The 62,390-nt window shown below is 46.2% G+C and overlaps 1 protein-coding gene across 2 annotated transcripts; it reads right to left on the minus strand.

The window, feature by feature from the left end:
* Positions 1-23,683: 23,683 nt before the first annotated feature.
* On the minus strand, positions 23,684-60,613 carry LOC139548335 (EH domain-containing protein 2-like). 2 transcript variants are annotated; one of them, XM_071357953.1, is made up of 8 exons: positions 60,298-60,613; positions 57,108-57,668; positions 55,492-55,668; positions 38,784-38,881; positions 36,880-37,103; positions 29,409-29,597; positions 29,028-29,189; positions 23,684-25,684 (listed from the first exon to the last, which is right to left on the minus strand). In XM_071357953.1, exons 2-8 carry the CDS (start codon positions 57,326-57,328, stop codon positions 25,133-25,135), a joined length of 1,623 nt encoding a protein of 540 aa, XP_071214054.1. In that variant the 5' UTR covers positions 57,329-57,668; positions 60,298-60,613; the 3' UTR covers positions 23,684-25,132. The 2 variants fall into 2 exon arrangements, with proteins under 2 accessions (XP_071214054.1, XP_071214053.1); XM_071357952.1 differs by having other exon boundaries at positions 38,748-38,881; positions 60,298-60,612.
* Positions 60,614-62,390: the final 1,777 nt, after the last annotated feature.

The raw sequence follows: 62,390 nt of genomic DNA on the forward strand, positions 1-62,390 counted from the left end.
TCTGTCGTGCATGTCAACTGGTCGCGGGCGCCCAAGTGTGTCTGGCTATTGTGGCTATGCTAACATAGCGCTACATTTTGTTTTCGCTGTAAAACATTTAATAAATCGGAAATATTGTCTGGAATCACAAGAATCCTGTCTTTCAATTGCTGCACAGTATGTATTTCTCAGATATGTTTTATGATGAGTAATTAGTTATTTGACGTTGGTGTCTGTAAATGTTATGGCTGCTTTCGGTGCAATTTCTGATTGTAGCTGAAATGTAATTTATGATTTATACCATAAATATGCACATTTTTCAAAAAAAACATATGCTATACAATAAATATGTTATCAGACTGTCATCTTATGAAGTTGTTTCTTGGTTAGTGGCTATATATATCTTTATTTGGTCGAATTAGTGATAGCTAGTGACGGAGTAAAAAACTGATGGAGTTAGAAAAGTGCTCTCTTTTGCTGACGTGGTTAGCTAATAGATTTACATATTTTGTCTTCCCTGTAAAACATTTAAAAAATCGGACATGTTGGCTTGATTCACAAGATGTCTACCTTTCATATGCTGTATTGGACTTGTTAATGTGTGAAAGTTAAATATTTTAACAAACTAGATTTTGAATTTCGCGCCCTGCACTTGAGCTGGATGTTGTCATAAGTGTACCGGTGTCGGGCTGCACCCCAAACAGGTTAACTGGTGTCCGTCTCTCTTCCTTCTCTCTCTTAACTGGTGTCCGTCTCTCTCCCTTCTCTCTCTTAACTGGTGTCCGTCTCTCTCCCTTCTCTCTCTTAACTGGTGTCCGTCTCTCTCCCTTCTCTCTCTTAACTGGTGTCCGTCTCTCTCCCTTCTCTCTCTTAACTGGTGTCCGTCTCTCTCCCTTCTCTCTCTTAACTGGTGTCCGTCTCTCTTCCTTCTCTCTCCCTTCTCTCTCTTAACTGGTGTCTGTCTCTTCCTTCTCTCTCTTAACTGGTGTCCGTCTCTCTCCCTTCTCTCTCTTAACTGGTGTCCGTCTCTCTTCCTTCTCTCTCCCTTCTCTCTCTTAACTGGTGTCTGTCTCTCCCTTCTGTCCCGCGGTGTGCCATCGTGCTCCTTTTATTTGGCCTCCACGGCTGGTTGGCACTTTCCTCTAATTACCTCCACTTAGCTGTCCGTGTCGGGGTGCCAAGTGTAACAGTATAACTTTACGTCGTCCCCTCGCCCCGACACGGGCGCGAACCAGGGACCCTCTGCACACATCAACAACAGTCACCCACGAAGCGTCGTTACCCATCGCTCCACAAAAGCCGCGGCCCTTGCAGAGCAAGGGGCAACACTACATATTGGTTTCAGAGCAAGTGACGTAACTGATTGAAATGCTACTAGCGCGTACCCGCTAACTAGCTAGCCATTTCACATCCGTTACACTCACCCCCTTTCAACCTCCTCCTTTTCCGCAGCAACCAGTGATCCGGGTCAACAGCATCAATGTAACAGTATAACTTTACGGCGTCCCCTCGCCCCGACACGGGCGCGAACCAGGGACCCTCTGCACACATCAACAACGGTCGCCCACGAAGCATCGTTACCCATCGCTCCACAAAGGCCACGGCCCTTGCAGAGCAAGGGGCAACACTACATATTGGTTTCAGAGCAAGTGACGTAACTGATTGAAATGCTACTAGCGCGTACCCGCTAACTAGCTAGCCATTTCACATCCGTTACACAAGCTCACGTATCCCCAGCAGAGGGAGCCAACATCGCATCACGTACCTCCCCTCTATTACCATCTCCCGGGGTGAACCTCCTGGGATACCAACAAACCCCCTAGCCCTGACTGGGAGGGAGGCATGCTCAGGGCTAGGTTTGCATCCCTCCTGGATAGGGCGTCCGCATTGCCGTGCTGGGCCCCCGACCTGTGGATGACAGAGAAAGAGAATCGCTGTAAGGACAGGAACCAGCGGGTGACACGGTCATTCGTGTCCTTACCTTGTGCCATCCACACGAGAGCGGCATGGTCAGTAATCAGGGTGAACTTCCTCCTGAGGAGGTAATACTTGAGGGTGTCGAGGGCCCATGTCCTTCTCGACAATTGAGTATTTCTTCTCCCTCGGGAGGAGTTTGAGGTACTTTAAATACTTTAAATGAGTAGATTCTCTCCAATAAGCCATCCATCCTCAACAGCTCCCTCCTATAGGCATATAGGCCAACATTGCTGTTCTGCAGAATGAACGAGTCGTGCGTTCCACCTGGCCACCACATTCAGCAGTGTCTTTTGATCATCACTTAAACGATCACCTGCACATTAACAGCCTTTTCTATTCACATGGTTCAACTCTTTTTGGTTTGGTGTGTTTATGTCCAGGTGGGGGCCGTCTATTGCTCTGCTTGGAGGCAAAGAAACCCCTCTTAATTTCAACCGGTTGTGCAATGGTGTATGGAAATGGTATGTCTTACGGTTCCTTTTGCTGATGTTTGCATCCAAGATGTCTCATCGAGGGCTGTGAGATGCCGATTGTCAAGCTCCAGTTGAAAAGTGCCTGTTGCCAAAAAACCCGAGGATGGATAGCACTTGTATGTGTACAAAAATCCTCACAAAACTCCTATGAAATTGGTTTTTGGAAATGATATCTGATGATGAGTCAATCTGTATTTTCTGCTGAAAATAGTCCCTCGTCTCTAAAAACGCACTCTCTGCCAAATACGTGTGCCAAATCTTCCAACAGAGCTGGATCAGCCTCTCATTGGATTTCCATCATCTCTGTTGTTTCATAGGATTTACACAATGGTTTACTTTACACATAGAGCTCTAATTTAACTAATTACTTTATATGTATATGTATATTTATATGGATTATTATTCTAACTAAATTATGTGGCATTAATACACAATGGAAATACAATGAAATCGCTAAATTATTTAATCATTACTCACAATTCCACACGTTCAACATATAGTTGGGGCAAAATGGTTCTGTTAAAGTCTAGGACATCTAAATGTTTGAGTTGAATAGTCTAAGACTGCATCTCAGTGCTATGTGTGGGGCTCCAGAGTGGAGTAGGGGTCTAGACTGCATCTCAGTGCTATGTGGGGGGCTCCAGAGTGGAGTAGGGGTCTAAGACTGCATCTCAGTGCTATGTGTGGGGCTCCAGAGTGGAGTAGGGGTCTAAGACTGCATCTCAGTGCTATGTGGGGGGCTCCAGAGTGGAGTAGGGGTCTAGACTGCATCTCAGTGCTATGTGGGGGGCTCCAGAGTGGAGTAGGGGTCTAAGACTGCATCTCAGTGCTATGTGGGGGGCTCCAGAGGGGAGTAGGGGTCTAAGACTGCATCTCAGTGCTATGTGGGGGGCTCCAGAGTGGAGTAGGGGTCTAAGACTGCATCTCAGTGCTATGTGGGGGGCTCCAGAGTGGAGTAGGGGTCTAAGACTGCATCTCAGTGCTATGTGGGGGGCTCCAGAGTGGAGTAGGGGTCTAAGACTGCATCTCAGTGCTATGTGGGGGGCTCCAGAGTGGAGTAGGGGTCTAAGACTGCATCTCAGTGCTATGTGGGGGGCTCCAGAGTGGAGTAGGGGTCTAAGACTGCATCTCAGTGCTATGTGGGGGGCTCCAGAGTGGAGTAGGGGTCTAAGACTGCATCTCAGTGCTATGTGGGGGGCTCCAGAGTGGAGTAGGGGTCTAAGACTGCATCTCAGTGCTATGTGGGGGGCTCCAGAGTGGAGTAGGGGTCTAAGACTGCATCTCAGTGCTATGTGGGGGGCTCCAGAGTGGAGTAGGGGTCTAAGACCCTGCATCTAAGTGCTATGTGGGGGGCTCCAGAGTGGAGTAGGGGTCTAAGACTGCATCTCAGTGCTATGTGGGGGGCTCCAGAGTGGAGTAGGGGTCTAAGACTGCATCTCAGTGCTATGTGGGGGGCTCCAGAGTGGAGTAGGGGTCTAAGACACTGCATCTCAGTGCTATGTGGGGGGCTCCAGAGTGGAGTAGGGGTCTAAGACCCTGCATCTCAGTGCTATGTGGGGGGCTCCAGAGTGGAGTAGGGGTCTAAGACTGCATCTTAGTGCTATGTGGCGGGCTCCAGAGTGGAGTAGGGGTCTAAGACTGCATCTCAGTGCTATGTGGGGGGCTCCAGAGTGGAGTAGGGGTCTAAGACACTGCATCTCAGTGCTATGTGGGGGGCTCCAGAGTGGAGTAGGGGTCTAAGACTGCATCTCAGTGCTATGTGGGGGGCTCCAGAGTGGAGTAGGGGTCTAGACTGCATCTCAGTGCTATGTGGGGGGCTCCAGAGTGGAGTAGGGGTCTAAGACTGCATCTCAGTGCTATGTGGGGGGCTCCAGAGTGGAGTAGGGGTCTAAGACTGCATCTCAGTGCTATGTGGGGGGGCTCCAGAGTGGAGTAGGGGTCTAAGACTGCATCTCAGTGCTATGTGGGGGGCTCCAGAGTGGAGTAGGGGTCTAAGACTGCATCTCAGTGCTATGTGGGGGGCTCCAGAGTGGAGTAGGGGTCTAAGACTGCATCTCAGTGCTATGTGGGGGGCTCCAGAGTGGAGTAGGGGTCTAAGACTGCATCTCAGTGCTATGTGGGGGGCTCCAGAGTGGAGTAGGGGTCTAAGACTGCATCTCAGTGCTATGTGGGGGGCTCCAGAGTGGAGTAGGGGTCTAAGACTGCATCTCAGTGCTATGTGGGGGGCTCCAGAGTGGAGTAGGGGTCTAAGACTGCATCTCAGTGCTATGTGGGGGGCTCCAGAGTGGAGTAGGGGTCTAAGACTGCTTCTCAGTGCTATGTGGGAGGCTCCAGAGTGGAGTAGGGGTCTAAGACTGCATCTCAGTGCTATGTGGGGGGCTCCAGAGTGGAGTAGGGGTCTAAGACTGCATCTCAGTGCTATGTGGGGGTCTCCAGAGTGGAGTAGGGGTCTAGACTGCATCTCAGTGCTATGTGGGGGGCTCCAGAGTGGAGTAGGGGTCTAAGACACTGCATCTCAGTGCTATGTGGGGGGCTCCAGAGTGGAGTAGGGGTCTAAGACTGCATCTCAGTGCTATGTGGGGGGCTCCAGAGTGGAGTAGGGGTCTAAGACTGCATCTCAGTGCTATGTGGAGGGCTCCAGAGAGGAGTAGGGGTCTAAGACACTGCATCTCAGTGCTATGTGGGGGGCTCCAGAGTGGAGTAGGGGTCTAAGACTGCATCTCAGTGCTATGTGGGGGGCTCCAGAGTGGAGTAGGGGTCTAAGACTGCATCTCAGTGCTATGTGGGGGGCTCCAGAGTGGAGTAGGGGTCTAAGACTGCATCTCAGTGCTATGTGGGGGGCTCCAGGGTGGAGTAGGGGTCTAAGACTGCATCTCAGTGCTATGTGGAGGGCTCCAGAGTGGAGTAGGGGTCTAAGACACTGCATCTCAGTGCTATGTGGGGGGCTCCAGAGTGGAGTAGGGGTCTAAGACTGCATCTCAGTGCTATGTGGGGGGCTCCAGAGTGGAGTAGGGGTCTAAGACACTGCATCTCAGTGCTATGTGGGGGGCTCCAGAGTGGAGTAGGGGTCTAAGACTGCATCTCAGTGCTATGTGGGGGGCTCCAGAGTGGAGTAGGGGTCTAAGACTGCATCTCAGTGCTATGTGGGGGGCTCCAGAGTGGAGTAGGGGTCTAAGACTGCATCTCAGTGCTATGTGGGGGGCTCCAGAGTGGAGTAGGGGTCTAAGACTGCATCTCAGTGCTATGTGGGGGGCTCCAGAGTGGAGTAGGGATCTAAGACTGCATCTCAGTGCTATGTGGAGGGCTCCAGAGTGGAGTAGGGGTCTAAGACACTGCATCTCAGTGCTATGTGGGGGGCTCCAGAGTGGAGTAGGGGTCTAAGACACTGCATCTCAGTGCTATGTGGGGGGCTCCAGAGTGGAGTAGGGGTCTAGACTGCATCTCAGTGCTATGTGGGGGGCTCCAGAGTGGAGTAGGGGTCTAAGTCTGCATCTCAGTGCTATGTGGGGGGCTCCAGAGTGGAGTAGGGGTCTAGACTGCATCTCAGTGCTATGTGGGGAGCTCCAGAGTGGAGTAGGGGTCTAAGACTGCATCTCAGTGCTATGTGGGGGGCTCCAGAGTGGAGTAGGGGTCTAGACTGCATCTCAGTGCTATGTGGGGGGCTCCAGAGTGGAGTAGGGGTCTAAGACTGCATCTCAGTGCTATGTGGGGGGCTCCAGAGTGGAGTAGGGGTCTAAGACTGCATCTCAGTGCTATGTGGGGGGCTCCAGAGTGGAGTAGGGGTCTAAGACTGCATCTCAGTGCTATGTGGGGGGCTCCAGAGTGGAGTAGGGGTCTAGACTGCATCTCAGTGCTATGTGGGGGGCTCCAGAGTGGAGTAGGGGTCTAAGACTGCATCTCAGTGCTATGTGGGGGGCTCCAGAGTGGAGTAGGGGTCTAAGACTGCATCTCAGTGCTATGTGGGGGGCTCCAGAGTGGAGTAGGGGTCTAAGACTGCATCTCAGTGCTATGTGGGGGGCTCCAGAGTGGAGTAGGGGTCTAAGACTGCATCTCAGTGCTATGTGGGGGGCTCCAGAGTGGAGTAGGGGTCTAAGACACTGCATCTCAGTGCTATGTGGGGGGCTCCAGAGTGGAGTAGGGGTCTAAGACTGCATCTCAGTGCTATGTGGGGGGCTCCAGAGTGGAGTAGGGGTCTAAGACTGCATCTCAGTGCTATGTGGGGGGCTCCAGAGTGGAGTAGGGGTCTAGACTGCATCTCAGTGCTATGTGGGGGGCTCCAGAGTGGAGTAGGGGTGTAAGACACTGCATCTCAGTGCTATGTGGGGGGCTCCAGAGTGAAGTAGGGGTCTAAGACTGCATCTCAGTGCTATGTGGGGGGCTCCAGAGTGGAGTAGGGGTCTAGACTGCATCTCAGTGCTATGTGGGGGGCTCCAGAGTGGAGTAGGGGTCTAAGACTGCATATCAGTGCTATGTGGGGGGCTCCAGAGTGGAGTAGGGGTCTAAGACACTGCATATCAGTGCTATGTGGGGGGCTCCAGAGTGGAGTAGGGGTCTAGACTGCATCTCAGTGCTATGTGGGGGGCTCCAGAGTGGAGTAGGGGTCTAAGACACTGCATCTCAGTGCTATGTGGGGGGCTCCAGAGTGGAGTAGGGGTCTAAGACACTGCATATCAGTGCTATGTGGGGGGCTCCAGAGTGGAGTAGGGGTCTAAGACACTGCATCTCAGTGCTATGTGGGGGGCTCCAGAGTGAAGTAGGGGTCTAAGACTGCATATCAGTGCTATGTGGGGGGCTCCAGAGTGGAGTAGGGGTCTAAGACTGCATCTCAGTGCTATGTGGGGGGCTCCAGAGTGGAGTAGGGGTCTAAGACTGCATCTCAGTGCTATGTGGGGGGCTCCAGAGTGGAGTAGGGGTCTAAGACACTGCATATCAGTGCTATGTGGGGGGCTCCAGAGTGGAGTAGGGGTCTAAGACACTGCATCTCAGTGCTATGTGGGGGGCTCCAGAGTGAAGTAGGGGTCTAGACTGCATCTCAGTGCTATGTGGGGGGCTCCAGAGTGGAGTAGGGGTCTAAGTCTGCATCTCAGTGCTATGTGGGGGGCTCCAGAGTGGAGTAGGGGTCTAGACTGCATCTCAGTGCTATGTGGGGGGCTCCAGAGTGGAGTAGGGGTCTAAGACTGCATCTCAGTGCTATGTGGGGGGCTCCAGAGTGGAGTAGGGGTCTAAGACTGCATCTCAGTGCTATGTGGGGGGCTCCAGAGTGGAGTAGGGGTCTAAGACTGCATCTCAGTGCTATGTGGGGGGCTCCAGAGTGGAGTAGGGGTCTAAGACTGCATCTCAGTGCTATGTGGGGGGCTCCAGAGTGGAGTAGGGGTCTAAGACACTGCATCTCAGTGCTATGTGGGGGGCTCCAGAGTGGAGTAGGGGTCTAAGACTGCATCTCAGTGCTATGTGGGGGGCTCCAGAGTGGAGTAGGGGTCTAAGACTGCATCTCAGTGCTATGTGGGGGGCTCCAGAGTGGAGTAGGGGTCTAAGACTGCATCTCAGTGCTATGTGGGGGGCTCCAGAGTGAAGTAGGGGTCTAAGACTGCATCTCAGTGCTATGTGGGGGGCTCCAGAGTGGAGTAGGGGTCTAGACTGCATCTCAGTGCTATGTGGGGGGCTCCAGAGTGGAGTAGGGGTCTAAGACACTGCATCTCAGTGCTATGTGGGGGGCTCCAGAGTGGAGTAGGGGTGTAAGACACTGCATCTCAGTGCTATGTGGGGGGCTCCAGAGTGGAGTAGGGGTCTAAGACTGCATCTCAGTGCTATGTGGGGGGCTCCAGAGTGGAGTAGGGGTCTAGACTGCATCTCAGTGCTATGTGGGGGGCTCCAGAGTGGAGTAGGGGTCTAAGACACTGCATCTCAGTGCTATGTGGGGGGCTCCAGAGTGGAGTAGGGGTCTAAGACTGCATCTCAGTGCTATGTGGGGGGCTCCAGAGTGGAGTAGGGGTCTAAGACTGCATCTCAGTGCTATGTGGGGGGCTCCAGAGTGGAGTAGGGGTCTAAGACTGCATCTCAGTGCTATGTGGGGGGCTCCAGAGTGGAGTAGGGGTCTAAGACTGCATCTCAGTGCTATGTGGGGGGCTCCAGAGTGGAGTAGGGGTCTAAGACTGCATCTCAGTGCTATGTGGGGGGCTCCAGAGTGGAGTAGGGGTCTAAGACACTGCATCTCAGTGCTATGTGGGGGGCTCCAGAGTGGAGTAGGGGTCTAAGACTGCATCTCAGTGCTATGTGGGGGGCTCCAGAGTGGAGTAGGGGTCTAAGACTGCATCTCAGTGCTATGTGGGGGGCTCCAGAGTGGAGTAGGGGTCTAAGACTGCATCTCAGTGCTATGTGGGGGGCTCCAGAGTGGAGTAGGGGTCTAAGACTGCATCTCAGTGCTATGTGGGGGGCTCCAGAGTGGAGTAGGGGTCTAGACTGCATCTCAGTGCTATGTGGGGGGCTCCAGAGTGGAGTAGGGGTCTAAGACTGCATCTCAGTGCTATGTGGGGGGGCTCCAGAGTGGAGTAGGGGTCTAAGACTGCATCTCAGTGCTATGTGGGGGGCTCCAGAGTGGAGTAGGGGTCTAGACTGCATCTCAGTGCTATGTGGGGGGCTCCAGAGTGGAGTAGGGGTCTAAGACTGCATCTCAGTGCTATGTGGGGGGCTCCAGAGTGGAGTAGGGGTCTAAGACTGCATCTCAGTGCTATGTGGGGGGCTCCAGAGTGGAGTAGGGGTCTAAGACACTGCATCTCAGTGCTATGTGGGGGGCTCCAGAGTGGAGTAGGGGTCTAAGACTGCATCTCAGTGCTATGTGGGGGGCTCCAGAGTGGAGTAGGGGTCTAAGACTGCATCTCAGTGCTATGTGGAGGGCTCCAGAGTGGAGTAGGGGTCTAAGACACTGCATCTCAGTGCTATGTGGGGGGCTCCAGAGTGGAGTAGGGGTCTAAGACTGCATCTCAGTGCTATGTGGGGGGCTCCAGAGTGGAGTAGGGGTCTAAGACTGCATCTCAGTGCTATGTGGGGGGCTCCAGAGTGGAGTAGGGGTCTAAGACACTGCATCTCAGTGCTATGTGGGGGGCTCCAGAGTGGAGTAGGGGTCTAGACTGCATGTCAGTGCTATGTGGGGGGCTCCAGAGTGGAGTAGGGGTCTAAGACTGCATCTCAGTGCTATGTGGGGGGCTCCAGAGTGGAGTAGGGGTCTAAGACTGCATCTCAGTGCTATGTGGGGGGCTCCAGAGTGGAGTAGGGGTCTAAGACTGCATCTCAGTGCTATGTGGGGGGCTCCAGAGTGGAGTAGGGGTCTAAGACTGCATCTCAGTGCTATGTGGGGGGCTCCAGAGTGGAGTAGGGGTCTAAGACTGCATCTCAGTGCTATGTGGGGGGCTCCAGAGTGGAGTAGGGGTCTAAGACTGCATCTCAGTGCTATGTGGGGGGCTCCAGAGTGGAGTAGGGGTCTAGACTGCATCTCAGTGCTATGTGGGGGGCTCCAGAGTGGAGTAGGGGTCTAAGACTGCATCTCAGTGCTATGTGGGGGGCTCCAGAGTGAAGTAGGGGTCTAAGACTGCATCTCAGTGCTATGTGGGGGGCTCCAGAGTGGAGTAGGGGTCTAAGACACTGCATCTCAGTGCTATGTGGGGGGCTCCAGAGTGGAGTAGGGGTGTAAGACACTGCATCTCAGTGCTATGTGGGGGGCTCCAGAGTGGAGTAGGGGTCTAAGACTGCATCTCAGTGCTATGTGGGGGGCTCCAGAGTGGAGTAGGGGTCTAAGACCCTGCATCTCAGTGCTATGTGGGGGGCTCCAGAGTGGAGTAGGGGTCTAAGACTGCATCTCAGTGCTATGTGGGGGGCTCCAGAGTGGAGTAGGGGTCTAAGACTGCATCTCAGTGCTATGTGGGGGGCTCCAGAGTGGAGTAGGGGTCTAAGACCCTGCATCTCAGTGCTATGTGGGGGGCTCCAGAGTGGAGTAGGGGTCTAAGACCCTGCATCTCAGTGCTATGTGGGGGGCTCCAGAGTGGAGTAGGGGTCTAGACTGCATCTCAGTGCTATGTGGGGGGCTCCAGAGTGGAGTAGGGGTCTAAGACTGCATCTCAGTGCTATGTGGGGGGCTCCAGAGTGGAGTAGGGGTCTAAGACCCTGCATCTCAGTGCTATGTGGGGGGCTCCAGAGTGGAGTAGGGGTCTAAGACTGCATCTCAGTGCTATGTGGGGGGCTCCAGAGTGGAGTAGGGGTCTAAGACTGCATCTCAGTGCTATGTGGGGGGCTCCAGAGTGGAGTAGGGGTCTAAGTCACTGCATCTCAGTGCTATGTGGGGGGCTCCAGAGGGTAGTAGGGGTCTAAGACTGCATCTCAGTGCTATGTGGGGGGCTCCAGAGTGGAGTAGGGGTCTAAGACTGCATCTCAGTGCTATATGGGGGGCTCCAGAGTGGAGTAGGCGTCTAGACTGCATCTCAGTGCTATGTGGGGAGCTCCAGAGTGGAGTAGGGGTCTAAGACTGCATCTCAGTGCTATGTGGGGGGCTCCAGAGTGGAGTAGGGGTCTAAGACTGCATCTCAGTGCTATGTGGGGGGCTCCAGAGTGGAGTAGGGGTCTAAGACACTGCATCTCAGTGGTATGTGGGGGGCTCCAGAGTGGAGTAGGGGTCTAAGACTGCATCTCAGTGCTATGTGGGGGGCTCCAGAGTGGAGTAGGGGTCTAAGACTGCATCTCAGTGCTATGTGGGGGGGTTCCAGAGTGGAGCAGGGGTGTAGACTGCATCTCAGTGCTATGTGGGGGGGTTCCAGAGTGGAGCAGGGGTGTAGACTGCATCTCAGTGCTATGTGGGGGGCTCCAGAGTGGAGTAGGGGTCTAGACTGCATCTCAGTGCTATGTGGGGGGCTCCAGAGTGGAATAGGGGTCTAAGACACTGCATCTCAGTGCTATGTGGGGGGGCTCCAGAGTGGAGTAGGGGTCTAAGACTGCATCTCAGTGCTATGTGGGGGGCTCCAGAGTGGAGTAGGGGTCTAAGACACTGCATCTCAGTGCTATGTGGGGGGCTCCAGAGTGGAGTAGGGGTCTAAGACTGCATCTCAGTGCTATGTGGGGGGCTCCAGAGTGGAGTAGGGGTCTAAGACTGCATCTCAGTGCTATGTGGAGGGCTCCAGAGTGGAGTAGGGGTCTAAGACACTGCATCTCAGTGCTATGTGGGGGGCTCCAGAGTGGAGTAGGGGTCTAAGACTGCATCTCAGTGCTATGTGGGGGGCTCCAGAGTGGAGTAGGGGTCTAAGACTGCATCTCAGTGCTATGTGGGGGGCTCCAGAGTGGAGTAGGGGTCTAAGACACTGCATCTCAGTGCTATGTGGGGGGCTCCAGAGTGGAGTAGGGGTCTAGACTGCATCTCAGTGCTATGTGGGGGGCTCCAGAGTGGAGTAGGGGTCTAAGACTGCATCTCAGTGCTATGTGGGGGGCTCCAGAGTGGAGTAGGGGTCTAAGACTGCATCTCAGTGCTATGTGGGGGGCTCCAGAGTGGAGTAGGGGTCTAAGACTGCATCTCAGTGCTATGTGGGGGGCTCCAGAGTGGAGTAGGGGTCTAAGACTGCATCTCAGTGCTATGTGGGGGGCTCCAGAGTGGAGTAGGGGTCTAAGACTGCATCTCAGTGCTATGTGGGGGGGTTCCAGAGTGGAGCAGGGGTGTAGACTGCATCTCAGTGCTATGTGGGGGGGTTCCAGAGTGGAGCAGGGGTGTAGACTGCATCTCAGTGCTATGTGGGGGGCTCCAGAGTGGAGTAGGGGTCTAGACTGCATCTCAGTGCTATGTGGGGGGCTCCAGAGTGGAGTAGGGGTCTAAGACTGCATCTCAGTGCTATGTGGGGGGCTCCAGAGTGGAGTAGGGGTCTAAGACTGCATCTCAGTGCTATGTGGGGGGCTCCAGAGTGGAGTAGGGGTCTAAGACACTGCATCTCAGTGCTATGTGGGGGGCTCCAGAGTGGAGTAGGGGTCTAAGACACTGCATCTCAGTGCTATGTGGGGGGCTCCAGAGTGGAGTAGGGGTGTAAGACACTGCATCTCAGTGCTATGTGGGGGGCTCCAGAGTGGAGTAGGGGTCTAAGACTGCATCTCAGTGCTATGTGGGGGGCTCCAGAGTGGAGTAGGGGTCTAAGACACTGCATCTCAGTGCTATGTGGGGGGCTCCAGAGTGGAGTAGGGGTGTAAGACACTGCATCTCAGTGCTATGTGGGGGGCTCCAGAGTGGAGTAGGGGTCTAAGACACTGCATCTCAGTGCTATGTGGGGGGCTCCAGAGTGGAGTAGGGGTCTAAGACACTGCATCTCAGTGCTATGTGGGGGGCTCCAGAGTGGAGTAGGGGTGTAAGACACTGCATCTCAGTGCTATGTGGGGGGCTCCAGAGTGGAGTAGGGGTCTAAGACTGCATCTCAGTGCTATGTGGGGGGCTCCAGAGTGGAGTAGGGGTCTAAGACCCTGCATCTCAGTGCTATGTGGGGGGCTCCAGAGTGGAGTAGGGGTCTAAGACTGCATCTCAGTGCTATGTGGGGGGCTCCAGAGTGGAGTAGGGGTCTAAGACTGCATCTCAGTGCTATGTGGGGGGCTCCAGAGTGGAGTAGGGGTCTAAGACCCTGCATCTCAGTGCTATGTGGGGGGCTCCAGAGTGGAGTAGGGGTCTAAGACCCTGCATCTCAGTGCTATGTGGGGGGCTCCAGAGTGGAGTAGGGGTCTAGACTGCATCTCAGTGCTATGTGGGGGGCTCCAGAGTGGAGTAGGGGTCTAAGACTGCATCTCAGTGCTATGTGGGGGGCTCCAGAGTGGAGTAGGGGTCTAAGACCCTGCATCTCAGTGCTATGTGGGGGGCTCCAGAGTGGAGTAGGGGTCTAAGACTGCATCTCAGTGCTATGTGGGGGGCTCCAGAGTGGAGTAGGGGTCTAAGACTGCATCTCAGTGCTATGTGGGGGGCTCCAGAGTGGAGTAGGGGTCTAAGTCACTGCATCTCAGTGCTATGTGGGGGGCTCCAGAGGGTAGTAGGGGTCTAAGACTGCATCTCAGTGCTATGTGGGGGGCTCCAGAGTGGAGTAGGGGTCTAAGACTGCATCTCAGTGCTATATGGGGGGCTCCAGAGTGGAGTAGGCGTCTAGACTGCATCTCAGTGCTATGTGGGGAGCTCCAGAGTGGAGTAGGGGTCTAAGACTGCATCTCAGTGCTATGTGGGGGGCTCCAGAGTGGAGTAGGGGTCTAAGACTGCATCTCAGTGCTATGTGGGGGGCTCCAGAGTGGAGTAGGGGTCTAAGACACTGCATCTCAGTGGTATGTGGGGGGCTCCAGAGTGGAGTAGGGGTCTAAGACTGCATCTCAGTGCTATGTGGGGGGCTCCAGAGTGGAGTAGGGGTCTAAGACTGCATCTCAGTGCTATGTGGGGGGGTTCCAGAGTGGAGCAGGGGTGTAGACTGCATCTCAGTGCTATGTGGGGGGGTTCCAGAGTGGAGCAGGGGTGTAGACTGCATCTCAGTGCTATGTGGGGGGCTCCAGAGTGGAGTAGGGGTCTAGACTGCATCTCAGTGCTATGTGGGGGGCTCCAGAGTGGAATAGGGGTCTAAGACACTGCATCTCAGTGCTATGTGGGGGGGCTCCAGAGTGGAGTAGGGGTCTAAGACTGCATCTCAGTGCTATGTGGGGGGCTCCAGAGTGGAGTAGGGGTCTAAGACACTGCATCTCAGTGCTATGTGGGGGGCTCCAGAGTGGAGTAGGGGTCTAAGACTGCATCTCAGTGCTATGTGGGGGGCTCCAGAGTGGAGTAGGGGTCTAAGACTGCATCTCAGTGCTATGTGGAGGGCTCCAGAGTGGAGTAGGGGTCTAAGACACTGCATCTCAGTGCTATGTGGGGGGCTCCAGAGTGGAGTAGGGGTCTAAGACTGCATCTCAGTGCTATGTGGGGGGCTCCAGAGTGGAGTAGGGGTCTAAGACTGCATCTCAGTGCTATGTGGGGGGCTCCAGAGTGGAGTAGGGGTCTAAGACACTGCATCTCAGTGCTATGTGGGGGGCTCCAGAGTGGAGTAGGGGTCTAGACTGCATCTCAGTGCTATGTGGGGGGCTCCAGAGTGGAGTAGGGGTCTAAGACTGCATCTCAGTGCTATGTGGGGGGCTCCAGAGTGGAGTAGGGGTCTAAGACTGCATCTCAGTGCTATGTGGGGGGCTCCAGAGTGGAGTAGGGGTCTAAGACTGCATCTCAGTGCTATGTGGGGGGCTCCAGAGTGGAGTAGGGGTCTAAGACTGCATCTCAGTGCTATGTGGGGGGCTCCAGAGTGGAGTAGGGGTCTAAGACTGCATCTCAGTGCTATGTGGGGGGCTCCAGAGTGGAGTAGGGGTCTAAGACTGCATCTCAGTGCTATGTGGGGGGCTCCAGAGTGGAGTAGGGGTCTAGACTGCATCTCAGTGCTATGTGGGGGGCTCCAGAGTGGAGTAGGGGTCTAAGACTGCATCTCAGTGCTATGTGGGGGGCTCCAGAGTGGAGTAGGGGTCTAAGACACTGCATCTCAGTGCTATGTGGGGGGCTCCAGAGTGGAGTAGGGGTCTAAGACACTGCATCTCAGTGCTATGTGGGGGGCTCCAGAGTGGAGTAGGGGTGTAAGACACTGCATCTCAGTGCTATGTGGGGGGCTCCAGAGTGGAGTAGGGGTCTAAGACTGCATCTCAGTGCTATGTGGGGGGCTCCAGAGTGGAGTAGGGGTCTAAGACCCTGCATCTCAGTGCTATGTGGGGGGCTCCAGAGTGGAGTAGGGGTCTAAGACTGCATCTCAGTGCTATGTGGGGGGCTCCAGAGTGGAGTAGGGGTCTAAGACTGCATCTCAGTGCTATGTGGGGGGCTCCAGAGTGGAGTAGGGGTCTAAGTCACTGCATCTCAGTGCTATGTGGGGGGCTCCAGAGGGTAGTAGGGGTCTAAGACTGCATCTCAGTGCTATGTGGGGGGCTCCAGAGTGGAGTAGGGGTCTAAGACTGCATCTCAGTGCTATATGGGGGGCTCCAGAGTGGAGTAGGCGTCTAGACTGCATCTCAGTGCTATGTGGGGAGCTCCAGAGTGGAGTAGGGGTCTAAGACTGCATCTCAGTGCTATGTGGGGGGCTCCAGAGTGGAGTAGGGGTCTAAGACTGCATCTCAGTGCTATGTGGGGGGCTCCAGAGTGGAGTAGGGGTCTAAGACACTGCATCTCAGTGGTATGTGGGGGGCTCCAGAGTGGAGTAGGGGTCTAAGACTGCATCTCAGTGCTATGTGGGGGGCTCCAGAGTGGAGTAGGGGTCTAAGACTGCATCTCAGTGCTATGTGGGGGGGTTCCAGAGTGGAGCAGGGGTGTAGACTGCATCTCAGTGCTATGTGGGGGGGTTCCAGAGTGGAGCAGGGGTGTAGACTGCATCTCAGTGCTATGTGGGGGGCTCCAGAGTGGAGTAGGGGTCTAGACTGCATCTCAGTGCTATGTGGGGGGCTCCAGAGTGGAATAGGGGTCTAAGACACTGCATCTCAGTGCTATGTGGGGGGCTCCAGAGTGGAGTAGGGGTCTAAGACTGCATCTCAGTGCTATGTGGGGGGCTCCAGAGTGGAGTAGGGGTCTAAGACTGCATCTCAGTGCTATGTGGGGGGCTCCAGAGGGGAGTAGGGGTCTAAGACTGCATCTCAGTGCTATGTGGGGGGCTCCAGAGTGGAGTAGGGGTCTAAGACTGCATCTCAGTGCTATGTGGGGGGCTCCAGAGTGGAGTAGGGGTCTAAGACTGCATCTCAGTGCTATGTGGGGGGCTCCAGAGTGGAGTAGGGGTCTAAGACACTGCATCTCAGTGCTATGTGGGGGGCTCCAGAGTGGAGTAGGGGTCTAAGACTGCATCTCAGTGCTATGTGTGGGGCTCCAGAGTGGAGTAGGGGTCTAAGACTGCATCTCAGTGCTATGTGGGGGGCTCCAGAGGGGAGTAGGGGTCTAAGACTGCATCTCAGTGCTATGTGGGGGGCTCCAGAGTGGAGTAGGGGTCTAAGACTGCATCTCAGTGCTATGTGGGGGGCTCCAGAGTGGAGTAGGGGTCTAAGACTGCATCTCAGTGCTATGTGGGGGGCTCCAGAGTGGAGTAGGGGTCTAAGACACTGCATCTCAGTGCTATGTGGGGGGCTCCAGAGTGGAGTAGGGGTCTAAGACTGCATCTCAGTGCTATGTGTGGGGCTCCAGAGTGGAGTAGGGGTCTAAGACTGCATCTCAGTGCTATGTGGGGGGCTCCAGAGTGGAGTAGGGGTCTAAGACTGCATCTCAGTGCTATGTGGGGGGCTCCAGGGGGGAGTAGGGGTCTAAGACTGCATCTCAGTGCTATGTGGGGGGCTCCAGAGTGGAGTAGGGGTCTAAGACTGCATCTCAGTGCTATGTGGGGGGCTCCAGAGTGGAGTAGGGGTCTAAGACTGCATCTCAGTGCTATGTGGGGGGCTCCAGAGTGGAGTAGGGGTCTGAGACTGCATCTCAGTGCTATGTGGGGGGCTCCAGAGTGGAGTAGGGGTCTAAGACACTGCATCTCAGTGGTATGTGGGGGGCTCCAGAGTGGAGTAGGGGTCTAAGACTGCATCTCAGTGCTATGTGGGGGGCTCCAGAGTGGAGTAGGGGTCTAAGACTGCATCTCAGTGCTATGTGGGGGGCTCCAGAGTGGAGTAGGGGTCTAGACTGCATCTCAGTGCTATGTGGGGGGCTCCAGAGTGGAGTAGGGGTCTAAGACTGCATCTCAGTGCTATGTGGGGGGCTCCAGAGTGGAGTAGGGGTCTAAGACTGCATCTCAGTGCTATGTGGGGGGCTCCAGAGTGGAGTAGGGGTCTAAGACTGCATCTCAGTGCTATGTGTGGGGCTCCAGAGTGGAGTAGGGGTCTAAGACTGCATCTCAGTGCTATGTGGGGGGCTCCAGAGGGGAGTAGGGGTCTAAGACTGCATCTCAGTGCTATGTGGGGGGCTCCAGAGTGGAGTAGGGGTCTAAGACTGCATCTCAGTGCTATGTGGGGGGCTCCAGAGTGGAGTAGGGGTCTGAGACTGCATCTCAGTGCTATGTGGGGGGCTCCAGAGTGGAGTAGGGGTCTAAGACACTGCATCTCAGTGGTATGTGGGGGGCTCCAGAGTGGAGTAGGGGTCTAAGACTGCATCTCAGTGCTATGTGGGGGGCTCCAGAGTGGAGTAGGGGTCTAAGACTGCATCTCAGTGCTATGTGGGGGGCTCCAGAGTGGAGTAGGGGTCTAGACTGCATGTCAGTGCTATGTGGGGGGCTCCAGAGTGGAGTAGGGGTCTAAGACTGCATCTCAGTGCTATGTGGGGGGCTCCAGAGTGGAGTAGGGGTCTAAGACTGCATCTCAGTGCTATGTGGGGGCTCCAGAGTGGAGTAGGGGTCTAAGACTGCATCTCAGTGCTATGTGGGGGGCTCCAGAGTGGAGTAGGGGTCTAGACTGCATGTCAGTGCTATGTGGGGGGCTCCAGAGTGGAATAGGGGTCTAAGACTGCATCTCAGTGCTATGTGGGGGGCTCCAGAGTGGAGTAGGGGTCTAAGACTGCATCTCAGTGCTATGTGGGGGGCTCCAGAGTGGAGTAGGGGTCTAAGACTGCATCTCAGTGCTATGTGGGGGGCTCCAGAGTGGAGTAGGGGTCTAAGACTGAATCTCAGTGCTATATGGGGGGCTCCAGAGTGGAGTAGGGGTCTAAGACCCTGCATCTCAGTGCTAGAGGTGTCACTATAGACCCTGGTTCAGTCACGGGCTGTATCACAACCGGCTTTGATCGGGAGTCCCAAATGGCGGCGCACAATTGGCCCAGCGTCTTTCGGGTTAGGGGAGCTTTTGGCCGGGGTAGGACGTCATTGTAAATAACATTTTGTTCTTAACTGACTTTCTTAACCTTAAACAAACGTTAAATTAAAAATGCATTTTAAAAAAAAGGCCCAACCAGGCTGAATTGTTGTCCTGTCTGTTTTGATAAATGAGGCCAGATTTGTTCCTACGCATGATTGATACGAGGCCCCTGGAGCATCACTTTAATCCACAGATTCAAATGATGTTTCTGTCTATGTTGTTGATTAGAATCACATCAAGTCATCACCACTTGTCCATCATCCACCATTACCTTTCCTTTCTCTAAACACTAATGAATTCAACTTCTTCTCCTCTTCAATCTGAACAAAAGGTCAGTGGTCATCAGAACACAGTCCATACAGTTTATTAGGTAATGATAACAACATGTAGCTGTTGGGTTAGCTGTCCATACAGTTTATTAGGTAATGATAATAACATGTAGCTGTTGGGTTAGCTGTCCATACAGTTTATTAGGTAGTGATAATAACATGTAGCTGTTGGGTTAGCTGTCCATACAGTTTATTAGGTAATGATAATAACATGTAGCTGTTGGGTTAGCTGTCCATACAGTTTATTAGGTAATGATAATAACATGTAGCTGTTGGGTTAGCTGTCCATACAGTTTATTAGGTAATGATAATAACATGTAGCTGTTGGGTTAGCTGTCCATACAGTTTATTAGGTAATGATAATAACATGTAGCTGTTGGGTTAGCTGTCCATACAGTTTATTAGGTAATGATAATAACATGTAGCTGTTGGGTTAGCTGTCCATACAGTTTATTAGGTAATGATAATAACATGTAGCTGTTGGGTTAGCTGTCCATACAGTTTATTAGGTAATGATAATAACATGTAGCTGTTGGGTTAGCTGTCCATACAGTTTATTAGGTAATGATAATAACATGTAGCTGTTGGGTTAGCTGTCCATACAGTTTATTAGGTAATGATAATAACATGTAGCTGTTGGGTTAGCTGTCCATACAGTTTATTAGGTAATGATAATAACATGTAGCTGTTGGGTTAGCTGTCCATACAGTTTATTAGGTAATGATAATAACATGTAGCTGTTGGGTTAGCTGTCCATACAGTTTATTAGGTAATGATAATAACATGTAGCTGTTGGGTTAGCTGTCCATACAGTTTATTAGGTAATGATAATAACATGTAGCTGTTGGGTTAGCTGTCCATACAGTTTATTAGGTAATGATAATAACATGTAGCTGTTGGGTTAGCTGTCCATACAGTTTATTAGCTAATGATAACAACATGTAGCTGTTGGGTTAGCTGTCCATACAGTTTATTAGGTAATGATAATAACATGTAGCTGTTGGGTTAGCTGTCCATACAGTTTATTAGGTAATGATAATAACATGTAGCTGTTGGGTTAGCTGTCCATACAGTTTATTAGGTAATGATAATAACATGTAGCTGTTGGGTTAGCTGTCCATACAGTTTATTAGGTAATGATAATAACATGTAGCTGTTGGGTTAGCTGTCCATACAGTTTATTAGGTAATGATAATAACATGTAGCTGTTGGGTTAGCTGTCCATACAGTTTATTAGGTAATGATAACAACATGTAGCTGTTGGGTTAGCTGTCCATACAGTTTATTAGGTAATGATAATAACATGTAGCTGTTGGGTTAGCTGTCCATACAGTTTATTAGGTAATGATAATAACATGTAGCTGTTGGGTTAGCTGTCCATACAGTTTATTAGGTAATGATAATAACATGTAGCTGTTGGGTTAGCTGTCCATACAGTTTATTAGGTAATGATAACAACATGTAGCTGTTGGGTTAGCTGTCCATACAGTTTATTAGGTAATGATAATAACATGTAGCTGTTGGGTTAGCTGTCCATACAGTTTATTAGGTAATGATAATAACATGTAGCTGTTGGGTTAGCTGTCCATACAGTTTATTATGTAATGATAATAACATGTAGCTGTTGGGTTAGCTGTCCATACAGTTTATTAGGTAATGATAACAACATGTAGCTGTTGGGTTAGCTGTCCATACAGTTTATTAGGTAATGATAATAACATGTAGCTGTTGGGTTAGCTGTCCATACAGTTTATTAGGTAATGATAATAACATGTAGCTGTTGGGTTAGCTGTCCATACAGTTTATTAGGTAATGATAACAACATGTAGCTGTTGGGTTAGCTGTCCATACAGTTTATTAGGTAATGATAATAACATGTAGCTGTTGGGTTAGCTGTCCATACAGTTTATTAGGTAATGATAATAACATGTAGCTGTTGGGTTAGCTGTCCATACAGTTTATTAGGTAATGATAATAACATGTAGCTGTTGGGTTAGCTGTCCATACAGTTTATTAGGTAATGATAATAACATGTAGCTGTTGGGTTAGCTGTCCATACAGTTTATTAGGTAATGATAATAACATGTAGCTGTTGGGTTAGCTGTCCATACAGTTTATTAGGTAATGATAATAACATGTAGCTGTTGGGTTAGCTGTCCATACAGTTTATTAGGTAATGATAATAACATGTAGCTGTTGGGTTAGCTGTCCATACAGTTTATTAGGTAATGATAACAACATGTAGCTGTTGGGTTAGCTGTCCATACAGTTTATTAGGTAATGATAATAACATGTAGCTGTTGGGTTAGCTGTCCATACAGTTTATTAGGTAATGATAATAACATGTAGCTGTTGGGTTAGCTGTCCATACAGTTTATTAGGTAATGATAATAACATGTAGCTGTTGGGTTAGCTGTCCATACAGTTTATTAGGTAATGATAACAACATGTAGCTGTTGGGTTAGCTGTCCATACAGTTTATTAGGTAATGATAATAACATGTAGCTGTTGGGTTAGCTGTCCATACAGTTTATTAGGTGATGATAATAACATGTAGCTGTTGGGTTAGCTGTCCATACAGTTTATTAGGTGATGATAATAACATGTAGCTGTTGGGTTAGCTGTCCATACAGTTTATTAGGTAATGATAACAACATGTAGCTGTTGGGTTAGCTGTCCATACAGTTTATTAGGTAATGATAACAACATGTAGCTGTTGGGTTAGCTGTCCATACAGTTTATTAGGTAATGATAACAACATGTAGCTGTTGGGTTAGCTGTCCATACAGTTTATTAGGTAATGATAATAACATGTACAGTGGGGAGAACAAGTATTTGATACACTGCCAATTTTGCAGGTTTTCCTACTTACAAAGCATGTAGAGGTCTGTAATTTTTATCATAGGTACACTTCAACTGTGAGAGACGGAATCTAAAACAAAAATCCAGAAAATCACATTGTATGATTTTTAAGTAATTAATTTGCATTTTATTGCATGACATAAGTATTTGATCACCTACCAACCAGTAAGAATTCCGGCTCTCACAGACCTGTTCGTTTTTCTTTAAGAAGCCCTCCTGTTCTCCACTCATTACCTGTATTAACTGCACCTGTTTGAACTCGTTACCTGTATAAAAGACACCTGTCCACACACTCAATCAAACAGACTCCAACCTCTCCACAATGGCCAAGACCAGAGAGCTGTGTAAGGACATCAGGGATCAAATTGTAGACCTGCACAAGGCTGGGATGGGCTACAGGACAATAGGCAAGCAGCTTGGTGAGAAGGCAACAACTGTTGGCGCAATTATTAGAAAATGGAAGAAGTTCAAGATGACGGTCAATCACCCTCGGTCTGGGGCTCCATGCAAGATCTCACCTCGTGGGGCATCAATGATCATGAGGAAGGTGAGGGATCAGCCCAGAACTACACGGCAGGACCTGGTCAATGACCTGAAGAGAGCTGGGATCACAGTCTCAAAGAAAACCATTAGTAACACACTACGCCGTCATGGATTAAAATCCTGCAGTGCACGCAAGGTCCCCTTGCTCAAGCCAGCGCATGTCCAGGCCCGTCTGAAGTTTGCCAATGACCCTCTGGATGATCCAGAGGAGGAGTGGGAGAAGGTCATGTGGTCTGATGAGACAAAAATTGAGCTTTTTGGTCTAAACTCCACTCGCCGTGTTTGGAGGAAGAAGAAGGATGAGTACAACCCCAAGAACACCATCCCAACCGTGAAGCATGGAGGTGGAAACATCATTCTTTGGGGATGCTTTTCTGCAAAGGGGACAGGACGACTGCACCGTATTGAGGGGAGGATGTATGGGGCCATGTATCGCGAGATCTTGGCCAACAACCTCCTTCCCTCAGTAAGAGCATTGAAGATGGGTCGTGGCTGGGTCTTCCAGCATGACAACGACCCGAAACACACAGCCAGGGCAACTAAGGAGTGGCTCCGTAAGAAGCATCTCAAGGTCCTGGAGTGGCCTAGCCAGTCTCCAGACCTGAACCCAATAGAAAATCTTTGGAGGGAGCTGAAAGTCCGTATTGCCCAGCGACAGCCCCGAAACCTGAAGGATCTGGAGAAGGTCTGTATGGAGGAGTGGGCCAAAATCCCTGCTGCAGTGTGTGCAAACCTGGTCAAGAACTACAGGAAACGTATGATCTCTGTAATTGCAAACAAAGGTTTCTGTACCAAATATTAAGTTCTGCTTTTCTGATGTATCAAATACTTATGTCATGCAATAAAATGCAAATTAATTACTTAAAAATCATACAATGTGATTTTCTGGATTTTTGTTTTAGATTCCGTCTCCCACAGTTGAAGTGTACCTATGATAAAAATTACAGACCTCTACATGCTTTGTAAGTAGGAAAACCTGCAAAATCGGCAGTGTATCAAATACTTGTTCTCCCCACTGTAGCTGTTGGGTTAGCTGTCCATACATTTTATTAGGTAATGATAACAACATGTAGCTGTTGGGTTAGCTGTCCATACAGTTTATTAGGTAATGATAATAACATGTAGCTGTTGGGTTAGCTGTCCATACAGTTTATTAGGTAATGATAACAACATGTAGCTGTTGGGTTAGCTGAGCACAGCAGTCACTACCTGTTGTACATAACATTGTTCTCACAGCATATGACATTCATTTGAAACAAATGCAATTATTTGTCTAGTACATAGAACATCAACAGCAAAACTCACTAAACAATCCCCCAAAAGCTGAATAGAAGAAGACAGTGACATAGTGTGTGAGGAAAACTATACTAACTATATAAGCCCTGCAATGTTATTGGTTGGACCAGTCCCCTGCAGACAGACAAAGAGATGACTAAACAAGCTTTATACTGTATCTAATGGCAACAGCTGTCTATCAAATACATGAACGTAGATTAGTGTACTTGAACATATTCAACATGTGTCTATGTATGTCTGTCTTGTTAAAATCCCTGCTAAATAGCTCCATGTAAAAGCAAGTCAAATATAGTAAGGCATCTGTCAGAGCCGTGTATAATCAGATCAGTGTGTAATTAGCAGGGTAGAGCAGAGCAGAGCAGAGTAGAGTAGAGCAGGTCACTAGCTTTTATTTGACATCACTCAGCAAAACACATTTAGATCCAATTGGAAAAAGTTGTGGTGCATCTCAATAATATAAAGTATCTTCTCCTCCTCCTTTCCTTCATCTGCACTATGGGAAAGGAATTAGAGTGGAGACACATTGGACACGGGGGTTCAAGTCCCATCTCCACGACTCTGTCTACTTACTGTCTCCCTCTCTACTCTCCTTTTGTCCATTAATACAAAACATGAAAGGGCATCGGACCTCTGTTATCCTTTAGGAATAAAACATAAACATAAGAAAATTTGACTTTACAGGAGAGGAGAAGAGAAAGCTACCGAAGACTATTGAGATGCAGCCAGGGGCTTACAGACATGAAGTAAGGAAAGATAATGAGACAAGGAGACAATGTAGGGTACAAGGGGAAAACCTAGGGGACAATGTAGGGGACTAGGAGACAATGTAGGGGACAACGTAGGGGACTATGAGACTATGTAGGGGACATCAGAGGGCAATGTAGGGGACTAGGAAACAATGTAGGGGACATCATAGATGACTAGGAGACAATGTAGGGGATAAAATAGGGGACTAGGGTACAATGTAGGGGACATCACAGAGGACTATGAGACAATGTAGGGGACTGGGGGACAATGTAGGGGACAATGTAGAGATCTGGGGGACAATGTAGGGGACTAGGGGGACAATGTAGGGGACAATGTAGAGATCTGGGGGACAATGTAGGGGACTAGGGGATGACGTAGGGGACTAGGAGACAATGTAGGGGACAACGTAGGGGACTGGGACAACGTAGGGGACAACGTAGGGGACAATGTAGGGGACTAGGTGACAACGTAGGGGACTAGGTGAGAATGTGGGGGACTAGGTGAAAACGTAGGGGACAAGGTGACAACGTAGAGGACTAGGTGAAAACGTAGGGGACAAGGTGACAACGTAGGGGACAAGGTGACAACGTGGGGGACAAGGTGACAACGTGGGGGACAAGGTGACAACGTGGGGGACTAGGTGACAACGTGGGGGACTAAGTGACAACGTGGGGGACTAGGTGACAACGTGGGGGACTAGGTGACAACGTGGGGGACTAGGTGACAACGTGGGGGACTAGGTGACAACGTGGGGGACTAGGTGACAACGTGGGGGACTAGGTGACAACGTGGGGGACTAGGTGACAACGTGGGGGACTAGGTGACAATGTAGGAGACTAGGTTAAAAACGTGGGGGACTAGGTGACAACGTGGGGGACTAAGTGACTAGGTGACAACGTGGGGGACTAGGTGAAAACGTGTGGGACTAGGTGACTAGGTGAAAACGTGGGGGACTAGGTGACAACGTGGGGGACTAGGTGACTAGGTGACAACGTGGGGGGGGGCAGTAGTGTGTGTCAGCTGTCAGAGGGTTATACTCTCAGCTCCAAAGGGTGTGTTAATGTAGTCTCTCTATATATCAGATCCTTTCTGCCTGCGCTTGGAGGGGGGCACCAGACGTGCTGGTAGCTCGGGTGGCAGACCATGCCCCTCTAACTTCACCTCGATCAGGTGGCTGGCCAGGGCAAACTCCTCGTCATCCAGCATGCCATCTCGGTCCACATCCGACAGCTTCCAGATCCTCCCCAGTACGGAGTTAGGCAGCCGGGTGCTCACCATCCAGTCCTTGGCCTTGGTGCCACTCAGCTTGCCCTCGTTGGGCGCCAGGTTGTAGAAGATCTCGTCATATTTGGGCTTGTCCTTGGTCACCACCCAGGCCATCTCGCCCCCATCCTCGCCCTCCTTCTCCACGTCTCCGAATGGGTCGTTCTTCACGAAGGGCCCGGCGCGGGTTCCCAGGAAAGCCCCCCCCTGCACCACTGGCTGCACCCCCATGTTGATCTCCTCCTGGCGCAGCAGGGGCATCAGCTTGGCGATGTCGGATGCCAGCAGCTCGTCCAGAGCAACCATCAGGGACGGTTTCAGGGGCTTGAACTTACTGAAGTCATGGGTCAACAGCTGCTCCTGGATGGGAACAGAGAACAGAGCAAACTAGTCAGCCAATCAGTCCATCTGGGAAATAAAATGGCTTGCGAAAGTATTCACTCCCTTGGCATTTTTCATTTTTTTTTGTCTTACAACCTGGAATTAAAATAGATTTTGTATCATTTGATTTACACAACATGCCTACCACTTTGAAGAAGCTAAATATTTTTTCTTGTGAAAGAAACAAGAAATTTGACAAAAAAACAGAAAACTTGAGCGTGCTTAACTTCTTTGATATAGGGGGAAGCATTTTCACTTTTGGATGAATTGCGTGCCCATAGTGAACTACCTACTACTCTGTCCCAGATGCTAATATATGCATATTATTATTACTATTATTGGATAGAAAACACTGAAGTTTCTAAAACTGTTTGAATGATGTCTGTGAGTATAACAGAACTCATATGGCAGGCTAAAACCTGAGAAAAAATCCAAACAGGAAGTGAGAATTCTGAGAAGGGTCGATGTTAAAGTCTGTTTGCACTTCCTACGCCTTCCACTAGATGTCAACAGTCTGTAGAACGCTGAATGAAGCCTCTAGTGTTATGTGGGGCCGGATGGGAGGTGTTTCAGTCACTGGTCTGGCAGTTTGCCAGTTCTTGCTCACGCGCTTTCCTCATGATATCGCCTTGCGTTCCATTACTTATACAGACATGAAGAAATGCTCCGGTTGGAACGTTATTGGATATATATGATAACAACATCCTGAAGATTGATTCTCTACTACGTTTGACCAGTTTATTCGACTTGTAATATAATTTTTTGAAGTTTTCATCCGACGTTTGCCTGCATCTGCGCGAGCGTTTGGACAGTAGCAAAAGTAGTTAATTGGACATAAGTAATGGACATTATCGAACAAAACAACGATTTATTGTGGAACTAGGATTCCTGGCAGTGCATTCTGATGAACATAATCAAAGGTAAGGGAATATTTATGATGTAATTTCGTATTTCTGTTGACTCCAACATGGCGGAGAAATGTTGTTAAATCTGAGCGCTGTCTCAGATTATTGCATGGTGTGCTTTTTACGTAAAGTTTTTTAAAAATCTGACACAGCGGTTGCATTAAGAACAAGTGTATATTTAATTCTGTGTTAAACATGTATCTTTCATCAAAGTTTATGATGAGTATTTCTGTTATTTGACGTGGCTCTCTGCAATTACTCCGGATATTTTAGAGGCATTTCTGAACATGGCGCCAATGTAAACCGAGATTTGTGGATATAAATATGCACATTATCGAACAAAACATAAATGTATTGTGTAACATGATGTCCTATGAGTGTCATCAGATGAAGATCATCAAAGGTTAGTGATTAATTTTATCTCTATGTCTGCTTTTTGATACTACTATCTGGGAAAATGATACTACTTTGGGAAAATGGCTGTGTTTTTCTGTGGCTATATACTGAGCTAACATAATTGTTTGGTGTGCTTTCCCCGTAAATACTTTTTGAAATCAGACATGTTGGCTGGATTCACAACATGTGTAGCTTTAATTTGGTGTCTTTCATGTGTGATTTCATTAAAGATTTATTATAATAATATATAGTAATATATTTGAATTTGGCGCGCTACATTTTTTCTGGATTTTGGCCAAGTGGGATGCTACCGTCCCACCTATCCCAGAGAAGTTAACTATTCATCTCAAGGTCAATACTTTGTAGAGACACCTTTTCCAGCAATTACAGCTGCAAGTCTCTTGGGGTATGTCTCTATAAGCTTGGCACATCTAGCCACTGGGATTTTTGCCCATTCTTCAAGGCAAAACTGCTCCAGCTCCTTCAAGTTGGATGGGTTCCGCCGGTGTACAACAATCTTTAAGTCATACCACAGATTTTTAATTTGATTGAGGTCTGGGCATTGACTAGGCCATTCCAAGACATTTAAATGTTTCCCCTTAAACCACTCGAGTGTTGCTTTAGCAGTATGCTTAGGGTCATTGTCCTGCTGGAAGGTGAACATCTGTTCCAGTCTCAAATCTCTGGAAGACTGAAACCGGTTTCCCTCAAGAGTTTCCCTGTATTTAGCGCCATCCATCATTCCTTCAATTTTGACCAGTTTTCCAGTCCTTGCCGATGAAAAACACCTCCACAGCATGATGCTGCCACCATCATGCTTTACTGTGGGGATGGTGTTCTCGTGGTGATGAGAGGTGTTGGGTTTGCGCCAGACATAGCATTTTCCTTGATGGCCAAAAAGCTCAATTTTAGTCTCATCTGAACAGAGTATGTTTAGGGAGTCTCCCACATGCCTTTTGGCAAACACCAAACATGTATGCTTATTTTTTTCTGGCCACTCTTCCGTAAAGCCCAGCTCTGTGGAGTGTACGGCTTAAAGTGGTCCTATCGACAGATACTCCAATCTCCACTGTGGAGCTTTGCAGCCCCTTCAGGGTTATCTTTGGTCTCTTTGTTTCCTCTCTGATTAATACCCTCCTTGCCTGGTCCGTGAGTTTTGATGGGCGGCCCTCTCTTGCCAGGTTTGTTGTGGTGCCATATTCTTTCAATTTTTTAATAAGGGATTTAATGGTGCTGTGTGGGATGTTCAAAGTTTCAGATTTTTTTTTAGAACCCAACCCTGATCTGTCCTCCACAACTTTTGTCCCTGACCTGTTTGGAGAGCTCCTTGGTCCTCATGGTGCCGCTTGCTTTGTGGTGCCGCTTGCTTAGTGGTGTTGCAGACTCTGGGGTCTTTCAGAACAGGTGTATATATATACTGAGATCATGTGACACTTATATAATGTCCACCTGTGTGCAATCTAACCAATTATGTGACTTCTGAAGGTAATTGGTTGCACCAGATCTTATTTAGGGGCGTCATGGCAAAGGAGGTGAATACATATACATGCACCACTTTTCCGTTTTGAATTTTTTTGAATTTTTTAAAATAAGAAAACATTTTCATTTCACTTCATGTAATGGACATACACAAAATAGTCCAAATTGGTGAAGTCCAAATAAAAATCTGTTTTAAATTACAGGTTAAAATGCAACAAAATAGGAAAACCGCCATGGGTGATGAATACTTTTGCAAGGCACTGTATGACTTAGAGATGGATTACTGAGGGATGCTGGACTTTTGCTATGGACATTGAGAAGTCTCACCTTTCCACAGAGTGGTCATGATAGTGCTGGACACTGAAACCCAAATAGACTAAATATAAACGATATTTTGAATGTTTATATGGAAAATAATTTTGGGTTTTAAATCATCAACAAATGTTTTATACTAATCTAATAAACGTTTATTTTTTTATCATGTTGAGTGTTTTCGAATTCATGAAAAAAAGACAGACAGAAAGACAGGCAGGCAGACAGACCTGCATCTTGGCACAGTCAGGGAAGTCCCCAGCAGAGATGTGGTGCTGCAGCTGGATCTTGGAGAAGATGACAGGAAGTTGGTAGATCAGGTTCTTCTTCCTATTGTCCTTCCTGAAGGTTGACATCTCCTTCTTCAGGTAACTTATGATGTGGGCATGCACCTGGAGGGGGGAGAGAGGGGGGAGGGAGAGAGAGAAAGAGGGGAGGATATTAACTTCAGCAAAGCCACTTTCTCCTCAATGTCTTATATCAAACTGAGTCAGACACCTTATTCTTCAGTACCTAGTCAGAAAGGTGTGGTTGCAGATTATATCATAGCATCTAGTAGATGAATGAGACAGACAGACAGCGGGAGGGAGGTCCAGAGAGAGAGAACCTACCCTGACCAGCCGTGCCCTCTTCACCAGGTCGTTGAGCTTCCTGAGGGCTGCGTTATGAGGAAGATTCTGGATGTCACTAAACAGATCCTCCTCCTCCAGCTCAAACAGACGACGGTTATCAGGGACCAGCAGCGGCTCGGACCAGAACGACCCGATATACACCCTCACGACCTCTGGGGTGTTGAACACCTGTCAATCAATCCAATATATCCATGAAGCCCTTTTTACAGTTATCACAAAATGTTATACCCACTACCCTTTAGGTGTTCTACCCACTACCCTTTAGGTGTTATACCCACTACCCTTTAGGTGTTATACCCACTACCCACTCAACACAACCCTTTAGGTGTTATACCCACTACCCTTTAGGTGTTATACCCACAACCCTTTAGGTGTTATACCCACTACCCTTTAGGTGTTATACCCACTACCCTTTAGGTGTTATACCCACTACCCTTTAGGTGTTATACCCACTACCCTTTAGGTGTTATACCCACTACCCTTTAGGTGTTATACCCACTACCCTTTAGGTGTTATACCCACTACCCTTTAGGTGTTATACCCACTACCCTTTAGGTGTTATACCCACTACCCTTTAGGTGTTATACCCACTACCCTTTAGGTGTTATACCCACTACCCTTTAGGTGTTATACCCACTACCCTTTAGGTGTTATACCCACTACCCTTTAGGTGTTATACCCACTACCCTTTAGGTGTTATACCCACTACCCTTTAGATGTTATACCCACTACCCTTTAGGTGTTATACCCACTACCCACTCAACACAACCCTTTAGGTGTTATACCAACTACCCACTCAACACAACCCTTTAGGTGTTATACCCACTACCCACTCAACACAACCCTTTAGGTGTTATACCCACTCAACACAACCCTTTAAGTGTTATACCCACTCAACACAACCCTTTAGGTGTTATACCAACTACCCACTCAACACAACCCTTTAGGTGTTATACCCACTCAACACAACCCTTTAGGTGTTATACCCACTACCCACTCAACACAACCCTTTAGGTGTTATACCAACTACCCACTCAACACAACCCTTTAGGTGTTATACCCACTACCCACTCAACACAACCCTTTAGGTGTTATACCCACTCAACACAACCCTTTAAGTGTTATACCCACTCAACACAACCCTTTAGGTGTTATACCAACTACCCACTCAACACAACCCTTTAAGTGTTATACCCACTCAACACAACCCTTTAGGTGTTATACCCACTACCCACTCAACACAACCCTTTAAGTGTTATACCCACTCAACACAACCCTTTAGGTGTTATACCCACTACCCACTCAACACAACCCTTTAAGTGTTATACCCACTACCCACTCAACACAACCCTTTAAGTGTTATACCCACTCAACACAACCCTTTAAGTGTTATACCCACTCAACACAACCCTTTAGGTGTTATACCCACTACCCACTCAACACAACCCTTTAAGTGTTATACCCACTACCCACTCAACACAACCCTTTAGATGTTATACCCACTCAACACAACCCTTTAAGTGTTATACCCACTCAACACAACCCTTTAAGTGTTATACCCACTCAACACAACCCTTTAGGTGTTATACCCACTCAACACAACCCTTTAGGTGTTATACCCACTACCCTTTAGGTGTTATACCCACTACCCACTCAACACAACCCTTTAGGTGTTATACCCACTACCCTTTAGGTGTTATACCCACTACCCACTCAACACAACCCTTTAGGTGTTATACCCACTACCCACTCAACACAACCCTTTAGGTGTTATACCCACTACCCACTCAACACAACCCTTTAGGTGTTATACCCACTACCCACTCAACACAACCCTTTAGGTGTTATACCCACTACCCACTCAACACAACCCTTTAGGTGTTATACCCACTCAACACAACCCTTTAGGTGTTATACCCACTCAACACAACCCTTTAGGTGTTATACCCACTACCCACTCAACACAACCCTTTAGGTGCCCTTTTGCATGTTAGTTCTGTAGTTAACTTGACCCTGCTGCCTCCAGAAAGTATTCATAACACTTGACTTATTCCACTCTCTGTTGTGTTACAAATTCATTTCAAAATGTATTAAATATATGTTTAGTCACCCATCTACACGCAATACCCGATATGGACAAAGTGAAAACGTCCGCAAATGGCGGCCTTCCGCATCTGCGGTGGAAGGTGGCCAAGCTACAACGATGTTTGTCAGACCATGAGACATCCCAAAACACCGACCACTCTATAGAAAGATGAGACTCTCACGACCACGATGCTGTTCTTCGTTTTGCTCTACGACCCCAACAAGTGTCACGGGACTAGTCTGTAGAAAGGTGTGACTTTTCATAGATGGTCACCTTCCCATAGAGGGGAACACGTAGGTGTCGATTGTTTTGCTCTAGGACTAGACTGAAGATAGCCCGGTACCAGTAAAAAAAAAAAAAATGGAAGTATATATGGAGATAGTTTACTGCCAAAGAAGATGGTTAAATATCAGTCCAAAACATATACAACATTTTCCTGATCTTTATAATATCTCTCAGATATACTGATCTTTATAATATCTCTCAGATATACTGATCTTTATAATATCTCTCAGATATACTGATCTTTATAATATCTCTCAGATATACTGATCTTTATAATATCTCTCAGATATACTGATCTTTATAATATCTCTCAGATATACTGATCTTTATAATATCTCTCAGATATACTGATCTTTATAATATCTCTCAGATATACTGATCTTTATAATATCTCTCAGATATACTGATCTTTATAATATCTCTCAGATATACTGATCTTTATAATATCTCTCAGATATACTGATCTTTATAATATCTCTCAGATATACTGATCTTTATAATATCTCTCAGATATACTGATCTTTATAATATCTCTCAGATATACTGATCTTTATAATATCTCTCAGATATACTGATCTTTATAATATCTCTCAGATATACTGATCTTTATAATATCTCTCAGATATACTGATCTTTATAATATCTCTCAGATATACTGATCTTTATAATATCTCTCAGATATACTGATCTTTATAATATCTCTCAGATATACTGATCTTTATAATATCTCTCAGATATACTGATCTTTATAATATCTCTCAGATATACTGATCTTTATAATATCTCTCAGATATACTGATCTTTATAATATCTCTCAGATATACTGATCTTTATAATATCTCTCAGATATACTGATCTTTATAATATCTCTCAGATATACTGATCTTTATAATATCTCTCAGATATACTGATCTTTATAATATCTCTCAGATATACTGATCTTTATAATATCTCTCAGATATACTGATCTTTATAATATCTCTCAGATATACTGATCTTTATAATATCTCTCAGATATACTGATCTTTATAATATCTCTCAGATATACTGATCTTTATAATATCTCTCAGATATACTGATCTTTATAATATCTCTCAGATATACTGATCTTTATAATATCTCTCAGATATACTGATCTTTATAATATCTCTCAGATATACTGATCTTTATAATATCTCTCAGATATACTGATCTTTATAATATCTCTCAGATATACTGATCTTTATAATATCTCTCAGATATACTGATCTTTATAATATCTCTCAGATATACTGATCTTTATAATATCTCTCAGATATACTGATCTTTATAATATCTCTCAGATATACTGAAGGACAAACAACTTTAAAACACACTTCCTTTTGATCTATTCTTTTACTATTTGTTTTTCCATGTTTCTATTGGCTAATAGCAGTAAGGCCAAATTCAATGTGTTTCTATGGGCTAATAGCAGTAAGGCCAAATTCAATGTGTTACTATTGGCTAATAGCAGTAAGGCCAAATTCAATGTGTTACTATTGGCTAATAGCAGTAAGGCCAAATTCAATGTGTTTCTATTGGCTAATAGCAGTAAGGCCAAATTCAATGTGTTACTATTGGCTAATAGCAGTAAGGCCAAATTCAATGTGTTTCTATTGGCTAATAGCAGTAAGGCCAAATTCAATGTGTTTCTATTGGCTAATAGCAGTAAGGCCAAATTCAATGTGTTTCTATTGGCTAATAGCAGTAAGGCCAAATTCAATGTGTTTCTATTGGCTAATAGCAGTAAGGCCAAATTCAATGTGTTTCTATTGGCTAATAGCAGTAAGGCCAAATTCAATGTGTTTCTATTGGCTAATAGCAGTAAGGCCAAATTCAATGTGTTTCTATTGGCTAATAGCAGTAAGGCCAAATTCAATGTGTTTCTATTGGCTAATAGCAGTAAGGCCAAATTCAATGTGTTTCTATTGGCTAATAGCAGTAAGGCCAAATTCAATGTGTTTCTATTGGCTAATAGCAGTAAGGCCAAATTCAATGTGTTTCTATTGGCTAATAGCAGTAAGGCCAAATTCAATGTGTTTCTATTGGCTAATAGCAGTAAGGCCAAATTCAATGTGTTTCTATGGGCTAATAGCAGTAAGGCCAAATTCAATGTGTTTCTATGGGCTAATAGCAGTAAGGCCAAATTCAATGTGTTTCTATTGGCTAATAGCAGTAAGGCCAAATTCAATGTGTTTCTATTGGCTAATAGCAGTAAGGCCAAATTCAATGTGTTTCTATTGGCTAATAGCAGTAAGGCCAAATTCAATGTGTTTCTATTGGCTAATAGCAGTAAGGCCAAATTCAATGTGTTTCTATTGGCTAATAGCAGTAAGGCCAAATTCAATGTGTTTCTATGGGCTAATAGCAGTAAGGCCAAATTCAATGTGTTTCTATGGGCTAATAGCAGTAAGGCCAAATTCAATGTGTTTCTATTGGCTAATAGCAGTAAGGCCAAATTCAATGTGTTTCTATTGGCTAATAGCAGTAAGGCCAAATTCAATGTGTTTCTATTGGCTAATAGCAGTAAGGCCAAATGCAATGTTTCACCCCCCCCCCCAAAAAAGTATATATATTTTTTATACCTAAAGGGGTCCTTCAATTCAAAATCAAATAGCAATAATTCCATATGTTAGCTTCGTATAACCCCCCTTATCCAAAGTGTAATTAATAATTTCACCATGCTCACAGGGATATTCAATATCTGCTATTTTTTAGGTGCCCTTCTTTGCGAGGCGTTGGAAAACCTCCCTGGTCTTTGTGGTTGAATCTGTGTTAGAAATTCACTGCTTGACTGAGGGACCTTACCGATAATTGTATTTGTGTGGTACAGAGATGAGGTAGTCATTCAAAAATCATGTTAAACACTATTATTGCACACAGAGTGAGTCCATGCAACTTATTATGTTACTTGTTTAAGCAAATTTTTACTCCTGAACGTATATAGGGTTGCCATAACAAAGGGGTTTGAATACTAATTGACTCAAGACTTTTCAGCTTTTCATTGTTTATTAATTTGTAAAAATATCTAAGAACATAATTCCACTTTGACATTATGGGGTATTGTGTTTAGGTGACACAACAACCTCAGGCTGTGACACAATGTGGAAAACGTCAAGGGGTTTGAACACTTTCTGAAGGAACTGGGTGAATATGTATTGTTTAGTGATTGTTTTGACTATGTATTGGCAGTGGCAATTTTACCATTTAAATCTTGGTGGGGCAAACTCCCAAAATATGTTTTAGATGCCAGCAAAGACACTACACAACACAATACATTCATTGCACTATAGCGGTGACAAACAGTGATCACAAAGCCTACATAATGCTGTCCCAACAGCAGAGCTTTCTTTTCAGCACCATGGAGTGAATCCTTACCACTGCTACACCTGGAGCCTTGTCTGGCAGGGAAACAGTTCATTCAGCCTCATTTACTGCCTTTTAATAAACATAGCTGATATGGCTGACTTGTTAAACAAATGTGGTTTCTACAGACAGTTGAGATGTACAAACTATGGCATAAAGGGACGACAAGCGGACAAGAGGCAATCCGTCATTTCGAATAAGACATTAATGAGCGAGCTGAGACAGACGTAGTCAATATAACTATTTGTTCAGCACTTTTTAAATGCACTGCGACAGAATTCAGAACATAGGCCGTTCTTAGAGTATTCTCTCTGTACACCAAGTCAGAACCGTATGATAAATAAAGGGGGCATATAAGCAGACAATGAAAGCTCTTACAATATTCGATGATAACATTTTCTTAAACAGGCTACATGTGCACCACCAAGTCAGAACAGTAGGCTAAGTTCTGAGGGGGAAAGGAACTAAATTATTAGGGTGAGGCACATGAGCTACTAACACAGCCCTGGGCAACTCCAGTCCTCGGGGGCCTGATTGGTGTCACACTTTTTCCCCAGCCTCTAACACACCTGACTCCAATAATCAACTAATCATGATCTTTAAATCAGCTGTGTTTGCTAGGGATGGGGGAAAAGTGTGACACCAATCAGGCCTCCAAGGACCATGCCTGTACTAACAGCTTACTACACAACATACACTTAGTATTACTTTCTCAGCTACAGTACTGTTTGTGGTGTTAAATTCGGAAGACACATGTCAGTTGAATGCATTCAGTTGTACAACTGACTAGGTATCCCCCTTCATATCTCCCTGGCATATTACATCATTTATGCAGCAGCATAAAATACATTTTTGGACTCCCCTTGTTGTGCTGTGCTCACTTGAACAAGAAGGTGGTGTGGCGGTCCTTTGTGGGCAAATTTTGTCATCAAAGTCTGGCATTCTCTGGATTTATGGTGCTTTCAAGACAACTGGAAACTGAAGAAAACAAGGTTGAATCATAACGTCAGTGATCTTCAGATCAGAGCTCTAGAAAGAGGCCAGAGTTCACGACTTGGAATACCGAGTTGGATGACTGTTCAAAACGTATTTTCCCAGGAGGAGCTCATTTTTTTCTTGAACTCACTGAAGTCTGAGATTTCCCAGTTCCGAGTTTCCAGTTGTTTTGAACTTGGCAGAAGTCATGCTGGATTGGCCAATGTATTCAACCTTTTTTGTCCCATGGTGTTGAATGTTTATCCTTTTAAGCTTGGAAAAGAGACCCTTAAACCCAGACTTGGACCACACACCCTCTCCACTGAATAACAGGTTAGTGATTTCTTTGCAACGCTTGCAGTTAGCCACTGATTCCTTCCAAACCACTCATTGTTGAATTTGCAATTTCCAACTTGTTTTGTAATGTTTGTCCAATGGCCAATGAGCACCGGTACGTTTTATCTATAATATCTCTTCATAATTTCTCTTCGTATGACAAGGATTGAAAAGATTTTGCCAGTAGATTGTCGACTTGATTCATGATGATGACCGCTAGCTAAGATTTTGAAAGTAAGATGTTGACATGATCAGTCCAATCAAAGCTACGGTTGACCTGCCCTGAATGACGGGTCACCACTGTGTATAGGTCTGTATTGTTTTTACTATGACTGTAGGAAAGTCATTTCCCTTGGGGATAAATAAAGGTCAGTCTCCTCTCACCTTTCCCAGAGACCACATTAGAGCGCCGTAGATTCTCATCAACTGTTGTGTTCCCACCATGTCAGCCTTGTTCAGGACGACACGCAGTTTCTCCTCATTACCCCGCAGCGCTCCGATGGCTTCGGAGAACTCATCACTGATCTCCAACTTGTGGGCGTCGAACAGGAGGATGATGCGGTCAACGCGCTCTGCAAACCATCGCAGCACCGCTGGGAAGTCATAGCCTGAAGAGTGTTGGGGTTAGGGTCAGGGAACACAGAGAGGGTCTGTCAGATGATTCATAGATTATAGTGAAAAATAGATGAGTCTTACATTTTTAGATTTGCAACATGCTGAGAACAAAAAAATATGCTGAAAGAAATAATGAATGTTTTTGTAATACACATTGAACTGTAATACACAATGAAGTTGGACAAAGGGTGGAGGAGGGATGAGAAGGAAGGAGAAGGGTGGAGGAAGAGATGGGAAGGGAAGGGTGGAGGAAGAGATGGGAAGGGAGGGTGGAGGAAGAGATGGGAAGGGAGGGTGGAGGAAGAGATGGGAAGGGAGGGTGGAGGAAGAGATGGGAAGGGAGGGTGGAGGAAGAGATGGGAAGGGAGGGTGGAGGAAGAGATGGGAAGGGAGGGTGGAGGAAGAGATGGGAAGGGAGGGTGGAGGAAGAGATGGGAAGGGAGGGTGGAGGAAGAGATGGGAAGGGAGGGTGGAGGAAGAGAAGGGAAGGGAGGGTGGAGGAAGAGATGGGAAGGGTGGAGGAAGAGATGGGAAGGGAAGGGTGGAGGAAGAGATGGGAAGGGAAGGGTGGAGGAAGAGATGGGAAGGGTGGAGGAAGAGATGGGAAGGGAGGGTGGAGGAAGAGATGGGAAGGGAGGGTGGAGGAAGAGATGGGAAGGGAGGGTGTCTTTATCTATCTGTGTGTGTGTGTCTTTATATATCTGTGTGTGTGTCTTTATATATCTGTGTGTGTGTCTTTATATATCTGTGTCTCTATCTGTGTGTGTCTCTATCTGTGTGTGTCTCTATCTGTGTGTGTCTCTATCTGTGTGTGTCTGTGTGTGTCTTTATCTGTGTGTGTGTGTGGATTTATCTGTGTGTGTGTGTCTTTATCTGTGTGTGTGTGTGTGTGTGTGTGTCTCTATCTGTGTGTGTCTGTGTGTGTCTTTATCTGTGTGTGTGTCTTTATCTACCTGTGTGTGTCTTTGTGTGTGGTTATCTGTGTGTGTCTTTATCTCTCTGTGTGTGTGTGTGTGTGTGTGTGTGTGTGTGTGTGTGTGTGTGTGTGTGTGTGTGTGTGTGTGTGTGTGTGTCTTTGTGTGTGTGTCTTTATCTACCTGTGTGTGTGTCTCTTTGTGTGTGTGTCTTTATCTACCTGTGTGTGTGTGTCTGTGTGTGGTTTTATCGGTGTGTGTCTATATCTGTGTGTGTGTGTGTGTGTGTGTGTGTGTGTGTGTGTGTGTGTGTGTGTGTGTGTGTGTGTGTGTGTGTGTGTGTGTGTGTGTGTGTGTGTGTGTGTCTTTATCTGTGTGTGTCTTTGTGTGTGGTTTTATCTGTGTGTGTCTTTATCTGTGAGTGTGTGTCTTTGTCTGTGTGTCTTTCAAGATGTGGTGGAGGAATCTGAACAACTCTCCAGAGCGCTGCCTTTCTCTCTCTCATCGCTTCTCTCCTTACCCCAGAGAGTTGCCTCGTCCTATCTCCCTGTCTCCTTTCCTCAGACAGTACATGGAGGTCAGTCACAGGGTTAGCCTGGTCAGGTGGGACGAGGAAGGATGAAGGCTAGTTGTTTTAGCTGATGATGATGATGATGACGACATACAGACGAGAGACTTGACCAGGTGTGTCTCTGTGATCGCCTACTTCTACTCTCTCCTCACCTTGACCCGTCCACTCCTGAGCCTTGCTCTTCTCACCTCGGCTCACCCTCTGTTTCGCTCCTGACAGGATCCCCGGCGTGTCGATAATGCTAATGCTCTCCAGGACCTGATTGGGCAGCTGGGCACACTGTAACCTATCACACGACAGTAGAAAAGGGAGCAGACATGCACAACAATCAAAACACCACAATAATACACACCAGCACAACAAAAAAACACCACAATGACAACACTATTACACAATAACACAACGCACAATAACACAACACAATGACAACACTATTACACAATAACACAACACAATGACAACACTATTACACAATAACACAACGCACAATAACACAACACAATGACAACACTATTACACAATAACACAACGCACAATAACACAACACAATGACAACACTATTACACAACGCACAATAACACAACGCACAATAACACACCACAATAACAACACATTAACACCACAACACAACAAAATAACATAACACAACACGATAACATAACACAAGACTACATAACACATTAATACAACACAATACTACATAACACTATGCAGTAACACTACACAACCACACAACGCTCCCGAGTGGCGTAGCAGTCTAAGGCACTGCAGTCCCTGGTTCGAATCCAGGCTGTATCACAACCGGCCGTGATTGGGAGTCTCAAAGGGCGGCGCACAATTGGCCAAGCGGCATCCGGATTTGACTGGTGTATGCCGTCATTGTAGAAGAAAAAGAAACGCACACCTATTTAGGCGAGACAAAAAAGACAAGGCCGAGGATAAAGTCTACTTCTGGAGAAACCCTGACAAGAGAGGTCCTGCTCCTCCTCTCCATGGCAGACGCAGGAGGGATGCCGCTTACTTCAATCCACCCCCGTCTGATCAACACTCTACAACCAGCGCCTCATCGGCTTCTAGTGGTAGTTTTTTATTCAACGAGAGACTGGACGGACGGAAGGGCGGAGGTGGCCGCAGGCACGCACATCGACGAGATGCCGCACCCGACGGGGTAAGAAGAAACGACTACCAGAGGCAGAGGAGACCGTTCACACGGTTCCAGAACCCACGGGACTGAGTGTCTTTAATTTATCAAGCAAGATATTGAGCCCTGCCCATGTCTCCTTGCTTAATAAAGGGTTATATTTTGTGCCTACAACCCAGTGCAATGACTTTGATGTGAAGGTAGACATGTTTAAGTTTTTTAGAAACATCCGTTGAAGGGAAAACTTTATCTCCCCTAATCCTGACATTTCTATTGAACCAGTGTGTTGCTCACCTGCACAGACTCCGACTCCTTTTAGAAGCAAGAGTTATGTTATACCTCCAGCCAAACACAGTCACTCTATCGAGACATATTGCAGACTTGTTGAAAAATATGTTGCTCATCTCCTTAAGAACAAACAGGAGTCCAAATCTTTCCATAATTTACCTTAGGATGAAAAACAAGCGTTGCTTGATTTACAATCCGATACCTCAGTCCTTATTCGCAGTAACGGCCCCTCTATCTACTTTTGTTGACTTTTTTATTAGACCACTCGCAGAACAGCTCCCCTCCTAAAGGACACCAGCTGTATGATCTCAGAACAGCTCCCCTCCTAAAGGACACCAGCAGTATGATCTCAGAACAGCTCCCCTCCTAAAGGACACCAGCAGTATGATCTCAGAACAGCTCCCCTCCTAAAGGACACCAGCAGTATGATCTCTATCATAGAATCTCTTGATCCTCTCCCTGAGAATACCTTGTTAGTTACTTTTGATGTTGAGTCGTTATACACTAATATTCCACACGAGGGCGGTATTGAAGCTATGTGCCATTTTCTTCTGCAACGTGACCCTGATGATCTACCTTCCAGTCCATGCATTAAACCATTGGCTGAAATAGTACTCACACACAACTACTTCATGTTTCTAAATGATTTCTTTATTCAGACAAAGGGTACTGTTATGGGATCCCCCATGGCTCCTAACTATGCTAATTTGTATGTGGGTTACATGGAGAAACAGTCCATTTTCAATCCTCTCCAAAATGTTTTCTTGCCTAACATCATTATGTGGAAACGGTACATTGATGATATTTTTGTTCTATGGAGGGGTGATGCAGAACAGCTCCAGGCATTCCATGCTTTTCTTAACTCCTGTTCTGAACATTTGAGATTTACTATGCAATCTGATACACGTCAAACCGTTTTTCTTGATCTTCTGATCTTGTGTGAGGATAATGTTCTATACACTGATCTTTACAGGAAACCTACTGATCGTAACAGTTTGTTGAGGGCTGACAGTTGTCACCCACTTCCCTTGAAAAATAGTTTGCCCTTCAGCCAATTCTGTCCAATCAAAAGAATTTGCAAAAAACAATCAGATTGACAGAAATATGGTTGAGACGCAAGGAAAGTTCAAGGAGAGGGGGTACAAAAATGTTCAAATTAATATTGCCATTGAGAAAATTCAAAACATGACCTTTTTCAAGGGCAGTCTTGCAAAAAGACGCATTCTTGCATTCTAACTACCCGCTATTCAAAGCGCTCTGAACAAATTAAGGGAATCGTTCACAAACATTGGCACATTCTAAAATCCGATGATAGTCTCGGTAATGTGTTTTCTGACCTTCCCTTGGTCGTATTCTTGCGGGGCAGAAATCTCAGAGACCAATTGGTACACTCTGATTTACCACCCCAAGATACCACCCCGATCCTCGACTTCGGCGATGTCATCTACAAAATAGCTTCCAATACTCTACTCAGCAAACTGGATGCAGTTTATCACAGTGCCATTCGTTTTGTTACTAAAGCACCTTATACGACCCACCACTGCGACCTGTATGCCCTAGTCGGCTGGCCCTCGCTACATGTTCGTCGTCAGACCCACTGGCTCCAGGTCATCTACAAGGCTATGCTAGGTAAAGTGCCGCCTTATCTCAGTTCACTGGTCACGATGGCTACACCCACCCGCAGCACGCGCTCCAGCAGGTGTATCTCACTGATCATCCCTAAAGCCAAAACCTAATTTGGACGCCTTTCCTTCCAGTTCTCTGCTGCCTGCGACTGGAACGAATTGCAAAAATCTCTGAAGTTGGAGACTTTTATCTCCCTCAACAACTTTAAAAATCTGCTATCCGAGCAGCTAACCGATCGCTGCAGCTGTACATAGTCCATCTGTAAACTACCCACCCAATTTACCTACCTCACCCCCCATACTGCTTTTATTTATTTACTTTTCTGCTCTTTTGCACACCAGTATCTCTTCTTGCACATGATCATCTGATGATTTATCACTCCAGTGTTAATCTGCTAAATTGTAATTATTCGATTTATTGCCTACCTCATGCCGTTTGCACACATTGTATATAGATTCTCTTTTTTTCTACCATGTTATTGACTTGTTTATTGTTTACTCCATGTGTAACTCTGTGTTGTCTGTTCACACTGCTATGCTTTATCTTGGCCAGGTCGCAGTTGCAAATGAGAACTTGTTCTCAACTAGCCTACCTGGTTAAATAAAGGTGAAATAAAAATAAAATAAAAAAATTCCTGAACAACGTCTATTTGCGCCCCTACCGGATGGAAATTACAAGTGTAATGGCTGTGCTCAATGCAATGGCACTTCTAAATGTAGATCCTTCAAACACCCACAAACAGGGAAATCGATCCCAATCAAAGGTGTTATTACGTGCTCCACTAAGGCAGTTATTTATCTTATAACTTGTCCTTGTGGTAAAAAATTATGTGGGTAAAACAAAGCGCGAATTAACTTCTTATGGCTGCAAGGGCAGTATTTAGTAGCTTGGATGAAAGGTGCACAGAGGTGCCCATAGTAAACTGCCTGCTCCTCAGTCCCAGTTGCTAATATATGCATATTATTATTCGTATTGGATAGAAAACACTCTGAAGTTTCTAAAACTGTTTGAATGATGTCTGTGAGTATAACAGAACTCATATGGCAGGCAAAAACTTGAGAAAAAATCCAAACAGGAAGTGGGAATTCTGAGGTTGGTCGATTTTCAACCAAGACGCTCTGGATAAGAGCGTCTGCTAAATGACTTAAATGTAAATGTAAATGTAAGACCCTATTGAATACACAGTGGGATATGGATGAGTTTGCACTTCCTACGGCTTCCACTAGATAAAATCAGTCTGTAGAACCTTGTATGATGCCTCTACTGTGAATTGGGGCCGAAGGAGACAGGAATTAGTCAGGTCTTTCATGACCTGACCATGCTCTGACCATGCGCGTTCACATGAGAGGGAGCTCTGTTCCATCCCACATCTGAAGTCAATGGAATTCTCCGGTTGGAAAGGGATATAAATATGAACGTTATCGAACAAAAAATATATGTATTGTGTAACATGAAGTCCTATGAGTGTCATCTGATGAAGATCATCAAAGGTTAGTGATTAATTTTATCTCTATTTCTGCTTTTTGTAACTCCTGTCTTTGGCTGGAGAAATGACTGTGTTTGTTTGTGATTTTGCGGTGACCTAACATAATCGTTTGTGGTGCTTTCGCTGTAAAGCCTATTTGAAATCGGACACTTTGGTGGGATTAACAACAAGATTACCTTTAAAATGGTATAAGATACATGTATGTTTGAGGAATTTTAATTATGAGATTTCTGTTGTTTGAATTTGGCGCCCTGCACTTTCACTGGCTGTTGTCATATCATCCCGTTAACGGGATTGCAGCCATAAGAAGTTTCAAAATACGTATCTCAGAGCATCGTAGCACCATTAGGTGCAAAAACTTGACTTACCCAGTTACGGCCCACTTTTTGGAGGCAGGCCACTCGATTTCGTCTCTGCGTTACATTGGTATCGAACATGTCACCCTCCCTAGGAGAGGGGGTGACCTTGATAATTTATTGTTAAAACGAGAGGCTGCCTGGATCTTTAACTTAAAGACCCTTGCTCCCTTCGGTCTCAACGTAGACTTTGATCTGAAGCCATTCTTGTGTTTGTGACTTTGCCATTGTAATTGTTTGTGAGCTTGTGTAGTCTAAAATGAATCTATGATCGTATGCTATCCATTTGTATGCTGTTCTTTGTATGCCATTTTAATATTTGAGAATTAACCAATGATATTAGGCCACTCTTGGCCATGATTACAGACACCTGTGTGTCTTTTGAGACTATATAAACGAGTCATCCCGCAGTGTTTGTGATTAAACCCTGATGAAGACAGCTTGGCTGTCGAAAAGTTGGACATAACATTTTCGCATCTGAGCTCCAAGAGTGTGAGGCTCTCCTTTATTTTCAAGTATGCCGTCATTGTACCTGACTTGACTAGTTAAATAAAGATAAATCAAAAATAACAATAACACTACACAACAACACAAGACAAATACACTACACAACAACACAATAACACACCACAATAGCACAACAAAACAACACACTACACAATAACACACCACAAGACAATAACACTACACAACACACCACAATGACACAACATAACACAACACTACCCTACATCACACAATGCAATAGCAACACAACATGAATAAGTTAGAGGAATGAACATCTATAGGTCACCTACAGGTTCTCCTCAGGTTACTCAAGTCAAGGCAGCTTTCCAACATTCCACTAAAGGGCCCCCCCACCCCCACCCCGTCCAGCCCCATCCCGTCCAGCATCAATGGAAAGAATGTGGATAATGTAGGAACACGGTTATTAGCCATCATCACGGTAACAGCTAAACGTGATCTAAGAACCAGACCAAGGCTACGTCCCAAATGGCACCCTATTCTATATACTGTAGTGCACTACTTTTGAAAGGCAGTACACTAATGAATAGGTTGCCATTTGGTATGCAGACTACACTGTGGTATTCCTGCTGTACTGGACCCCTCCCTGCCCAGGACTCATTGTGTTCCAACAGGGCTCTCAATGCTCTGGGCTTCCTGGAGGAAAACGGTCTCCTGTGCCAGAGCCACAACAATACGATCTGCTAATGATCGACCACTAACAACAACACCGCTACTTCCTGATTAAGATGGCTTTAACTAGACCAGCGCTTCACCGGACGGGAAGGATGCCGCAAACAGAGAGAGAGAGGTAGAGAGAAAAACAGCTACTATCATGGTTCAAGCCTAAACCACACGAAAACAACATTGGACACTTTATGGAACACAAAGCCTTCACTATCTCATCCTGGAATATCCAAGGCCTGAGGTCATCTGCCTTTAGCCTAAAGAGCAGGAACCTGGACTTCACCAGAGAAATTAGAAATACAGACATTGTCATCCTACAAGAGACATGGTATAGAGGAGATGGACGCACTGGTTGCCCCCTAGGTTACAGAGAGCTGGTAGTCCCATCCACCACACTACCAGGTGGGTGGTATAGAGGAGATGGACGCACTGGTTTCCCCCTAGGTTACAGAGAGCTGGTAGTCCCATCCACCACACTACCAGGTGGGTGGTATAGAGGAGACGGACCCACTGGTTTCCCCCTAGGTTACAGAGAGCTGGTAGTCCCATCCACCACACTACCAGGTGGGTGGTATAGAGGAGACGGACCCACTGGTTTCCCCCTAGGTTACAGAGAGCTGGTAGTCCCATCCACCACACTACCAGGTGGGTGGTATAGAGGAGACGGACCCACTGGTTTCCCCCTAGGTTACAGAGAGCTGGTAGTCCCATCCACCACACTACCAGGTGGGTGGTATAGAGGAGACGGACCCACTGGTTTCCCCCTAGGTTACAGAGAGCTGGTAGTCCCATCCACCACACTACCAGGTGGGTGGTATAGAGGAGATGGACGCACTGGTTTCCCCCTAGGTTACAGAGAGCTGGTAGTCCCATCCACCACACTACCAGGTGGGTGGTAGAGGAGACGGACCCACTGGTTTCCCCCTAGGTTACAGAGAGCTGGTAGTCCCATCCACCACACTACCAGGTGGGTGGTAGAGGAGACGGACCCACTGGTTTCCCCCTAGGTTACAGAGAGCTGGTAGTCCCATCCACCACACTACCAGGTGGGTGGTAGAGGAGACGGACCCACTGGTTTCCCCCTAGGTTACAGAGAGCTGGTAGTCCCATCCACCACACTACCAGGTGGGTGGTAGAGGAGACGGACCCACTGGTTTCCCCCTAGGTTACAGAGAGCTGGTAGTCCCATCCACCACACTACCAGGTGGGTGGTAGAGGAGACGGACCCACTGGTTTCCCCCTAGGTTACAGAGAGCTGGTAGTCCCATCCACCACACTACCAGGTGGGTGGTAGAGGAGACGGACCCACTGGTTTCCCCCTAGGTTACAGAGAGCTGGTAGTCCCATCCACCACACTACCAGGTGGGTGGTAGAGGAGACGGACCCACTGGTTTCCCCCTAGGTTACAGAGAGCTGGTAGTCCCATCCACCACACTACCAGGTGGGTGGTAGAGGAGACGGACCCACTGGTTTCCCCCTAGGTTACAGAGAGCTGGTAGTCCCATCCACCACACTACCAGGTGGGTGGTAGAGGAGACGGACCCACTGGTTTCCCCCTAGGTTACAGAGAGCTGGTAGTCCCATCCACCACACTACCAGGTGGGTGGTAGAGGAGACGGACCCACTGGTTTCCCCCCAGGTTACAGAGAGCTGGTAGTCCCATCCACCACACTACCAGGTGGGTGGTAGAGGAGACGGACCCACTGGTTTCCCCCTAGGTTACAGAGAGCTGGTAGTCCCATCCACCACACTACCAGGTGGGTGGTAGAGGAGACGGACCCACTGGTTTCCCCCTAGGTTACAGAGAGCTGGTAGTCCCATCCACCACACTACCAGGTGGGTGGTAGAGGAGACGGACCCACTGGTTTCCCCCCAGGTTACAGAGAGCTGGTAGTCCCATCCACCACACTACCAGGTGGGTGGTAGAGGAGACGGACCCACTGGTTTCCCCCTAGGTTACAGAGAGCTGGTAGTCCCATCCACCACACTACCAGGTGGGTGGTAGAGGAGACGGACCCACTGGTTTCCCCCTAGGTTACAGAGAGCTGGTAGTCCCATCCACCACACTACCAGGTGGGTGGTAGAGGAGACGGACCCACTGGTTTCCCCCTAGGTTACAGAGAGCTGGTAGTCCCATCCACCACACTACCAGGTGGGTGGTAGAGGAGACGGACCCACTGGTTTCCCCCCAGGTTACAGAGAGCTGGTAGTCCCATCCACCACACTACCAGGTGGGTGGTAGAGGAGACGGACCCACTGGTTTCCCCCTAGGTTACAGAGAGCTGGTAGTCCCATCCACCACACTACCAGGTGGGTGGTATAGAGGAGACGGACCCACTGGTTTCCCTCTAGGTTACAGAGAGCTGGTAGTCCCATCCACCACACTACCAGGTGGGTGGTAGAGGAGACGGACCCACTGGTTTCCCCCTAGGTTACAGAGAGCTGGTAGTCCCATCCACCACACTACCAGGTGGGTGGTATAGAGGAGATGGACGCACTGGTTTCCCCCTAGGTTACAGAGAGCTGGTAGTCCCATCCACCACACTACCAGGTGGGTGGTATAGAGGAGATGGACCCACTGGTTTCCCCCTAGGTTACAGAGAGCTGGTAGTCCCATCCACCACACTACCAGGTGGGTGGTATAGAGGAGATGGACCCACTGGTTTCCCCCTAGGTTACAGAGAGCTGGTAGTCCCATCCACCACACTACCAGGAATAAAACAGGAAAGAGACTCAGGGGGCATGCTAATTTGGTATAGAGCAGAACTCACTATTAAATTAGTCAAAACAGGAACATTTTACATTTGCCTAGAAATTTTTAAGGAAATGATCTCAACAGAGAAAAATGTCCTCATGTGTGCTACCTATATCCCCCTAATAGAATCCCCATACTTTAACAATGACAGCTTCTCCATCCTAGAGGGGGAGATCAACCATTTCCAGGCCCAGGGACATGTACTAGTCTGTGGCGACCTAAATGCCAGAACTGGACCAGAACCTGACACCCTCAGCACACAGGGGGTCAAACACCTACCTGGAGGTGACAGAATTCCCTCCCCCATATTCCCCCCTAGACACAACTATGACAAACAACCAACAAAAGTTGGTCACAACTCTTGCAGCTCTGTCACATCCTGCGTCTGTACATAGTCAATGGTAGGCTTCGAGGAGACTCCTATGGTAGGTACACCTTCAGCTCGTCCCTTGGAAGTAGTACAACAGATTACTTTATCACTGACCTCAACCCAGAGTCTCTCAGAGCGTTCACAATCAGCCCACTACTACCCTTATCAGATCACAGTAAAGTCACAGTCTACCTGAACAGAGCAATGCGCAATCATGAGGAATCAAATCCAAAGGAACTGAATAATATTAAGAAATACTATAGATGGAAGGAAAGTAGTGTGGAAACCTACCAAAAAACAATTAGGCAACAACAAATAAAATTCATTTTAGACAACTTCCTGGACAAAACGTTTCACTGTAATAATGAAGGTGTAAACTTACCAGTAGAAGGACTAAATAGTATATTTTACCTTTCAGCTTCCCTGTCAAATCTAAAAATGTCAAGCAGACAACCTAAGAAATGAAAAACAATGACAAATGGTTTGATGAAGAATGCAAAAACCTAAGAAAGAAATTGAGAAACCTATCCAACCAAAACATAGAGACCCAGAAAACCTGAGCCTTCACTATGGTGAATCACTAAAACAATACAGAAATACACTACGGAAAAAGAAGGAACAGCACATCAGAAATCAGCTCAATGTAATTGAAGAATCCATAGAATCTAACCACTTCTGGGAAAATTCAAACACACTAAACAAACAACAACACGAATATCCAAAATGGAGATGTATGGATAAACCACTTTTCCAATCTTTTTGGCTTTATAACAAATAATAAATAGCAAAAACATACACAGAACCAATTACAAATGTTAGAATCAATTATTAAAGACTACCAGAACCCACTGGATTATCCAATTACATTGAATGAACTACAGGACTAAATAAAAACCCTCCAACCCAAAGAGGCCTGTGGTGTTGATGGTATCCTAAAAAAAAAATATAAAATATACAGACCACAAATTCCAATTGGCTATACTTAAACTCTTAAACATCATCCTCAGCTCTGGCATCTTCCCCAATGGTTTAAACCAAGGACTGATCACCCCAATCCACAAAGTGGAGAATAACTTCCGTGGGATATGCAACAGCAGCCTTGGGGAAATCCTCTGCCTTATCATTAACAGCAGACTCATACATTTCCTCAGTGAAAACATTGTACTGCGCAAATGTCAAATTGGTTTTACCAAATTACCTTACGACAGACTGCACCCTGCACACCCTAATTGACAAACAAACCAAAACAAAGGCAAAGCCTTCTCATGATTTGTTGATTTCAAAAAAGCTTTTGACTCAATTTGGCATGAGGGTCTGCTATACAAACAAATTGGCAAGGACACTAGAACAGCCTGCAGCACCTGGCCTCACCCTACTAGAATCTGAGGTCAAATGTCTATTGTTTACTGATGATCTGGTGCTTCTGTCCCCAACCAAGGAGGGCCTACAGCAGCACCTAGATAGATTCTGTCAGACCTGGGCCCTGACAGTAAATCCCAGTAAGACAAAAATACTGGTGTTCCAAAAAAGGTCCAGTTGCCAGGAGTTCAAATACAAATTCCATCTAGACGCCATTGCCCTAGAGCACACAAAAAAACTATACATACCTCGGCCTAAACATCAGCGCCACAGGTAACTTCCACAAAGCTGTGAATGATCTGAGAGACCAGGCAAGAAAGACCTTCTACGCCATCAAAAGGAACGTATATCTCACTGATCATCCCCAAAGCCAACACCTCATTTGGCCGCCTTTCCTTCCAGTTCTCTGCTGCCAGTGACTGGAACGAATTGCAAAAATCGCTGAAGTTGGAGACTTTTATTTCCCTCACTAACATTAAACATCAGCTATCTGAGCAGCTAACCGATCGCTGCAGCTGTACATAGTCCATCTGTAAATAGCTCCCAATCTACCTACCTCATCCCCATATTGTTTTTATTTTATGTACTTTTCTGCTCTTTTGCACACCAGTATCTACTTGCACATTATCATCTGCACATCTATCACTCCAGTGTTTAATCTGCTAAATTGTAATTATTCACTCCTATGGCCTATTTATTGCCTACCTCCTCATGCCTTTTGCACACACTGTATATAGACTTTCTTTTTTTCTACTGTGTCATATACTTGTTTATTGTGTTATTGGCTTGTTTATTGTTTACTCCATGTGTAACTCTGTGTTGTTGTCTGTGTCACACTGCTTTGCTTTATCTTGGCCAGGTCGCAGTTGCAAATGAGAACTTGTTCTCAACTAGCCTACCTGGTTAAATAAAGGTTAAATAAAAAAAATGGACATAAAAATTAGGATCTAGCAACAAATACTTGAATCAGTTATAGAACCCATTGCCCTTCATGGTTGTGAGGTCTGGGGTCCACTCACCAAACAAGAATTCACAAAATGGGACAAACACCAAATTGAGACTGCATGCAGAATTCTGTGAAAATATCCTCAGAGTAAAGTAAAATTCCAAATAATGGATGCAGAGCAGAATTATGCCGATACCCGCTAATTATTAAAATTCAGAAAAGAGCCGTTAAATTCTACAACTACCTAAAAGGAAGTGATTACCAAACCTTCCATAACAAAGCCATCACCTACAGAGAGATGAACCTGGAGAAGGGTCCCCTAAGCAAGCTGGTCCTGGGGCTGTGTTCACAGACACAAACAGACCCCACAGAGCCCAAGGACAGCAACACAATTAGACACAACCAAATCATGAGAAAACAAAAAGATAATTACTTGACACATTGGAAAGAATTATAAAAAAAACTGAACAAACTAGAATGTTGTTGGCAGACATGGCTCTCAAGAGAAGACAGGCTATGTGCTCACTGCCCACAAAATGAGGTGGAAACTGAGTTGTACTTCCTAACCTCCTGCCAAATGTAAGACCGTATTAGAGACACATATTTCCCTCAGATTACACAGATCCACAAAGAATTTTTTTAAAATCAAATTTTGATAAACTCCCATATCTACTGGGAGAAATACCACAGTGTGCCATCACAGCAGCAAGATGTGTGACCTGTTGCCACAAGAAAAGGGCAACCAGTGAAGAACAAACACCATTGTAAATACAACCCATATTTATGTTTAATATTTTCCCTTTTGTACTTGAACTATTTGCACATCATTACAACACGTCAGAGTTATTTTCCTGTGGAGGAAAATAACCTCACACTCAATGTCAACAAAACAAAGGAGATGATCGTGGACTTCAGGAAACAGCAGAGGGAGCACCCCCCTATCCACATCGGCGGGGCAGTAGTGGAGAGGGTAGAACGTTTTAAGTTCCTCGGCGTACACATCACGGACAAACTGAATTGGTCCACCCACACAGACAGCGTGGTGAAGAAGGCACAGTAGCGCCTCTTCAACCTCAGGAGGCTGAAGAAATTCGGCTTCTCACCAAAAGCACTCACAAACTTTTACAGATGCACAATCGAGAGCATCCTGTCGGGCTGTATCACCGCCTGGTATGGCAACTGCTGCCCCCACAACCATAAGGCTCTCCAGAGAGTAGTGAGGTCTGCACAACTCATCACCGGGGGCAAACTACCTGCCCTCCAGGACACCTACACCACCCGATGTCACAGGAAGGCCAAAAAGATCATCAAGGACAACAACCACCCGAGCCACTGCCTGTTCACCCCGCTATCATCCAGAAGGCGAGGTCAGTACAGGTGCATCAAAGTTGGGACCGAGAGACTGAAAAACAGCTTCTATCTCAAGGCCATCAGACTGTTAAACAGCCACCACTAACATTGAGTGGCTGCTGCCAAACACGTAAAAAATGTATCACTAGCCACTTTAAACAATGCCACTTAATATAATGTTTACATACCCTACATTACTCATCTCATATGTATATACTGTTCTCTATACCATCTACTGCATCTTGCCTATGCCGTTCTGTACCATCAGTCATTCATATATCTTTATGTACATATTCTTCATCCCTTTACACTTGTGTGTATAAGGTAGTTGTTGTGAAATTGTTAGGTTAGATTACTCGTTGGTTATTAATGCATTGTCGGAACTAGAAGCACAAGCATTTCGCTACACTCGCATTAACATCTGCTAACCATGTGTATGTGACAAATAAAATTTGATTTGATCCGCAGTATAATCCTATTTTTCCAACTTAATTGAGGAGAATGAGAACAATCCTAAATGTATTTTTGATACCGTCGCAAAGCTAACTAAAAAGCAGCATTCCCCAAGAGAGGATGGCTTTCACTTCAGCAGTGATAAATTCCTGAACTCTTTGAGGAAAAGATCATGATCATTAGAAAGCAAATTACGGACTCCTCTTTAAATCTGCGTATTTCTCCAAAGCGTAATTGTCCTGAGTCTGTACAACTCTGCCAGGACCTAGGATCAAGGGAGACACTCAAGTTTTTTAATACTATATCTCTTGACACAGCGATGAAAATAATAATGGCCTCTAAACCTTCAAGCTGCATACTGGACCCTATTCCTACTAAACTACTGAAAGAGCTGCTTCCTGTGCTTGGCCCTCCTATGTTGAACATAATAAACGGCTCTCTATCCACCGGATGTGTACCAAACTCACTCAAAGTGGCAGTAATAAAGCCTCTCTTGAAAAAGCCAAACCTTGACCGAGAAAATATAAAAAACTATCGGCCTATATCAAATCTCCCATTCCTCTCAAAAACATTTGAAAAAGCTGTTGCGTAGCAACTCACTGCATTCCTGAAGACAGACAATGTATACAAAACGCTTCAGTCTCGTTTTAGACCCCATCATAGCACTGAGACTGCACTTGTGAAGGTGGTAAATTACCTTTTAATGGCGTCAGACCAAGGCTCTGTATCTGTTCTTGTGCTGCTTTTGTTACCGTCGATCACCACATTATTTTGGAGAGATTGGAAACACAAATTGGTCTTCACGAACAAGTTCTGGCCTGGTTTAGATCTTATCTGTCGGGAAGATATCAGTTTGTCTCTGTGGATGGTTTGTCCTCTGACAAATTAACAGTAAATTTCGGTGTTCCTCAAGGTTCTGTTTAGGACCACTTTTGTTTTCACTATATATTTTACTTCTTGGTGATGTCATTCGGAAACATAATGTTAACTTTCACTGCTATGCGGATGACACACAGCTGTACATTTTGATGAAACATGGTGTAGCCCCAAAATTGCCCTCGCTAGAAGCCTGTGTTTCAGACATAAGGAAGTGGATGGCGGCAAATGTTCTACTTTTAAACTTGGACAAAACAGAGATGCTTGTTCTAGGTCCCAAGAAACAAAGAGATCTTCTGTTGAATCTGACAATGGTTGATGGTTGTACAGTCGTCTCAAATAAAACTGTGAAGGACCTCGGCGTTACTCTGGACCCTGATCTCTCTTTTGACGAACATATCAAGACTGTTTCATGGACAGCTTTTTTCCATCTACATAACATCGCAAAAATCTGAAACTTTCTGTCCAAAAATTATGCAGAAAAATGTATCCATGCTTTTGTTACTTCTAGGTTAGACTACCGCAATGCTCTACTTTCCGGGTACCCGGATAAAGCACTAAATAAACTTCAGGAAGTGCTAAACACGGCTGCTAGAATCTTGACTAGAACCAAAAAATTTGATCATATTACTCTAGTGCTAGCCTCTCTACAAGGCTAGGGCTGATTTCAAGGTTTTACTGCTAACCTACAAATCATTACATGGGCTTGCTCATATCCATCTTTCCGATTTGGTCCTGCCGTACATACCTACACGCACGCTACGGTCACAAGATGCAGACTTCATTGTCCCTAGAATATCTAAGCAAACAGCTGGAGGCAGGGCTTTCTCCTATAGAGCTCCATTTTTATGGAATGGTCTGCCTACCCATGTGAGAGACGCAGACTCGGTCTCAACCTTTAAGTCTTTACTGAAGACTCATCTCTTCAGTAGGTCCTATGATTGAGTGTAGTCTGGCCCAGGAGTGTGAAGATGAACAGAAAGGCACCGGAGCGATGAACCGCCCTTGCTGTCTCTGCCTGGCCGGTTCCCCTTTCTCCACTGGGATTCTCTGCCTCTAACCCTATTATAGGGGCTGAGTCACTGGCTTACTGGTGTTCTTCCATGCCGTCCCTAGGAGGGGTGCGTCACTTGAGTGGGTTGAGTCTCTGACGTGATCTTCCTGTCTGGGTTGGCACCCCGCTCGGGTTTGTGCCGTGGGGGAGATCTTCGTGAGCTATACTCGGCCTTGTCTCAGGATGGTAAGTTCGTGGTTGAAGATATCCCTCTAGTGGTGTGGGGGCTGTGGTTTGGCAAAGTGGGTGGGGTTATATCCTGCCTGGTTGGCCCTGTCCGGGGGTATAGTTGGACGGGACCACAGTGTCTGTCGACCCCTCCTCTCTCAGCCTCCAGTAATTATGCTGCAATAGTTTATGTGTCGGGGGGCTAGGGTCAGTTTGTCATATGTGGAGTATTTCTCCTGTCTTATCCGGTGTCCTGTGTGAGATTAAGTATGCTCCCTCTAATTCTCTCCCTTTTTCTTCTCTCAGAGGACCTAAGCCCTAGGACCATGCCTGAGGACTACCTGGCCTGATGACTCCCTGCTGTCCCCAGTCCACCTGATCATGCTGCTGCTCCAGTTTCAACTGTTCTGCCTGCGACTATGGAACCCTGACCTGTTCACCGGACGTGCTACCTTGTCCCGGACCTGCTGTTTTCGACTCTTTCTCTCTACCACACCTGCTGTCTCTAACTCTGAATGATCATCTATGAAAAGCCAACTGACATTTACTCTTGAGGTGCTGACTTGTTGCACCCTCGACAACCACTGTGTTTAATGTTATTTGACCCTGCTGGTCATCTATGAACATTTGAACATCTTGGCCATGTTCTGTTATAATCTCCACCCGGCACAGCCAGAAGAGGACTGGCCACCCCTCATAGCCTGGTTCCTCTCTAGGTTTCTTCCTAGGTTTTGGCCTTTCTAGGGAGTTTTTCTTAGCCACCGTGCTTCTACACCTGCATTGCTTGCTGTTGGGGTTTTAGGCTGGGTTTCTGTACAGCACTTTGTGACATCGGCTGATGTAAGAAGGGCTTCATAAATACATTTGATTGATTGATATAGCTTCAGTAATTCTAGTGTTCGATTCCTATAGTTGATTCGGAGTCAGTTCTTCTCGTGTTCGACTCCTACAGTTGATTCGGAGTCAGTTCTTCTAGTGTTCGACTCCTACAGTTGATTCGGAGTCAGTTCTTCTAGTGTTCGACTTCTGCAGTTGATATGGCTTCAGTAATTCTAGTGTTCGATTCCTATAGTTGACATGGCTTCAGTATAACAACAAACACAGCTGCCACAGTATGCCTCAATAGAAGGTATCCCTCTGAAAGAGGGCATCCCAGACTACAGGATAAACACACTAGAGCAGAGGAAAGTACCTCAGGATGATTCAGCCCCGTAACGCCAGATAGATATCGCTCCCTTTCTCAAGTCCCTCCCCACTCTGAAATTTGGGACGGACACTTGAAATTCCATAGAGCAATAAACAGATTTTCTGTTCTCTCCCTTCCTGGCTCTCCTTTCATTGGAGGAGGTGGTGAGGGCAAGGGGTGGTTCTCATTGGCTCAGTTTCTCTCGTTTTTCATCCTCATCTCCCTCTTCCTTCAGAAGGACCATTCTAGAAAATTCCAAAACATTCATTATGGATTTCATCCTGTACTCACCTGTTCAGGAAGGTGTTTCCGAAGGGGTTGAGATTGCGGAAGGGTTTGTTGGGGTCGACGATGAGAGCGTTGCCTGGGATAACCCCCTCCACCTCACCGTGCATGATGGCTGTGAAACAGTCAGTGGTGGGCTCTGGTCCTATCCTGCTTCCTGGGATATCCTGCTCCAACACATACCTGACGCAGGGAGAGAGGAACATATTCACATTAAAGTCTGTTGTTAAAACCAATGTGTTTCGGCGTGTAGCCTTAATCAGGGTTTTTATCTGAGACAGACTCACACAGACAAACAAACGCCACCACGTTAGCCAGACGCACACATTGGAGCAGGTGCTTATCAAAACATTACATCAAAACAATGTTTGTTTTGCAGTATAAAACAGATAAAAGAACATCTGTCCCTGTAATGAACTTGACAGCTACTGTATATCTGAATGGTTACTTGATGAAACTGCTTGAGAAATCCTGCTAGTGTAGGGATCACAATATAGTAACCATATCTAGGAAAACAAAAGTGTATAACAGGTCATACAATAAGTTGTAGTGATTCCTATATTGATGATAAATAATATTTGTTGGTCTGTGGTGTGTAATGAGGAGCAACCAGATGCTGCACTTGACACATTTATGAAACTACTTATTCCAGTTACTAATAAGCACCCATTAATAAAATGACATTAATCTGTTAAATCCCTTTGGGTTTATGAGAAATTGAGTTTGAGTTTATTTTTACAGGGACAGTGCACATTAATCAACGTTTCAGTAAAAGTGCCGGTTTTAGCCAGCCGGCTAATTTAAAAAAAATATTTACAATAACCATACAGACAAACAATGAGCAGTGAGCACATGCAGAGCAACATAGAACAAGCAACACATAGCACACAGACAGATCAACATAGAACAAGCAACACATTGCACACAGACAGATCAACATAGAACAAGCAACACAAAGCACACAGACAGATCAACATAGAACAAGCAACACATAGCACACAGACAGATCAACATGGAACAAGCAACACGTAGCACGCAGACAGAGAAACATAGAATAAGCAACACGTAGCACAGAGAAACATAGAATAAGCAACACGTAGCATGCAGACAGAGAAACATAGAATAAGCAACACGTAGCATGCAGACAGAGAAACATAGAATAAGCAACACGTAGCATGCAGACAGAGAAACATAGAATAAGCAACACGTAGCACGCAGACAGAGAAACATAGAATAAGCAACACGTAGCACACAGACAGAGAAACATAGAATAAGCAACACGTAGCACACAGACAGAGAAACATAGAATAAGCAACACGTAGCACGCAGACAGATCAACATAGAATAAGCAACACGTAGCACGCAGACAGATCAACATAGAATAAGCAACACGTAGCACGCAGACAGAGAAACATAGAATAAGCAACACGTAGCACAGAGAAACATAGAATAAGCAACTGGCGAGAACAGGGCACAGCTGCCCCTTAATTGTATACAGAGTGCTAATATGCATGTCAATCTCTCCTGGCTCAAAGTAGAGAAGAGATTGACTTCATCACTACTTGTTTTTGTAAGAAGTATTCACATGTTGAATGCACCAAGCTGTCTGTTTAAACTCTTACTTGATGAAGCTAGTCTTGCCAGTGGAGTACTGCCCCACCACCAGAACCATGGGTTTGTTGTCAAAGTCTGCGTCCTCCAAGGAGGGAGAGTGGAAGTCATGGAAACCGTAGTGCTGCTCCAGGGGGAGGAGCTTCTGATGGTACAGAGACTTTAACCCCTCTGTCACTGTCCTGATCACCTCAGGAGTCTTCTTCACGTCTTTACGGCCCCAACGAGACATCCTGATTGGATGATAGGTTGATTGATTTGTCAGTTGGTTGATTGATTGTTGTCCTTCAAGAGGAAATGATCTGACTAGATGAATGAGTGAGCTTGGGAGTTCCTTGAGTTATCTGTCTGTGGAAGTGTGTGTGTTGCGTCTGTCGGTGTACATCTGTGTTTTCTGAGGGTGAAACTTTCTTCAGGTGTTTCCTGTGTTTTTGTGAATGTTGCTCTTCTCCTGAGCCTCCTCTCAGAAGATGGTCCTGTATGTTACTGTAGGGCTGTGACTTCTGTAGTACGTTAGAGCTCTGGTCTGGGTCTTCCCTCTTCTATACACACCACTCTGACTCCTGAACGACCTGAAAAAGAATGAATGAATGAAATGTCAACTATAAACATGTCTCTAGAGAAACACAGACACGTTTCTGCAAAAGAAAATCCTAAATGAATTGTCAGCATGTTCCAGTGCCATTCTCCAGTGAGAGGAGACAATTCTGTCTGCTACATTGTGACTATATATACACACACTCAGACTATATATACACAAATACACTAAACACACACTCAGACTATATATACACACTATATATACATACACTCAGACTATATATACACACACTATATACACACAACATATACACACACTATATACACACACTCAGACTGTATATATAATCTAAGACTATATATACATACACTCAGACTATGTATACACACTATATACACACACTCAGACTGTATATATACACAAATACACTATACACACACTCATACTATATATACACACTATATATACATACACTCAGACTATATACAAACATTTAGACTATATATATATACATACACTCAGACTATGTATACACACTATATACACACACTCAGACTGTATATATACACAAATACACTATACACACACTCATACTATATATACACACTATATATACATACACTCAGACTATATACAAACATTTAGACTATATATATACACACACTCAGACTATATATATATACACACACTCAGACTATATATATATATATATATACACACACTCAGACTATATATATATATATATATACACACACACTCAGACTATATATATATATACACACTATATACACACTCAGACTATATATATATATATACACAGACTATACACACACTCAGAATATATATACATACACTATATACACACTCAGACTATATATATATACACACACACACTATATAGACACTCAAACTTTATATATATACACAGACTATACACACACTCAGAATATATATATACACACATAATACACACACTCAGACTACACACTCAGACTATATATATTGTTATTGCCTTGGCTCATAGTTCGTAACAAAGGGAGACCACGCATGACTTAAATGTAAAAATGAATACTAAATAATACAAAAATGTAACAAGCTGTGGATGTCTATATGATCAGTAGTGTATGAGTGGAGAGAGTGTTGTCTGGTGGAAACAGACCAACAACCAGAAGGTGGAGGAAGCCAGCCGACCAGTCAGGGAAGAGAGAGAGTGTTGTCTGATGTGGCGCACCTGGGCAGGATTGGCCTGCAGGCTATGAAGGGTGGCCACATCAGACAACACTCTCTCTCTTCCCTGACTGGTCGGCTGGCTTCCTCCACCTTCTGGTTGTTGGTCTGTTTCCACCAGACAACACTCTCTCCACTCATACACTACTGATCATATAGACATCCACAGCTTGTTACATTTTTGTATTATTTAGTATTCATTTTTACAGCTGACAATCCTTCCAGCTCTGCCCACTAGCCCCATGCAACAAGCAGACGACCGAAGAGGAGATCCCAGCGGCGTGGGAGGGACGTCACACTACACACTATATAAACCCTCACTAAACTATATATACACCCTCACTATATACATATATACAGTACCAGTCACACAGTACCATTCTACATTGTATGCCAAATAGAATCAAAAGTTAACATTCTAAAGTAGTGTCAGAGCCAAATAGAATCTACAGTTAGCATTCTAAAGTAGTGTCAGAGCCAAATAGAATCAAAAGTTAACATTCTGAAGTAGTGTCAGAGCCAAATAGAATCTAAAGTTAACATTCTAAAGTAGTGTCAGAGCCAAATAGAATCAAAAGTTAACATTCTGAAGTAGTGTCAGAGCCAAATAGAATCTAAAGTTAACATTCTAAAGTAGTGTCAGAGCCAAATGGAATCAAAAGTTAACATTCTGAAGTAGTGTCAGAGCCAAATAGAATCAAAAGTTAACATTCTAAAGTAGTGTCAGAGCCAAATAGAATCAAAAGTTAACATTCTGAAGTAGTGTCAGAGCCAAATAGAATCAAAAGTTAACATTCTGAAGTAGTGTCAGAGCCAAATAGAATCTAAAGTTAACATTCTAAAGTAGTGTCAGAGCCAAATAGAATCTAAAGTTAACATTCTAAAGTAGTGTCAGAGCCAAATAGAATCTAAAGTTAACATTCTAAAGTAGTGTCAGAGCCAAATAGAATCTAAAGTTAACATTCTAAAGTAGTGTCAGAGCCAAATAGAATCTAAAGTTAACATTCTAAAGTAGTGTCAGAGCCAAATAGAATCTAAAGTTAACATTCTAAAGTAGTGTCAGAGCCAAATAGAATCTATACAAAACTGTTTCTGGTAGCACAGTGGATCTGAAGTCAGAGATGGAGCAGTGGGATAGTTTAGAAAGACACAGCGTGTGATAGTTTAAAGAAAGGGAAACGTCGGTTTGAGTTCACTATAACAGTAGGAACAGTATGACCCTAGTTGAGTGCATTAGAGCGGCCCCTCACCAAACCCATTCGATTTCACTGATCAAACACTCAAAACAAAACAAATATCCAGCCAGTGCCTCAGAATTTCCATTCAGTACCTCACAAAGGCTGTTTGATGGGAACTTGGAAACACACAGTTTAAAGTCAGAGACAGAAATAGACCATTACATTAAGTTCTAGCAACAGATAAGAAACCCATACCTGGTGAAGATGGGAGAAGAGTTTAAGGAAGTTGCAGAATAGTCTGACTTTATAGAGTTGCTGCAGCTCATGTGTGGGTGTGGCAGCCAGAAGCAGCCAGAAGCCTGTCAGTCTGTGGGATGGTACGTCTCCAGAGTTTAATATGAGTGAGAAGGGGTCCTCTCTCTCTCTCTCTCTCTCTCTCTCTCTCTGTCTCTCTCTCTCTCTCCTCAACTTCCCCTCTCCTCTCAACTTCCCCTCTCCTCCGCTCCTTTTCCCCTCTCTCCACACCTACTCTCTCCTCTCCTATTCCCCTCTCTCATATCCCCCTCCCCTCTCTCCGCTCCTCTTCCCTAACTCTGTGAACCCTGCAGGCCCATCAGAGCATGAAGACAGTTTCCAGTCCACTACCAACACCCCCTGCTGGCTGACATACACACTACACCCCCCTTTTCCCCCATTCCACACAACCTCAGTCACAGTTACCCATCTAATGATATGTAGATAGGGCTGTTACTGTGATTGTATTACCGCTACACCGGTGGTCACGAGTCATGATGGCAGTCAAATTCTTTGTGACCATTTAGTCATGGCAATTCGGCTTCACCAAGCTCTGATGCTGCTGATTATCATTAGTAACATAACAAACTTGCTGACTGGTACTCCGGACTATATTGTCGCTCTAATCACTAACATCAATGCAAATGTAATCGAAAATCTAATCAAACAATTCATGAGAGCCCATGAGCTCATGTTGTGCAACATTTATATAGACTATACAATTGTGTGAAAACAGAATTATGGCCTCTATTAAAAAGAGGAGGATCCCATCAGCTTTCTATGGGCTAAATCAAATCAAATCAAGTTTATTTTATATAGCCCTTCGTACATCAGCTAATATCTCGAAGTGCTGTACAGAAACCCACCCTAAAACCCCACACAGCAAGCAATGCAGGTGTAGAAGCACGGTGGCTAGGAAAAACTCCCTAGAAAGGCCAAATCCTAGGAAGAAACCTAGAGAGGAACCAGGCTATGAGGGGTGGCCAGTCCTCTTCTGGCTGTGCCGGGTGGAGATTATAACAGAACTATGCCAAGATGTTCAAAATGTTCATAAATGACAAGCATGGTCAAATAATAATCAGGAATAAATATCAGTTGGCTTTTCATAGCCGATCATTAAGAGTTGAAAACAGCAGGTCTGGGACAGGTAGGGGTTCCATAACCGCAGGCAGAACAGCTGAAACTGGAATAGCAGCAAGGCCAGGCGGACTGGGGACAGCAAGGAGTCATCATGCCCGGTTTGCCGTGACGTATGGTCCTAGGGCTCAGGTTCTCCGAGAGAGAGAAAGAAAGAGAGAACGAGAGAATTAGAGAGAGCATACTTAAATTCACACAGGACACTGGATAAGATAGGAGAAGTACTCCAGGTATAACCAACTGACCCTAGCCCCCCGACACATATACTACTGCAGCATAAATACTGGAGGCTGAGACAGGAGGGGTCAGGAGACACTGTGGCCCCATCAGAAGAAACCCCCGGACAGGGCCAAACAGGAAGGATATAACCCCACCCACTTTGCCAAAGCACAGCCCCCACACCACTAGAGGGATATCTTCAACCACCAACTTACAATCCTGAGACAAGGCCGAGTATAGCCCACAAAGATCTCCATCACAGCACAAACCAAGGGGGGGCGCCAACCCAGACAGGAAGATCACGTCAGTAACTCAATCCACTCAAGTGACGCACCCCTCCCAGGGACGGCATGAAAGAGCACCAGTAAGCCAGTGACTCAGCCCCTGTAATAGGGTTAGAGGCAGAGAATCCCAGTGGAGAGAGGGGAACCGGCCAGGCAGAGACAGCAAGGGCGGTTCGTTGTTCCAGAGCCTTTCCGTTCACCTTCACACTCCTGGGCCAGACTACACTCAATCATATGACCTACTGAACAGATAAGTCTTCAGTAAAGACTTAAAGGTTGAGACCGAGTCTGCGTCTCTCTCATGTAGCCTAGTCCGATATGTCCTATATGTTTTAATAAGGTTAGTATCACACCTCATGTAGCCTAGCCTATATGTTTTAATGAGGTTAGTATCACACCTCATGTAGCCTAGCC

This window comes from Salvelinus alpinus, chromosome 21 (assembly GCF_045679555.1).
Source record: "Salvelinus alpinus chromosome 21, SLU_Salpinus.1, whole genome shotgun sequence".
Taxonomy (NCBI): Eukaryota; Metazoa; Chordata; class Actinopteri; order Salmoniformes; family Salmonidae; genus Salvelinus; species Salvelinus alpinus.

Bases quoted from the DNA above. Each gene is read 5' to 3' on its own strand.
- LOC139548335 (XM_071357952.1), bottom strand. From the start codon at position 57,328: ATGTCTCGTTGGGGCCGTAAAGACGTGAAGAAGACTCCTGAGGTGATC. The intron at 55,669-57,107 runs GTAAGAGTTTAA...TCCCTGCGTCAG, and splicing joins GGCAAGACTAGCTTCATCAA to GTATGTGTTGGAGCAGGATA. The intron at 37,104-38,747 runs GTGAGGAGAGAG...AACACTCTTCAG, and splicing joins TCAGGAGTGGACGGGTCAAG to GCTATGACTTCCCAGCGGTG.